The sequence below is a fragment of the Leucopleurus acutus genome, assembly GCF_964270905.1.
Source record: "Leucopleurus acutus genome assembly, chromosome: 16".
NCBI lineage: Eukaryota > Metazoa > Chordata > Mammalia > Artiodactyla > Delphinidae > Leucopleurus > Leucopleurus acutus.
In genome coordinates, this window is record NC_139158.1 from 59,340,435 (window position 1) to 59,411,282 (window position 70,848).

A 70,848-nucleotide genomic window follows, 5' to 3' on the forward strand; every position below is an offset into this window, starting at 1 on the left:
AAATTGGAAAAGAAGTAAAACTGTCACTGTTTGCAGATGACATGATACTATACATAGAGAATTCTAAAGATGCCACCAGAAAACTACTAGAGCTAATCAATGAATTTGGTAAAGTTGCAGGATACAAAATTAATGCACAGAAATCTCTGGCATTCCTATACACTAACAATGAAAGGGCAGAAAGAGAAATTAAGGAAACAATCCCATTCTCCATTACAAGAAACAGAATAAAAAACCTAGGAATAAACCTACCTAAGGAGGTAAAAGCCCTGTATGCAGAAAACTATAAGACACTGATGAAAGAAATCAGAGATGACACAAACAGTTGGAGAGATATACCATGTTTTTGGACTGAAAGAATCAATATTGTGAAAATGACTATACTACCCAAAGCAATCTACAGGTTCAATGCAATCCCTTACAAATTACCAATGGCAATTTTCACAGAACTAGAACAAAAAATCTTAAAATTTGTATGGAGACACAAAAGACCCTGAATAGCCAAAGCAATCCTGAGGGAAAAAAATGGAGCAGGAGGAATCAGACTCCTTAAATTCAGAGTATACAATAAAGCTACAGTAATTAAGACAGTATGATATTTCCAGAAAAACAGAAATATAGATCAATGGAACAGGATAGGAAGCCCAGAGATAAACCCACGCACCTATGCTCAGCTATCCAACTATAATTAGTTGTATATTCTTGCCAAAGAGGGCAAAGATATGCAATGGAGAAAAGACAGCCCCTTCAGTAAGTGGTGCTGGGAAAACTGGACAGCTACATGTAAAAGAATGAAATTAGAACACTCCCTAACAGCATAAACAAAAATAAACTCAAAATGGATTAGAGACCTAAATGTAAGACCAGACACTATAAAACTCTTAGAGGAAAATATAGGAGGAACACTCTTTGACATAAATCACAGCAAGATCTATTTTGACCCACCTCCTAGAGTAATGGAAATATAAACAAATGGAACCTAATGAAACTTAAAAGCTTTTGCACAGCAAAGGAAACTATAAACAAGATGAAAAGGCAACCCTCAGAATGGGAGAAAATATTTGCAAACGAATCAGTGGACAAAGGATTAACCACCAAGATATATAAACAGCTCATGCAGCTCAATATTAAAGAAAAAAAAAATCCAAAAATGGGCAGAAGACCTAAATAGACATTTCTCCAAAGAAGACATACAGATGGCCAAGAGGCACATGAAAAGATGCTCAACATCACTAATTATTAAAGAAATGCAAATCAAAGCTACAATGAGGTATCACCTCACATCCGTCAGAATGGTCATCATCAAAAAATCTACAAACAATAAATACTGGAGAGGGTGTGGAGGAAACAGAACCGTCTTGCCCTGTTGGTGGGAATGTAAATTGATACAGCCACTATGGAGAACAGTATGGAGGTTCCTTAAAAAAAACTAAAAATAGAACTACCATATGACCCAGCAATCCCACTACTGGGCATATACCCTGAGAAAACCATAATTCAAGAAGGGACATGTACCACAATGTTCACTGCAGCACTATTTACAATAGCCAGGACATGGAAGCAGCCTAAGTGTCCGTTGACAGATGAATGTATAAAGAAGATGTGGTACATATATACAATGGAATATTAGCCATAAAAAGAAATGAAATTTAGTCATTTGTAGTGAGGTGGATGGACCTAGAGTCTGCCATACAGAGTGAAGTAAGTCAGAAAGAGAAAAACATTGATTCCTTAAAAAAGAAAGAGAGAGAGAAACAAATACCGTATGGTAACACATATATATGGAATCTAAAAAAGAAAACAAGAAAATGGTTCTGATGAACCTAGTTGCAGGACAGGAATAAAGACACAGACCTAGAGAATGGACTTGAGGTTATGGGGAGGGGGTAGGGTAAGCTGGGAAGAAGTGAGAGAGTGAGGGCTTCCCTGGTGGTTCAGTGGTTAAGAATCCATCTGCCAGTGTAGGGGATATGGGTTCGAGCCCTGGTCCAGGAAGATCCCACATGCCACAGAGCAACTAAGCCCATGCACCACAACTACTGAGCCTGCACTCTAGAGCCTGCAAGCCACAACTACTGAGTCTGTGTGCCACAACTACTGAAGCCTGTGCGCCTAGAGCCCGTGCTCTGCAAAAAGAGAAGCCACCACAATGAGAAGCCTGCACACCACAATGAAGAGTAGCACCCGCTCGCTGCAACTAAGGAAAGCCTGCATGCAGCAACGAAGACCCAACGCAGCCAAAAATGAATAAATAAGTAAAATAATTAAAAAAAAAAAAAAAGAAGTGAGAGAGTGGCATGGACATATATACACTACCAAATGTAAAATAGTTAAGTAGTGGGAAGGAGCTGCATAGCACAGGGAGATCAGCTCGGTGCTTTGTGACCACCTAGAGGGGTGTGATAAGGGAGGGTGGGAGGGAGATGCAAGAGGGAGGGGTTATGGAGATATATGTATATATATAGCTGATTCACTTTGTTATGCAGCAGAAGCTAACACAACATTGTAAAGCAATTACACTCCAATAAAGATGTTAAAAAAAATAGACACATGCACCCCAATGTTCATTGCAGCACTATTTACAATAGCCAGGTCATGGAAGCAACCTAAATGCCCATCGACAGATGAATGGGTAAAGAAAATGTGGTACGTATATTCAATGGAATATTACTCAGCCATAAAAAGGAATGAAATTGGGTCATTTATAGAGACATGGATGGACCTAGAGATTTTCATACAGAGTGAAGTAAGTCAGAAAGAGAAAAACAAATATCGTACATTAACGCATATACGTGGAATCTAGAAAAATGATACAGATGAACCAGTTTGCAGGGCAGAAATAGAGACACAGATGTAGAGAACAAACATATGGGCACCAAGGGGGAAAAGTGGGGTGGGGGTTTGGTGGTGGTGGTATGAATTAGGAGATTGGGATTGACATGTATTCACTAATATGTATAAAATAGATAAGTAATAAGAACCTGCTGTATAAAAAATAAATAAAATTCAAAAAAAAATAAAAAGAACACTATGAAGTTTTACAATAAGGAAGTATATCTCTATGTGTTACCTGGAAAGGTGCCTGCCCCAAGTGTATAAAGTAGCTGGATATGAACCCATTTATGTAAAAAAAAAAAAAAAATAGCCTATACAATAAGAATAGCTCCCAGTTTTTGAGGGCTAATGATCATCTGGGCCCATTATAACCACTTTATTTTTTTTTTGCAATACACGGGCCTCTCACTGCTGTGGCCTCTCCCACTGCGGAGCACAGGCCCTGGACGCGCAGGCTCAGCGGCCACGGCTCACGGGCCCAGCCGCTCAGCAGCATGTGGGATCTTCTCGGACCGGGGCACGAACCCACGTCCCCTTCATCGGCAGGTGGACTCTCAACCACCACGCAACCAGGGAAGCCCTGTCATAACCACTTTTACATTGTCTTGTCTCATTTGATCATCACAGCAACCCTTTGGGGTAGGCACAGTTTTAGGCGCCTTTCTATAGAGGAGGAAACTTTCACAGAGAGGTTAGGAAACTTGCCTAAAATCACACAGCTGGAAAGTCGAGAGCCAGAAAATGAATCCAGAGTCTGACTTCCAAAAATATATTCACTAAATGGGTGTAGAGTGATTATTTCAGGGGGCGGAGAGGGGTGAGTTGAGGTTCAGGAGACCCTGGGATGTCAGGCAAAGGGCTCAGATGCCAATGCTTTTCTTAGGGCACTGTGTGATCTCAGGCAAGTCAGCTCCCTTCTCGGTGCTCACCTGGGAACCCAGGGTGGTGGGCCAGAGCTACTGAGAAGAATCAATTGGATAATGTCGCCAGAGTGCCCAGTTCGGGGCCTCAAGACACGGTAGCTCACAGCAAATGTTATGAATGTTTGGGGAAGCAGACCTGACCTTGGCTGCCTGAAAGCCTTGTTCCGTTTCCTGCATCCAAGGCCACACAGGGTCTCCCCAGGGCCTGGGTACTTGGTTCAAGGCCACTGTCCACATGGGGCTCCAGGGCTCCCAGCTGTCGCCCATCGAGCTGCTCCCGCTGTGCTGGAATGTGACTCCCTGGGTGGCCCAGCCAGGGGAATGCGCAGGGGTCATTCTTGAAATAGCTGAGCTCTGGGCACAAGGTGCTAAGAGTGGGGCAGTCAATTTCAAAGGGCCTTTGCTGCATCTCTTGAAAGATGTGACTCTAAAACTTGTCTTGCCTCAGCGGAATACACAGCTTGAAAGGGAAGTCGAGTTAGGAGCAGGTGGCTCAGGCCTTTGGTGCCTGCCGGGCAGAGCTGCTTCTGCACAAACGGGTGAGGGAGTGCTCGTGGGCAGCTCCCAGTCTGGACTGTGCATCTGGTTTCCTGCACCTTCCCTCTGAGCGGCAAATTCACGTCTATTTTTGTAATTATTTGGTGATTCCCTCATGCCTCCCCCCACCCCCCGCCATTTCCCGCAAAGGCCTGGGACCTTGTCAGCTGCTCTCTCTGTGTACACAGTATGACTTGCAGTAGGTGCTGAGTAAATATTTCTCAAATAAATGGATTGCCCCCTTCCGCCAGTTTTGTCATGTTGGAAAGGCCCTGGGATTTATTTATTTATTTATTTTTAACAGATTTATTGAAGTCTAATTGATATACAAAGAAATGCACATATTTAATGTGGGCAATTTGATGAATTTGGACATGTGCAAACACCCATGATACCATCACCACAATCAACATAACAGACATATGCAACACCTTCCAAAGTTCCCTTGTGTCCTCTTGTTTTCGTTTTTTGGAGTGCACAATACCATACAGTTAACAATTGGCACTACGTTGTACAGCACATCTTTAAAACTGATTCACCTAGCATAACTGAACTTTATAAAAGATAGTTATTTTTAATGGCTTAAATTACAATACAGAGTTTAATTTTTCCTTTCACTTTCCAAAAATGCATATACAACATAATACCTAAAAAAATGTTGTCATCAATAGATAAATTTTCGGGAGGTCTTTACATGTTTTGGCATCTGTCAAGAATAAAGAAAGGTCTTTCTGATATAGTGACATTTGGACACAGACTGGGAGGAAATAATGAACGTTCCAGACAGAAGGAACACTAAGGGCAACGACCCTGAGGTAGAAGCACGTGTGGCAAATTCAGGGAAGACCAAGGACACCAGTATGGTTGGTGCAAGTGCTCAAGCTGAAGGCCCTGGGATTTAATCCTGCTTCTAGGACTAGTTGGGTAACTTTGAACTTCGCTTTCAAGGCGATAAGGCTCCGGAGATGGCCTGTCTGGGTTTGAACCCAGGCTCTGCCTCTTCTTACTAGTCACATCAACTGAGGAAAGTTTCTGAACGTCTCTGCCTCGGTTTCCTCATCTGGGAAATGGGGCCCTCGCTGTGCCTACATCACGGATCAGCGTGAAGGATAAATGGCTCAGCACGTGGCAAGCACTTACAATAAGGCAAGGCACAGAGTAAGGTCTAGATAAATATTAACTCGTATTATTTTATTATTAAATCAACTTTATTAAGGTGTAACTTACAAACAATAACAGGCATTCATCTTAAGAATACAATTTGATGAGTTTTGATGGATATATATACACCTATGTAAGCACAATCTCAATCAGAGGACAATCTCACCTCCGCAAGTGTTCCCTCTGCCCATTCGGTCAACCCCCTCTCCCCTGGCCCCCACTTGTCTGCTCTCTGTCTCCATAGCTCAGTTTTGATGGTTCTGGAACTTTATATAAACGGAGTCTTACAGTGTGTGCTCCAGCCTCTGGCTCCTTTTTCTCAATGTGTTTTCATCCATGCTGTTGTGTATATCGGTAGTTTTTTCCTTTTTATTGCTGTAACTCATGTTATTACCAGTGATATTCTCAGTCTCAGTTTCCTCTTCTGTGAAATGAGGTTAATAATTTCCACCTCATAGAATGCGGTGAAGGAGAAACAGGACCCTGAGTAGTGTGGCCGCATCACCGATCCCCGCACAGAGGACCCTGCATGCTGCACTCAAGCCATGCTCTCCCACCACCTCCCCTTGGTCCCCAGAGAGGGGCCCTTCCAACGTCACCAGGAGCCTGGAGCCCAGAGGGTCAAGGGCTTTGCAGGGTCGACTGGGGAGGGCCCTCTGAATAGATGCACAGCCGTGAGATGATGGCTGTGTTTATAAAGCAGACTGTTATTTTTTAATTCTTCTCCTTGTGTCCTTTCCCCTACTTCTCTCTTTCAAGGATAATTAAAATGCAAGCTGGCACTCCCTGCAAGGAGACAGCTGAAGATTTAATTGCCCCAAGAAAAATTTTCCAGTGAAAGGTCTTGCAGTAATGGCAGCTCCCGGCCTGGCTGCCCAAGAGGCTTTGCATCTCGCACATAATATTAGCTGTAATGCCTTCATCTGCATGTGCATGGGTTCCATTTACTGGCACGGAAGGAGTCAGGGCAGAACGGAGCCGACAGCCTCAGTCGGGCCATCGCCTTTTCACCATTAAACTCTCACCCGGCCTCACTCTGGAGACAGGTCTGTGGCCCAGATCCATGCGGCCGGCTGCCACACCAGCTGACCCTGCCCCGAGCGGGCCTGCGGGGGTAGGAGGCCCAGGCGCCTGGGAACAGCCCCTTCCACCACGAAGGTTTGGCCTGTCGTCCTTGAAGTGGGGCCAGGAGGACACGTCTGCTGAGCGGCCAAGCCCCACCAGCTCTCCACGTCGGGCCAGTTGCCAGCTGTGCTTGGGTTGCCCAATTTCAGGGCAGAGAAAGATCCTGCAATCTCTCATTCTGTTTTCCAAGTGTGGTACCAGTTTCCCCAGATGAGGCATCAAAGGCTCAGACAAGGGTCCCTAGCTCCTTGCCTGTTGGGGAGCGTGCATCAATTTTTTAAAAAGTGATCGCTCTGAACCCTGGATCATGATGAGAGGCAGAGTGACTCATTGGGAAAGTCAGACGGACTGGGGTTTGAGTCCTAGTTCCAAACCTGCCAGCTGGGGCACTTTTATTTCTCCTAAGGTGCCGTGCAGTCTCCAATTTCGGGACCTTTGTGCATGTTCTTCTTTCCCCACCTTTCTTCCTTCCCTCCATCCCTTCCTTCCATCCTTCTTTCCTTCCTATCCAGACATCCATCCTCCCATGCATCTATCCATCTATCCATTCATCTTCCCTCCATCCTCCCATCCTTCCATCCCTCCTCCCATCCATCCAACAAATACTTATTGGACACAGCCTGTGAGCTGAGCACAGGAGTTACATTAGTAAGCAAAGCTGGCACCCCCTTGCCCTGAGGCAGCTCCCAGGGCAGTGGAGGAGAGGGGTGTTAAGTCACCACAAGGTCAATGTATACTTACAAATTGTGACCAGGGCTGCAACGGAGAAGTTCTGGACAGGTTGTTACCGCGGTGTTCAACAAAGGAACTCAGCCCATCTTTGATTTGGAAGACAAGCCAGAAAGACGTAGCAAGTGTTCCAGGCAGGGGGAACAGCATGTGCAAAGGCCCTGTGGTTCCTGTCAGGAAGTGTCGGGAGGCTGGAGTTGCCAGTGGAGGGAGTGATGGGGAGAGTAACACAGGGCCATCCCCCACGGGGAAGGCAGAGCCTGCACCGGTGCCTCCACACCCTCTTTCTCTGGCTCATTCTTACTCATCCTTTAGGGCTCAGCTCAGGAATTAACTCTCCAGGAAGCCTCTCTGCCCTATGCAGGTTGAGTGAGGCCTGTGTACTTTCTCCTAATAGGAAAAAGTGTCCAAAACTCAGAAATAAGGCAAAGAAGGTGGCACTTCCTTTCGTTGCCATACTGGGGCATTGTTTAAAAGGCCCACTAAAGGATCAGTTAGTTTTCTGGGATATATACCCGAGTTTGACTTTGCTATTCTGTACTTGTCATGTTTTATCATTTCCTGAAATGTCAAGTTGACACCCCCTTGTTCTAGTGGTGCTCATGCAGTGTTAGGATTATTACTAGGAGCTCTGGCTCCCTCACCCTTCGTGGGCTCACAAGGGTATGGTCATCTTTTGTCAACATTGTATCCTCAGAATTTTGCACAGGGCCAGGTTCACAGCCTGAGAAATAATTATTGGCTGAATGAGTGATCTTGACCTTATCTCTTCACTTCTCTGAGCCTCAATTTTCTTATCTGTGAGATGGACATCATAGCACCCATCTGCAAAGGAAGTAAAGTTTCAGTGAAATACAGAATTCAGTTCCCTGTAATCCTGTGGGCTTCAGTCCCCCTTCTCCCAGGGGCTGGATCCCAAAGGTAGGAAATGAAGATCTGGTGTGGGGAGCTCATGGTCTGGTTGGGGGTGGTACTTAGTCACTGGAGGAAGGGAAGGTGACTCTCTGTGGGGCCAGGGCAGCCAGAGGCAGATCCATGTGGTATTTGTTGGGACAGGGAGACCAGCCTGGCTGGGGAAGAGCAGGAAGTAGCCTTAAATAGACCAGGTAGGGTGTAAGGAAGAGACCCTGGAAACCAGGCTGGGGTGTTGGATTCCCCAAAGTTGGTAAGAGGGAGCCATCCTAGGCTAATGAGGGAGGGAGGGACTCGATGAAATCATTTCAGCCAGGAGAGGAGAGCCACCATTGCTGAGCTCCTCTGAGAACCCGGCCTTGGGGTGTGTGTGTGTGTGTGTGTGTGTGTGTGTGTGTGTGAGAGAGAGAGATTGTGTGTATAAATGTGTGTGAATCTGTGTGGGGGGCATGTGAGAGTGGGGGTGTGAATGTGGGTGTGGGTGTGTGTGAAGGTATATGTGTGTGAGTGGGCGTGTGTGAATATGCGTGCGTGTTGACTGCCATCTGCACCACACTGTTGCAAAGGGCTGATCTATTCTCTATCTAACCTTCACTGGAGCCCCTGAGCTGAAGACTACTACTCCCCCATCTCACAGGGGACCAAATGGAGGCTCAGAGGCGAAGCCATTTGCCCAAGGTCACAGGGTGAGGACTGCGCAGCTGTCTTGACACCCCTGGGTGGAGAGAGGAGGGGTTTGGGCGCAGGGTGAGGAGGGGTGTAATTAATGGAGCCTCAGTAGACAAGTGATGACAGATAAATGGTTCCTCACTGTTTCTCGTGCTGTTGAGGTCACCTGGATGTTATCTTTCAAAGGAATTCAGCAATGCTCCCTAATATCTCACCTGGGCCAGGCCCTGGGCTGAGCTCCTGGACAAAAGATAAGGCGTGGGCTCCATCTTAAGAAAGTGTCAGGTTGGGGCAGGCATCAAAGTTGGGGGTGGGGTTGAATCCCCAGGGAACCAGGGCACCAGTCTTCTTAAAACGCTGAGGTATATCTTGTATGCAGAGAAATGCAGATATTGAGTATGTACTTGATGGATTTTTATATCTGCAAGTCCCCCCATAACCACCACTCGGGTGGGGAAACAGCATCCCATCACCCCTAGAGGGCCCCCAGAGGGCCCCTAGGCCTTCTCCCCTTCACTACGTCCTCCAAGGATAGCCCCCCCTCTGACCTTTGTCACCAAGCTGTTGCCTGGTTTTGAACATCTGGGGCCCATGTCTCTTTGGAAAGCATTTTAAATTTCATAATCCTGTATTCAGAAAACAGACCCAGATTCCAGTCAAACACAGTGCCATGGTTAAGGGGGGGACAGAGGGGACCACAGTGGTGGCAGGCTGAACCCCGGGGAGGCCCAAGGGTACATTGGCTGGCTGGTGACCGGATAAGGGAGCGAGACCACCCTGAGACCGCATGATGTTTCCTGGCTCCCAATAGAGTCCAGTGCACCCCAACCCTGTATGTGGCCACTGCTGTCTCTCCAGCAACCCCCTGTCCCCATCATGCCCGTCCAGTGCCCACCCATACCCACAGTGGCACCACTGTCCAGAGGGACAGTGGCTCTTGAACAAAATTCATAACCTCTCTGCGCTTCAGTTTCTCTGTTAAACCGGGGATAATCTTAGGACCTACCTTACAGGTGTGTTAAGAGGCTGGAGTGAACTGATATTAAATAAGTTAATATTTGTACAGAGTTTAGGAGACTTTCTGATACGTGTAAGGGCTTATGTTAAAACTAAATAAAATAAACTAACGTGGATCCAATCTTGGCTGGTATGAATATGCTAGAAGACGCAGTCGCTTTTACAGCTGGGCATTGAAACTTGAGAAGGGGCAGAGATTTTCGTGATTATAATGTAAAGTGGGCAGGGGCTGCAGAAGGGAGAGCACGGGTCCTCAGGGATGGGGGCAGGTTGCGGGGGTCCTATCGCTCTCCTTTGCACAAGGAACACTCAGGAAGTGCCTGATAAATGCCGAATGCTTAACTTATTTCCCGGCAGGAGGGAGAGGGTCACTTGGGTCCCATGAACTTAGATTTCGCCTGCCAACCTCAGCCCTAGAGATACAGGCTGTGGAGAAGTGAGGCCCAGGTGCTGTGTGAATTACATCCCGCGGTCTCCTCGCCTGGATGTGCAGTTGGCACCCCCGCTCTCGCCTTCCCAGAGCACGAAGGCATTTCCCCACCTGCTCAGCCTGTATTCATGCCTGGAACACCTCATCCTGCAAGCAGCACATGTATTTCACAAGCTGGGGCCAAGGGAGGAGAGCTGAGCTCTCTGTCACAGCCAAGGTCCTGGAGGGTGAGGCAGGTGACCTCTCTGAGCCCAGCAGGAAGCTCCTTGCCTCCTGTGTGGTCACATGGACCAGGCCAAGGGCTCAGGGCTGATCCCGGGTGGGCTTGTGGATCCAAGTGCAAGTCTCAGCTTGACTAAAGATTCATTGTGTGAGATTGGCCAGGTCATGTGCACTTCTGAGCCTCAAATTTCTGTCTCTCTCTGCAAATTGGGCACAGCCACCACCACTACTGGACAGTTAGGAGAATTAAACATGATGGAGAGACTTCCCTGGTGGTCCAGTGGTAAAGAATCTGCTTTACAATGCAGGGGATGTGAGTTCGATCCCTGGTCAGGGAGCTAGGATCCCACATGCCGCGGGGCAACTAAGCCCGCGAGCCACAACTCTTGAGTTCGCGCACCTCAACAAGAGAGCCCATGTACCACAAACTGCAGAGCCCATGCGCCCTGGAGCCTGTGCGCCACAACTAGAGAGAAGCCTGTACGCCACAACGAAAGATCCTGCATGCCTCAACGAAGATCCCGTGTGCCACAACTAAAGACCTGATGCAGCCAAAGAAAAAAGAGAAAGAAAGAAGAGGCAGACTACTTGGGCTCTGCCATGGGGCATTAGGGAAATGACTTAGCTTCTCTGTGCCTTGGTTTACTCATCTGTAAAACAGGGATAATAGGAGTTCCTACCTCACATAGTGGTTGGGGGATTAAATGAGTTAATAACTGTAAAGCATTTGGCATATTACTCACCACAGCAGGCATTAGCTATTATTACTGCTAGTAATTTTGCAGAGTCAGTGCCCATATGTAATGTGTTGATATTAACTCAGTGGCTAGAAGCTGGGCTCTGAAGCTGGCAGCTAGAGTTTGAGTCTCAGCAACATCACTCATTAGTTGTGTGACCCCATAAAAGTTACACCACCTCTCTGTGCCTTGTCTATAAACAAGGTCAGTACTATTATTTACCTGGCGTTGTGAGGTATAAAGGGGTTAATCAGTGCAAAGCGCCGACACACAGTATGCACTAACTATGAATGTCATGTTGCCATCATTATATAACTGTCATTAATATCATTAATATTCTTATGGAGGGGACATAAAGAAACTAACATTTATTGAGCACCTACCATATACTAGCACGAGACATGAATCATCTGGCAGTGTTATTCTAGGACAAGCATTAGCTTCCACATTTGGTAGAGGAGGAAAGTGGGGCCCCGAGAGGGTGACCTGCTTGTCCAAGATCCCACAGGTGGTGAGGGGTGACCAGACCCAACTGTGCAATGTTTAGGGCAGGAAGACCCAATGCTTAGTGAAGGCCTGCCATGTGCCGAGCACCCTAGCCCCTTTAATCCCCACACTAAACCTAGAGGGGGTATTATTGTCCCCATTGTGCCAATGACCAGCCTGAGTCTCAGAGAGGTGAGTGGTTTGTTCCCGCAGCTACAAAGTGGCAGAGCCGGGATTCAAACTTGGTTTTCTGTTGGAATTCTGCTCAAGCAGGTGTTTGGGTGGCCTTACCCTGACTCCCTCTGAGCCAGGGGAAACAAAGTCTTTGTGTCTATAAAACACAAGAGAGGATCAAACGATGAAGTCACTTCCAAGCCCTGGGGCCCACATGATCTTCTCCCAGGCTCGTGGGCGCAGGGACAAACTCACAGAGACAAGGACACTCAACACCCAGAGGGGCCGTTGTTACCCAGAAATCTTTATTACAAAAATATTTTGCAAGCCAAAAAGTTTAAGTTGCAACTATATACAAAATAGGGCCTGTTTCCTTCCCCGCAGTTTGAAAATAAACTCCAGAAACCATGCTCCTTCCATACTGTTGTTTCGACTGCTTCCTTTTCCTGGGGTTCGGTTCACAAGGTATGGGAATCTCCAGGCTGCCGGGCTGAAGCTAAACTACGTGACTTTCTTGGCCTCCTTCCTTACTCCCCTTCCAAAATTCAAAATAAAATAAAATGAAAATGGCACCAAGAAAACATTTTTTTAAAATCCCGTGTGTGTGTGTGTGTGTGTGCTCACATGCGTGTGCTGTCTCTGGGCAGAAGAGAGGGAGATCAAGGTTTACAAGCCAAGCTTTTGGAATCTGGAAATAGCTCGAGCCAGGTGGCTGGGCCACTGTGCTCCTAGATGCCACAGAGAAACTCTGGCTTGTGGGGCCAGAGCTGCCCACATGGCCTGTTGGCTCAGCCAGTTCCTGCATGCCATCATGTAAAACAGATCACTGTCCCCCAGAGAGCTGGGTCTGCACTCGGCTCCCCGTGTTCCACCTGGAGGACCTGCTGATGGGCAGGATGGCTTAGCTTCTGCCTCTGACAGCCTGAGCCAGGAATCCCTCAGGCATCAAATGGCTGGACCCAGGGGGCAGTGAAGATTCGCATCTCAGCTCTGAGAGCTGATCAGTTACACGTGAAGACCGAATAAACAGGGCTTGCAATATCTTCTTGCCCTGGGCCCAGCCAGGCCCCCACACTGAAATGGAGGGGTGCGGGGTCCGAGGATAACAGGGGCACGGCCTCTGCCCAACCTCTTGACAGAGGGACAGAAGGTGGGTCATTCCTGGCGTCACAGCTACCCAGTCCTCCTGGCTGTCTTTGATTTATTCCAGTTTGATTTCGACAGGGTTTGGGAGCAGAAATGGAAGATTCCACCTTCAGAGATGAGCTCAGAGAGCTGGAATGGGGAAAACATCCAGGCACAGCTTCCTACCCTGCATGGCCCTAAAGTGCTTGTGAGCGATGGAGGGGAGGGATGGCATCTTTCCTCTCCCCTCTTTACAGGTGAGCAGACTGAGGCATTGGGTCTTGGCCAGACGGAGAAGGAGGCAGCCTGGAGAAGCATGGGCAGGTTCAGACTTAGCACACTGGGGGCTCGGAAGGCAGAAGTACCAGCCTCGTGGAGAGAGGGCTAAGTGTCTCCATGAAGCAGCCAACCTGGAACCTTCTTCCCCACCCTCAAGCCTCTGGGACTGGGAGGAACTCAGTTTCCACTGTAAGAGAATCCCTCCAGGACAACCGACCGTTCAACCTTAGACTGCACAAGACCCAACCACACACTTCAACACATGACAAAGAGCCAGGATAACACTGCTGTTGTTTTAAGAAAAATACAGAACAAAACACCACAGATCAAATTTTCTAACACCTCGGTTTCAAGATTGCACATTTCACATTTCTCAATAATTTACAGGCGTCCACAGCGAGAGGTTGTCAGTTAGTGCTTGCTGAAGGAAGCGAGCTCAGGTATGGAAGGGAGAGGTGGGGCCACGTGGAGTATCACCGTCGGAGGTCCTCCAGGTCTCGAGGGCCGTGAGGAGGAGGGGCGTTTTGTCTCAGTCCTTGGTGGCGGAGGAGTTCCTCAGATGGTCCTCTCCTCCCCGGGGCTTGTGGCTGGTCAGTGCAGGGAGGGGAGACCGGGACTGCTGGCAGCCACGGCACCAAGTCTCGGGATGCGCGTCCAGCTTCTTCGCCATGGATGGGCAGTTCGATCTAAAGGGAAAACTTTCCCCAAAGCCCCAGGTGGGTGGTGCTGGGAGGAGGAGGTGGGTTTTCTCCCTCCTCACTCTGGAAGATCGGGCTGCAGAGTGTCAAGGAGGCAGTCAGTGGTCTCCAAGACCATGACAAAGACCCACAGTTGATGGACAGAGGCGTGAGAGTTCTTGCACCCCTGATGGCTCTGGCCAGCTCCCAGGTCGGTTCCCTGCCTAGTCTGGCAACACTAGCCTCCATGTGTGGCCACATAGAGGGGCCATGGCTCCCGTGGAAATGCTGGAGAGCCAGCTGGGCTGGGGAGACAAGAGCTACCCTCACTGTTGGGTCCTGTCCCACCCTGGCCCTCCAGGAACTGGGCTGGCTGTCCTCATCAAGGTTGCCCGCAACGGGACAGGAAGGCTCATGGGGACAGACCCTAGAGATGACCACGGCCCTGCTCACTTCCTCTGGACCTGGACACTGGCATACTCTGAGTAGGATGGCTCAGGCTTGGGGGCTGGCTGCTTAGGGTTCCGGTTGAGGTGGACCATGTCCAGGTCGGCGTAGGTGAGGGTGTCCTCGGACACAGGTGGTGGGCAGGCCTGAATGCTGGCATACTCCGTGTGGTTGTTGGGTTCGTCGGCCTTGGGGGTGGACTTCTTCCCCTTGGGCAGGTTCAGGTCTGCATATGTGATGTCATTGTTGTCCTGGATCTAAGTGAGATGGAGAGAAGGTCATTCTGGAGCCCCCAGCCACTCACTCACCCTCAGTACCAAGTCTGGTTGCTTCTGTCTCTTCTTGGCCTCCACTGGCTCAGCCCTAGTTCATGCCCCCTCTTCTCCGGCCAAGGTCACCTGTCTCCAGTCTTGCCCTTCCAATCAGCCTCTTCCTCACACGGCCTGAAGGGTCTTCCTAACCGTCAGTGTAGTGGCCTCACGTCCCTGCTTCAACGTCACCCCCTCCTGCAGTTCTCGCCTGCCTTTCCTGATGCTCTTTCCTCTGCCTACAGTGTCCAGCCCTCCTTCTTGTAATGAAACCCAATCCACCCTGTCAATTTCATCCTAAGACCCTCCTCTCAGCTGGGTCCAGAGCTCTGTCTCTGTGCTTCCTCAGTCTGTGCTTCTGCATCACAGCACCCGCCACCTAGGGCTGTCTGTGCCTGTTTGGAGGTCTGAGAAGATGCTGACTCCCCAGTGGAAGCAGACATTCACTTATTTACTCATTTATTCAACAAAAATTCACTAGGCATCTGTTATGATGCAGAAACCAAGGCTGGCACAGAAGCAGCCCCATGGATGTTAAATGAACGAATGAACGAGTGGTGGATGGATAAATGGATGGCAACAGTTTCAGCCCCGCTTCTGGTGAAGCTGGGGACTGGGGGACAGAAGACAGGGGTGTGTGAGAATGAGGCCAGCAGTGAACAGGAGGTAAATGTTCTGTAGGCAGAAGTCGGAGTATGAATCCTGGTTCTGCTCTCTCTGGCTGAGGGACTGGGCAGTTCACTTAGCTTCTCTGGGCCTTGGTTTCCCTATCTGTAAAGTGGGTCTAATAATAGTATCTATTGCCAGGGTCACTGGGAGGATCCGATGAGATGGTCCAGGTAAAGCTCTTAGGACGGAGCCTGGCTCATGCCAAGTGCACATATGTTCAGCACGTGTCAGCTGTCATCTGCCACCTGGCAAACCTGAACCTCTCCCACATGCTCATCTTATTACCCACAACTGCCGCCTTGAAATTACCCATCATGAATGACATACTTTGCTCCTTCTGTGCCTGGCACCTGCGCTGTAGACGTGGAGGGGAGCTACCAGCGCCCATGATCCTACCTGATGCACAAAAATAACCTCAGTCCCCAACAGCTGACAGGCGCCCTGCTCACACGTGGATCACCCGATTTAGGCCCTAACACAACTCTGCTTGGTAGGAATTATTTACTCTATTTTACGGTGAAGCATCTGAGAGCCAGAGAAGTTAAATTCGGTCAAAGTCACACAGCTAGAAAAGAGCCAAGCTCTGCTGGCCTCTGAAGCTGTGGTCCGACGGCCCACGGCACTGGGAGTCCTAGTCACGGGGCTGCAAGCTCCACAAGAGCCTTGCTCACTGCCCAGGGCCTGGCACATAGTAGGTGCTCAGGAAGTCCCAACTGACTGAATTCTGTATAGGTTTCAGTGCTCTTTTCACCATCATTCTTTCCCTGCAAAGTTCCAGAAAGAACTTTGACTTTGAAAGGCCCAGAAAGTAAAATGACGGGGGAGAAGGCCTTCCTGTCCCATGACTGGAAATGGTCTTGGATTTCTAATCACCACCTGCGCTCATGCCCAGGACCCGCTGGAGGCAGGAAGGGTGGGGTGGGGCTGTGCTGGGTCAGGAGAGTTTTGGCCTAGAAGCACCGTGCCTCTCACCAGCCCTGACTCTCTTCAACAGACTACAGATACGACGATGACAACTGCCAGGAAAATGTCAAGGACAGCTGCCATGTTCTCATTCCAGGTTCAGGGTAGGGCCTGTCTCCTTACAAGGCTCAGAGGAGCCCTCTGCCTCCAAGGTCTGACAGCGTCAGCTGGTGCAGACAGGGCCAGAGTTCTTGGAGACAGGCCAGCCATGGTGCCTTGAAATCCCCTCAGTGATGCTGGGGCGAAGGTGCCAGCTCAAGGGAGTGTGCTCTTGCATGAGGTCATTAACGGCATGGGGTCTTCCCACCAGCACAGGCAGCGCAGTGCTGTGCGTTACCCCGTGTGAGCGGCACAGGGCTGCAAGGGTGCTCCTGGTGGAAGGACTGGCTGGGCACGTGCACGGAGGCTGGATGGCGTGATGAACACTAAGCCCGACTCCAGGGCACCGTTTAGACAGAACACATGGTGGACGGTGCCCTTCCAAGCTGTGCAGTGTTTGGCACTGAGTCAGACAGGCAGGGACAGACTCTCGGTGGTATGATTTCCTTGCATCAACAGGAGTTGCAGATCCTGTTCTAAATTAAGACTCCTTCGCCAGGGTGGGCGGGTGCCAGGGGTGGAGGATCCTTGCTTTCCTGAGTCCCCCCCTCCCTCTGCTCCAGCTGGGAGAGTCTGTCCCAGCCTGTTCCTGTTTCCCAGGAAGGGCATCTCACCAAGCACCGTACCTGGGTTGTTTCTCTAGTGTTCTTCTCGGGCTCATGCAACCTAAAAAGGAAAGAGACGCACAGATAAAAATACCCTCACTATCTCCAGTGCTCATGCAAATGGGTAAGAATAACATTTAGGTTCCACTTCCTATATGGGTGGGGGACGTGGATGAGCGATTCCCAACAGAAACACAACTGCTTATCACATGTTTGGACCAAAGGGCTTTTCAGCATGTACTACCTTTTTTTTGTTTAACCTACTTTATCATCAAGGATCTTTAAAAATTATAATACTCGGTGCTGGGGAAGGTGCAGTGAAACTGGCAGGTTCACACACTGCTGGTGGGAGGGGCCGACCGACACAACGTTTTCTGGAAGCCGCTTGGCAAAGTCAAGAGCTTGGAAGTTGTCCTCATCTTTTGACTCATAATCGCACACTTGGCCGGGTGAGGGGGGGGATTCAAAATATAGAAAAAACTTTATGCACAGAGGCATTTACCACAGAACGAGATGGGGGAGGAAGGTTTACACCTCACAGCTCCACCAACTGGGACTGGTTAAGGAAATTAGGATAGATTTGTAGATAAAGACTTAAAAGGTTTATGAGGAAGTTTTTTTTTTAATTACAAATCACATTAAAATGATAAGTATAAAAGCAAAATTCTCTGTGGAATGATTTCAATTATGAAAAATGTGTGGATAACACTGGAAGGAAACATAGTAAAATGTTAACAGCAGGGGTCCTTGGGTGGTATTTTTTCTTCTTTTTAGTTTCCCATGTTTTCCCAATGTTCTATATTATACACATCTAAGTCACCATTAAGAAAGGAAAAGAGAAGGACCAAGTGTTCTGGTTAATCAAAGAAGCTCTTCAAGCACTTGATTCTGTAATTGGAGGCCGTGGCTTGGCTCACTGCAGGGTCACAGTCAAGGTGGTGAGCAAACCAGAGCCACTGGCTCTGCAGGAGTTGTGTAAATTCTCAAGCTGGCCACTCTGGGGATGTTAGCCTGGATCATGTCAGAAGTGAGCAATGGGGCTTGGCAGTGGGGTTATTAATGGAGTTGGCATGAGCACTTGGCTCAGAAAGCAGTTCTGGGGCAGGACGGGCCCCACGTGGCCAAGCAACGGCCCTCCAGGAGCAGGGACACCGTCTGGAGGGGACCATCACTCACTCAGTCTCCATCCATACCCCTCCTGCTTCCGACGGGTCTGGCTTCCCACTGCCTTTGGTTCAAGTCCAATGCCTCGCCCTGCTCGTAAGCCCTGTGCAGTCTGTCCCTGGCTGACCTCCCTAGGGGTCATTCACTCCCTCGGCCTCATTCACCCACTTATTCACTCACCCAATATTTCTCAAGGGCTACTTGATGTGGCCCACTTTACATGTCAACAACAGCCTTGAAGAACCCCCTCAACCACTTTTCCTCTTGGTTAACCTTTGCTCATCCTTCAAGACTCAACTATGTTGTCACTTCCTTGGGAAGGCTCTGACAGTGCTGGGCTGGCTGGGCTGCCCCTCCATGACAATTTCAAACTTCTTGCATATTTTCCCATCTGGTTTGTGTGTCTGGCTGTCTGCCATGCTTCCTCACCACATAGGTATGGGTGCTCAAAACTGACTTGGAATGAATGACAATCAGGCTGCCCCAGGGCCTTTGCACACTCATTCCTCCTTGCCTCTTCATCTGATTCACTCCTCCTCTTCCCTCAGAGCTGTTTCAAATAGTTCTTTCTCAGGGAAACCTTCACTGAATCCCAAACTCCATTCTCAGAACACTGGGCTCCTCTCTCAGAGCAATTATTACAGAACAGAAGAAGTTTTCCATTTTTCATGTCTGTCTCTCCTCCGGTCCCTCCTGTCTCAGTGAACGGCATTGCTGTTACTCATCCCTGTGCTCGGCTAAGGAAGTGGGAATCACCCCTGATTCTCCTCCCTCCTCCTTTAAAACCTGTGTCTAATCCACTGCAAGGTTTGTCGACTCTGCCTCCAAAGTACATATCGAACCCCTCCAGTCCGTCATCACCACCATCCAGGTTTTAAGTTTCTGAGGAGCCTCTGGCGTCTCTGCTCTATTCCTGCCCTGCCTGCACTCCACTCCCCACATGTAAAATGCATCTGCGATGTCATATCATCTTTCTGCTTAAAACCCTCAACTCCTTCCCACCACGCAGTGAAATCCATCTCCGAGTCCTGACTGCCTGGCCTGCGTGACGTGCCCTCACCCAATGCTCTAGTCCTCTGTCTCCGCCCTCGATCACTCAGCTCTGGCCCCCTTGCCTCCTCCATGGTCTGTGAACACGTCCAACTGCTCCTGCCTCGGGGTCTTGGCACTGGCCATTCCCTCTGCCTGGTCCACTCTTGTCCCCCAATATTCCCATGGCTAGAGCCTTCTCGCCCCTCAGCTGTCTCCTAAATGTCCCCTCCTTAGATGGTCTTCCCTGACCGCCCACCGCACACCCACCCCCTGCCCCCCCAACCTCTGCTCTGAGCCTGACTTTGTGTTATTTAGTCAGTGCCTGCAGCACATCGTGTATTAACCTCCTAGCTTGTTTGGTAACTTGCCTCCCTGTGGACCACTAGCTCCATGTGGGCAGGGACTAGGCCCGTGTCATTCACCACCAGAGCCCTGACACCTAGTAATGGGCCAGTGCGCCATTAGCATGCCATAGATGTTTGCTGAATGAATGAACATCTCTCCCATGGGATCAAAAGTGCCACGAGACCAGGGCTAGTGTCCTTTTTGCTACTCTTTGCAATCCCCCGGCTTAAGGCCTGGCGCTCAATCCAGATGAATAAATGAAAAGAGTCAGGGAAGCCTTAAATATTCCAAGAATAAATTCAGTGAATGTCTGACAAGTGAACAAATGGCCGACCGAATGAACCCCAGTGCCCAATTAAGGGAGCAGAGCCACATTTTTCTCTCATCTGAGCTGAGGAAGATTACAACGTTCTCTTGTACGGTCCTAACCTAGGGAGTTAGAAATAGCCAGTCCCCCCACTGGCCCTGCAATCTGATGGGCCCTTTGAGCTCAAAGTGGTGGCATTGCCCCCTCCCCTGCTCCGCCTCCTCCCGGGGTGCTGGGTTGTTACCCATGCCAATGTCCTCTGGAAAGCGTCTGATCCCAGTCAGCCTAGCTGAAGCTGGCGGCTGCACGGGAAAGCACCATTACCGCTCACTAGCTAACGCTTTGGCTTAGAGAGATGAAAGGGAGCAAGTGATCTCACGGCTCCCTCGGTAGGCTCATGCTGGAAAAATAAAAAACAGGCAGAAAACGGTTGGCTTCTCTGGGGAAGAAGAAACAGGCAGCAAGAGGCACTGGATCAGTGATGAACAGCCTCAGCTTCAGCGTCAGAGAAATCTGGGTTGACTCGTGGTTCAGCACTTACTAACTGGGACCTTGGGAAGGTCTCACGACTTCTCTGAGCCTCAGTTTCCTCAACCACAACATGGGGACAATAATAAGCTTCTAGAGCAGGGGTTCGCAAAGTCCAGCTCGGAAGCAGCAGCATCAGTGCCACCTGAGAACTTGTTAGGAATACAAACTCCGCATCAGAAACTCAGGGGGTGGCGCCAGTAATCTGCATTTTAATAAGCCCTCCAGGGAATTCTGCTACACACTCAAGTTCCAGAACCTCTGCTCAATTAAACTGGGACAAGAGTAAATCATAGGATTTTTGCAATAATTAAATCACCAATGGGCTAATATAGGTACAATCATAGATCTGTGCCTGGAACACAGTGAATGACCGATAAATGTTAGCCGCTGATGCTGTTGTCATTATTATTATCGACACACCCCTTTTCTTCCAGAAATGTACTGTCTAATTGAGGAGATGACATGTAAAAAAATAGTGACAACAATAAAAACAAAACAAAAAAGAGAGATCCTTCCACATTTGGGGCTGTGAAGCCACTGACAGGGAGAGTTTTAGGGATTCAGGAAGTTAGAGGTCGGGGATTGCTGTGGTAGTTTGGGACGTCATTTGTTCATTCATTTATTCAACAAACCTTTACTGAGCACCCATTCCATTCCGGGCATGGTGCCAAGTTCAGCAGCAATTAGCGGTGAACGTGAGGGAAGTAACCCCTGCCTTTGAGAGGGGTGGGTTATACTATGGGGACAAGTGCAGAGACAACTTGGACACACAGGAGAGCTCCCAGGAGGGGCCTCTGTCCCTGGAGGAGGTAACACCCTTGCTGAGCCCAGAAGGAAGAGCAAGAGGTAACCAGGTAAAAGGAGGGGCGGCTACACTAGCTTCCATGTGGCACAACTCCAGGGGGCGCTGTTCAGAGCCGGCCGTGACTGCCGCCCCCTGGAGCTGTGCAGACCCTGGGTGGCTCAGGAGCAGGGGTGGGGAGCACATCTCAGGGAGAGGCCCAGCACACAGGGCGAGGAGAGCGAGGATGCAGCGTGAGGGAGGAGGTGAAGGGGGGCAGTGTTGGCTGAGACACGGAATGTGAGCTCCAGGAGTGGCTGGGAGTAGAACTGTCCAGCGCAGCAGGGCTGGACCACGAGGTGCTTGAGGGCCTCAGGAGGGCATCTGGACTACCTCGAGGGCCACAGGGAGCCCCTGAGGGGTTTTAGGCAAAGGACGGAAGCTGAGCCTTGCCCTTGAGAAAGAGTGTACTTCAGTGGGAAGTGTGACAGTTGAAGGCCCAGCAACAGGAAGCACGTTTCCCTGGGGTCAGTGAGGAGCCTGGTTTTGCTGGAGTGGTGGCTCTGCTTGTTCAGGGATGGGGAAGCTGGGAGGCTGGCCAGGGCTCAGAGCAGGAAGCCACCTGTGGAGGTCAGAGCAGAAAGCAAGGCACTCTCCCAAGGGCACCACAGACTCCCGCTGTGGGGCAGGAGGGACACATAGTGCTTCCTAGGGCCCTTCAGACAGGTCAGATGCTCTTGCTGTGTGCAACCGCAGTGCCTAGTATTTCCCCACTGCATCTGTGGTCCCCAACACAGGACACAGCACCCCTATGCCCCCAACCTTGGTATTGTCCTTGACCCTACAATCCATCGGCAAGTTCTCTTGGCTACCTGTGAAATATATCCAGAATCTGACCATTTCTAAGCCCATCCCATCACCCTGGTCTAGGCCACCACCATCTGCTTGGACAACTGCAGCAGCCTCTCCTCTGGCCTCTCTGCCTCCACCCTCACCTCCTTTACCTTGGTCCACACACAGTGGTCAGGGTGATGGCTTTTAAAACAAAGTCAGATCATCTCCCTCCTAAGCCTCCTCATCCAACCGGGAGTAAAACCCTGAGTCCTAACAGCTACAGGCCCTAGACCCCTGGCTTCCCCTCCAGATCCTCAGTTCTGCTTTGCAATTCTGAAATCCACAAAGCTCTAAAAATATCAAAAGATTTTCAAAACCCATTTGCTGGCAAAACCTGTCCCGAACCAACATGAAGCTATTTATAGTTTGTATTTATCGTCCTTGGTGTGGACATTCATGTTTCCATGCAGGTACATTCACGTGGTAGATGATGGGGCGCTGCCTCTACTCTGCTGGGGTGAATGTCGGGGGCCTTCCCTAAAGGTGCAAAGTCTGGATTAGTCACCCATCTGCTGCATGGGCCACAGCTAAGGTACGTGGGCCTGCACCTCCTGATCTCATCCCTTCCTGTCCCTTCACTCCTTCTGCTCCAACGGCTGGCCTCCCGTATCCTCCCGGTATCCTGCCCACCTTGGGCCTTTGCCTCGCCTGCTCTCTCGCCCAGCAGGTGTCCCCTCACAGGTCCCCAGCTCCAGGTCCCTGCTCATATGTCCTCTTCAGAGGAGGCCCTGCCCCTGCCCTCCCTGCCCCGCAGTCTCCATCCCCTTGCTGTGTTTGATTCGTCACCACCTGACGGGGCATTATACTGTTTTGCCTCCAGGCTTACTGCCTGCTTCTCTCACTGGCATCTGAGCCTCATGAAGGCCCAGACTGACTCTTGTTCACTGCTGTATCCTGAGTGCTCAGAACAGAGCTGGTGCACAGTAGAGACTCAGCAAAAATCACCGATAATGTGAACCAACAAACTAATGCACCATCTGTGATGTCATGTCATCGGCTTAGCTTCTGACCAGGTCACGGGCTTCAGGAGGGCACAGATGCTTCTATCCCACTCATGCCAGCATTGCCAGGGCCGTCTGTGCCAAAGCACTCAATGAATATTTAGTGAACGAAGGAAAGAGCAAAGTATACAATTTGGATTCGGGGGCAGAATGTGCAGGCGTTTTCTGCCACAGTCCAGATGGGATTTGATCAGGGTCTCACTGTCTGTGGACAGCAAGCAAGAAATCAGTGCCTCTGTGTGCAGAAATCCCCTCAAATCCCCTCATTTGAGATGGTAATTACAGATGGACCTGGTGAGAAGAGCTTATAAAGGAAAGAAATAGTTGACTGGCGCAGTGGGTGTGCAGTATGCTTTGCAGTTTGGGAGGCAAACAACAAAATAACTACAAAAGCACCCGAGCCCAGTGATGCACTTACCTTGTAGAGGAAGTGGAGCCCTTGGCTGAAAGAGAGAAGAAACAAAAGCCAGTTATTTCACCTAGAAACACACTTTGCTCACGTAACTTTGTGTGTGTGTGTGTGTGTGTGTGTGTGTGTGTGTGTGTGTGTGTGTGTGTGTGTGTAGGGGCGGAGGCAGAGGTTTACCTCCAAGGATGTTGGGAGGAATTATTGAAATCACCTCTAAACCACAGGAAACCCCGTGTCCACCCCACTGGGGTGGGCGGCCCATTATCTTCCATGGAGGAAGACCAGTGAGCTGGGCCTTCCTGCTTTCCCATCTCTGGGAATTGCCAAAGGTCAGATCCCAGAGCAGCCTTCAGCCTGGGAGGGGGCAACTGCCCTACCTCTGTCTGAGCCTCACTTCCATCCATCACACACCTTACCAGAGACCCTACAGCAAGCCTGGGTCCCCATCAGGGCCCTTCACTGCTGGAGAACAGGTTTTAGCAGGTCTGCTAGGTAGGGGAGTAAATGGGAATCCCACTTCTGCCACCGACTCGCTTGCTGTGTGACCCTCTGTGGGTCATTTTCCCTCTCTGAGCTTGGATTTCAGTGCTTTAACTCACAGGGTTGGGCTGGACATCCATTTTCATCTCACCACTTTCCAAAAAAGGATCTTGGGAGGAAAGAAAGGGTCCATCTGGCTCAGAGATTTTAAGCCTGTGATATGGGGCATCCCACAGAGAAGCCACTGGGGATCAGCCACCAGTTGACTCTCATTTTGCTGTAAAACTGTAATTAAAAAGCAACATGCACAGGCAAATGTGCTCTGCACCACATTGTAACAGGCTGGGGGCTGCCACAATGCAAGAATTCTCACTGCCACATTAACGCTTGGTGTCTGGGCAGGTACTGGATTTTTAGGTGAGTGACACCAGTTAGATGCTGCAGCTCAGCATCTAACATTTGAATGGAAGATGATGGGTTGCCAAGTGCTGGGTCATGAGTCATCTCAGGGAGTCCAGTGATGGGACCAATCATCTCCATTTTATACCAAGGACACTGGATGACTCCCTAAGGTCACACAACTGGTAAGTGATAGAGTTGAAATTAGGATATTTCACTGTGAGTATGAGGTAGAGGATGGCAGATACCTCCAGGGACCAATGAGGGAGAAGGGGTGTCTCATTAGGATGGAGGTGAAGTGCAGAGTGGTCTCAAACAAAGTCCCTGGAGACCCACTGTCCAGGTGTGAATCCTGGTCTTAGCACTCACCAGTTGCGAGACCCTGAGCAAGTTTTATAACTTTCCCATGCCTCAGTTTCCTCATCTGTAAAGTGGGGTTAGGTCTGTGAACAGTGCCTGGCACATCAGAAGGTCTGACTGAGGGCCAGTTGTCACTGTCTCTAGAGCCTATGTGTGAGAGCTGGGCTCTGCACACAAGCAGACGCACCACTCAGGGCTGGGTGGCCTTCACCAGCATCTGCAGTTCTCCAACCCCCCTCCCCCTCCAGAACACTGGGTCACTGATGCCCAGGCCCATGGTAATGAGCTCACATGTGCCGGAGCCTGACGTGGTGGCCAGGGATGAGGCTCCAAAGGGGACTGGGACACTAGTGGACACCGTGAACGCTCCATCCAAGGGCTGGCTTGTCACTCTTGGTGGGCAACGGACCCTGCTTCCCCACCTGAGGAGGAGTCCTTCCTGTGCGGGGGCGCCAGGAATGTTAGGGAAACCACCCTGTAGATCAACTGGCATCATTCTGGATTCCAGAGATGCGGGCCCTGACGCCAGCCCTCCTGGACGGGAGCTGGAGGCTCAGGCAGTGTCTCAGAGCTGAGTCCCTCCAGCCAGCCCAGCGGGGAGGGAAACTTGGGGACCAGAGGAAAGGGGGTGCAGGAGGGGTGCGTGGCTGATGCACAACACACCCGTTGAGCTCTGCCTGGAGGTCTGGGTGCAGAAGCACAGCTCGGGACCACACTTTGCACCTTATAAGCTGCAGCACGTGGTGGGTCAAAACCAGCATTTTTAAAAGAATATAGTATAAAATATGACAAAAAGGAAAATATCAGAGTTCCAATTTTATAGATGGGGTGTGTGTGCATTGGGTTGAGACATGAAATGTATTTCTATCACTTGTAACCAAAAAAGTTTCAGAAACACTGGCTTAAAATAGTCTCCTTCAAGAGTGGGAAAGAGAACATGTATCCTTTTAGGTCTGAGAATGTGTCAGAGCTGCTGTTTCACACGAGCTTATTTGTTTCATAACTAGCCTCCAAGGCAGGCACTGCCACACCCATTCTACAGGTGAGGAAATGGAGGCCAAATTGTTCAGAGCATAAAACAAGGGTCTGGAACCCTAGTTTGTCTGACTGTAGAGTCAGAGGTCTGGCTACAGCAACAACTACACACACACACACACACACACACACACACACACACACACACACACGTGCTTGCCCACGCACATGCATGAGCATGCAAACAAGGGGACGATGTCCTGGATTTGAACTTATACCCTCCTGCTGCAGTCCAAGGCCACACACCTTGCCACAGTGAAGGGAGCTTTCCAGGGAGGTGGCTCGTGTTTCCAGCTCATGTACAATACTGACGACAGGAGTTAACATTTATTGAGCACTTGCTGTGTGCTGGGCATCTTACTAACATTGTACCCACAGTCAGCCATTTAATCCTCCCAACGGGCTCAGAAGTAAGTTGTGGTATTATCCCCACTCCCTTCTAGCCTCCTGCCAGGGTGCCGGGCATGTAACCTGGACAGGTAAGGGGAAAGCAGAAGTCTGCCCGGGGCTCCTGGGAAACACTGTTTCCTCCCTGAGGTCCTCTTGACACCCTCGCATCTCCCTGCTTGCCACCTTGGTAGTGGTCCCATGAGGATGTGAGGCCTGGAGCAGTGATGGCTGCGGGGGTGCTGACCCACCCAGATTCCAGCCTGGTGAAGGGCCCACACAGCCATGGCACTGTTACCTTTGGACTTCTTGTTACCGGGAGTAACTGGACATCTTTGTGGCTTAAACTGCATGAGGTCTCCCCCTCTGGGAAGGACAGTCCAGGGGCAAACTCATGAGGAGGAACTAAGAGATGCACCCACCTTTCTTCTGTCTGATTCGTAGGAGGTAGAGGGCGGCGATCATCAGGGCCACCAGCAGGGCACACACTACGCCCACCACGATGAAGATACTGTTCCAGTTGTCAGCCTTGTCTAGGACCACACAAAATAGAGGCTTCTTGTAGGAAAATTTAAAACAAAAAAAAAGGAAAACCCACTGCCCCTATTCACCATGAGGCAGGCTTCATTAATGGAAAACATCTGGCTCAGACATTTCAGGCCACATGGGCACGTCCATGGGTCTGCACACACCTCTCCTCATGGATTACCCACCGGCAGTGCAAAAACCGTGCTGAGGTAACAGGGGGGAAACGCTGTCGTCAGCCTCGGACAGGCCCAGCTGCAGGGCATGGGCGGGAATCTCCCTCCCGAGGAACAGACATATGTTCCTCCTCATCTAAGTGAGCCGTGGGGCGGCCACACAGGGAGCTCCTAATCATAGCTGGGGCATCACACAGCGCAGGGGGCAGGGGTGGCGAGGAGTGCTGGACGTGCGTCTGGACATGCAGAGCCCCGAGACTGTGCCCTGGTCCGTGCCCAGGGCCTGGGCCTAGGAGTGCTGAGCCCAGGACATGGGACACGGAGACAGGGCAGGGGTGGCACCGGGCACAGGCAGGGGACCCCACATGAGGGCACAGTGGGAGGCCAGGAGCAGGTCTCAGACACGTGCGTTCAAATCATTGCCCTCTGTGGTGTGACCTTGAGCAGGTCATTTAAGCCCCCCTCACACACTGGCTTATGTTACTGAGGCCAATAGTAATCTCTACCTCATTGGATAGCTCTGAGGATTACCTCACTAACTAAACCAGCTCGCACATCAACCAGCTAATTCACTCTTTCGTCATTTCTAAAAGTATTTCTTGAGTGTCTACTGCATACCCAGCACTGAAGCTATAATGCTGCGACAGTTATGGTCCTAGCAGCTGAGACTCAAAGCTGGGGGATCACCAGGGTCACCTCCCTCAACATTGCCAGAAGCAGGCAGAGCAGCCCAGAGACGGGCACTGACTTGTCCAAGCTCCCCAGCAAGACTGTGACAGGCGGAGTGGATCCACACAACCTGTCTCCAGGGGCAGGGCTCATCCTGTGAAAACCAGCCACTGGTGGCACCAAAGGGCACCGTGACAGGCCCAAGGCTTCTTTAGAGCTGTTTCCTTCAAGGATGCACGAAGGAAGGAAATGGACTCTATTCTAATCCATTCAAAGGGTCGCTACATACAAGTGTACAGGTGATGGAACATTCCACAGTGGTACCAAAACGCCAACTAGGTGCTGCCGTTTTGAAGAAAGAAGGGAGACACATCGACAACAGGTTGGATGGGGGCTGACACCTTTCACTCTCCCAGAAGGGTGGCAGCATCACCATCACCTTAAATGGGCCTAGAAATGTTCCCTGGGAATCGTCCCACAGAAATAGCTGTGCATGTAACAGAATGTGTACAAGGACATTTAGTGCAGCACTGATTTTACTTGAGATAAGCCACAGACACCCTGAAGCCCCCAATCCTACTCCCAGTGGGGCACCCTTGCAATGGCAGCCAGGGAGACAAGGCCCAGGTAAGAAAGAGCAAGCCGGAGGGAGGAGGGCGGACATGGAATGGTGAAAACAATTACTGTTAGTGAAAGAAAGCAAGAGGTAGGACGCTATGGACTGGACGATCTCTCTCCTTCCCTACTTTCTTTCTTTCATGGATATTTATGTCAAAAGATCTGTAAAGAATATACCAAACTCTAACAAGTGGTCACTCTTGGGGGTGTGGGGTTTGGGGGCGGGAACTCACTCTAAAGTTCTACTTTACATCTATTCATTTCTAGATTGTTCTATAAAAAGCATGAATTACTACCTTTAATATTAAATAAAAAAGGTAAAGAACTGGGTCAGTTGGATTGGAGGCCTCACCAATACGTTCATCTGCATCCTGGTTCTTCTGGGGAGCAGAGGCCTCCAGGGTGTGGTTTTTGGTGACCGCCGGCTGTCCGTCATGCTCCACCTGGCAGGTGAGCAGCACAGCCTCCCTGTGGGCAGATGAGTTCACCAGGAGCGAGCTCGTCCGGTTAAAGGTCCCGTCCTTGTTCTCTATGAGGGTCGAGGCCATGTCCATTCGGGACACATTTCCGTTCTCCAACCAGGTCAGCTGTAGGCGCTGGGGGTAGAACTTGTTCACCTGGCAGGTGACATTCACCTGGTTCCCCACCCTGGGGTGTTGGGTAATCGTCAAGGTAGGCGGAACTGAAACAGCACAGGCAGAAGCTCTGACCTTATGGAACCAACAGGTCACAGGAGAGGGGCTGGATAACAGCTTCCAGCACAGCAAGGGAGTCACCAGAGGACAGAGCCAGGCATGCAGCAGGCGCTCAAACACCGGGGGTGTCTTTGCATAGAAATGAAATCATAAGCACACTGCAGGGCACACAGTAGGTGCTCGAGAACTGGGCTCCTAGTAGGTTAATGATGTGTGTCATCTACAAGCACAGCCCCTGGCATGCAGTTGGAATATAATAACTGCAGCAAAATATACGAGATCGCCAAGCACATAGGGGCCTGGCTTATAGTAGGTGCTCAGTAGTTGGAGAAACTATCGATAAAGTAAAGGAAACTACTCAGCACAGTGCTTGGCACACGATGGGTGTCCACCTGGCAGCTGCCGTTAAAACGGTAGTTAGTGACCAGCTCATCTAGGAGCCTGGTGATGGGGCAGGACTGTCAGGAAGTAGAATCCAGGCAATTTGAGGCCTGGAGCAAAAAGCAGGGAGGAGGAAGGGGCTGGGGCCTTGAGGGCAGGTGCGGGCTTAGGCTGGCGTGAGGGGCTTCTACCTCGGATGGTCTCAGACAAGTTGGCTGTCCCACGAAGAGGAGGGTCTCCCTGCAGGGTGATGTGGGTCACCTCGCAGATGACCTGGGAGCGAACATCCCCCGGGGCCAGCACCACCTTGGTTGTGCTGGAGATGCTGTAGGAAACGTTGTTTCCCTCTGGTTCCACGTCGGTCTGGGAGGCTGAGAGCTCATTGCCATTTTTGAACCATTTCAGGGAGATGTTTCTGGGGGAGAACCCGTGGGATTTGCAGGTGAAGCTCACTGTCTGCTCAGGTGTGACCCTCACTGTGGGGCCTGATACCACAGGAGGAGAGGGTTTGGCTACAAAAGGAACATTTATAAATGATGAACATGATTGTAATTATCATCACTAATGATAAAAATGTGACGCAGTTAAGAACCACCACACATATTATGTTTTAAATTCTTCAAATAGTTCTGGGAGGGCAGTGTCATCATCCTTATCTGACAGAGGAGACACACAGGTTCCCAGAGGTGACTCTGAGTCAGGGGCAGGGCTGACATCGAATTCCAGGCCTGAGTTCAAAGTCCACCTTCTTACATCTGCCAGGTGATTTCCCACCAGTTTGGGCAAAGGAACAAAAGTACTGATTGGTCTCACTCTCCTATTAACTGTTCCTAGCTGGGCTCCCCCTGGAAAACTTAGGTAAGTTCGGAGAAGTGTTCACAGAAGTAAATGCAGGGGAAGCGGGGTCATAGCGGGACCACATGGAAGCTGAGCCAGGCTGACCGTCCAACGAGAGCTGTGGCCATGGCACCTCCCAGCTCCTCGTCTGTGAAAGGGGACAGCAGGCATTACCCTTCCCGGGCTGCAGTGAGGGTTAAATCAGGCAGTGGGAGCATTTTTGCTATGAGTAAAACACAAGATGATTCTCAAAATTAAACAAACACAGATCCCTCTTTAACCCAGACTGTATTTATATCCCTTCAGGTATCTATGAATTTACTGCATAGTTTTCATTCTTTCCATAAATATTCCAGTAGGACTAATGTGCCAATCCTTGAATTTGAAAGGAAAGGAGCAAAGGGATGTTTTTCGAATCTGGGTTCCTCTCCTGGTCAGTTTTAGGTTGAAACAAAGATCATTGAGTGCTAAGAAACCAAAGGCGGTTAATTTCTTAATTGTTATTAAATCAGGAGAGACATAGACACAGGCCTATGAAGCAGCAGAAGCACCTCTTGTGTCCTGAAAATGTACACAAATCAGCAAATCAAAAGTGAGGGCAGGTGCTTCCCTAGTGGCGCAGTGGTTAAGAATCCGCCTGCCAATGCAGGGGACACGGGTTCGAGCCCTGGGCCGGGAAGATACCACATGCTGCGGAGCAACTAGGCCCATGAGCCACAACTACTGAGCTTGCACGTCTGGAGCCTGTGCTCCGCAACAAGAGAGGCCGCGATAGTGAGAGGCCTGCACACTGCGATGAAGAGTGGCCCCCGCTCGCCTCAACTAGAGAAAGCCCTCGCACAGAAACGAAGACCCGGCACAGCCATAAATAAATTTATATATATAAAAAAAAGTGAGGGCAGTTTCTCCCTGTAGAAGGGTCCTCTAGGGTGTCTCCAAATTGTTCGTTATTACGTAACACCTCCTGTAAAAGTTGGCAGACAGCAACTATTATAAATATTTGCATTTGTAAATATTTAACCTGCTTCCTAAAACTCATCAGACATTTTGAGGACATAGCAAGGAGGTGTTACTTGAATAAATCAAGTCATAGAAACACCAGCATCCTGGACGTAAGTAAAGGGAGCAGACACTGTGATCAGTTAGCACTTATAGAGAGTTTTGGGGAGCCTGGTGCTCGGCTGATTCCTCCAGGAACCTCAGCTCTCTCATTCCCCACATCAGTCCTGAGAGGGAAGCTTGAGAGTGGCCCCATTTATGGGATGAGGCTCAGGGAGGATGCAGCTGGCCAAGGACACCCAGCGAGGAAAGGTCAGAGCTCATCTCACTGCCCACAGGACTGACTGATTTTAGGGTCTCTGATCTTTACTTAAGCCTCAGTGTCTGATTCTAGACAAAGTGGATAAAGCACCACTTGGTAAGATGAGTGAGGATGTATGTAAAACACAGAGCCTGGCATATAGTTGCTTAATCAATAATACAATAACATCTTAATCATAAGATCTGGTCATTCCTAGGTCTGAAACTATGTATTTATTCTCTAAGTAAGAAGGCAAAACAAAAGTATTATGGAAAAAACAAGAAAAGTCTCAAATCTTGTTCCCTGCAGCTGCCATGAAAAATCCACATGAATAAAGGAGCAGGAAACCACCAAATTATGATTCTCTCCCCCTTTTTAAAAATAATCCCCTCAGGGAAAAATTTGGGGAAACCGGCTTTCAAAACACACAAGGGATCATAGGCATTTTCCTGCAGGTCAGCCCTTTACAGAAGCTGGAAGCATTCTGAAAGGAGGGAACACGTTAGACTTGGTCAGTGTCACTGTGGTGTACTGGCAGGAGGGCTCTGGGCTGAGCAGAGAGGGTCTACAGGGATTCTAGCACCTGTTTACACACACACACACACACACGTGTTTAAAATATGGGAAAGTTTCCCCAGAGATGAAGCTCGGGTCTGAACAGGGTGGTCTGAGTGCACAGGAAGCCCCTCTCAGCCCAGATGAGCTCACCGGGGAGGTGTCTCTGCTTCTCCACTCAGGCTGACTTCTTTGGGCCTCCTAAAAGCTGTCCCTGTCCTGGACTATTCTGAAGCACCCACACCCGGAAGAAGTGTTCTTACAACTCAGGCACCACGGGGGACCCACCTTTGTCAGGGAAAAACCACAGCCTTCCCTCTGTGACCTCAGAGAACATGTAGATCAGGGCTCCTCTGTCCTGGCTGGGCACCAGTATCCTCTGCAGGAGTTAAAACACTCACCTGCCCAGGCCCACATCTGGCCAATTAAATCAGAATTTCTAGGGTGGGGATAGGGTCACGGGAGCTCTTCCCTGTCTCCCAGGTGATTCAAATGAGCAGCTGAGGTTGAAAGGCACCCAGCCCCACCCCAACTCCAGTTGTACTTAGTCCTGGAGGGAAAGTGACCCATCCGAGGTCCTCTGGCTCCAGCACATCAGAGCTCTCGTTGGTGGAACACGTTCCGGGTGCCAGGCTCTGCTCTAAGCTCTTGACATGTATCCTTCATTCAGTCCCTGCAGCAGCTCTGTAAGGGCGGTGCTGTCACTGATGGACGAGGACACTGAGCCCCAGTGTGGGGAGGGACTTGTCAGAGGTCCCAGAGCCGGGACGGGGCAGAGCTGGGATGGAGGCCCAGGCAGGGGGGGCTCGGCCCAGGCTCTCAACTGCTGTGCACTGAGCTCAGTGACACCCAGTCCACCCCATCCAGGGCTTCCTAGATCCTCTTCAGTCATCACAGACCCCTGAAAGGCAGCGTGATTACCACCATTGCACAGATGGGGAAACTGAGGACTAGAGGGAACTGAGATATGCCCAAGATCACACAGCCTGGGAGGCCAGCACCATCGCTCCCTGAGGGGCTGTCCTGTCACCAGGTCGTTGTACCCTCAGGACATAATGCAAAGGCTGTGTGATTATCCTCTTTCTACACGTGAGGAAATGGGGCCCAGTACAGGGAACTGGGTCACAGCCTTGAAAAAACACCTCGACTGGGGGGCCCCTACTCTGTGCTGGTGATTTAGACAGAGCACCTCAAATCCTTCCAACTCTCCTGAAAGGAGACCATGATGATCACCATTTTACAGATGAGAAAACTGAGGCTGAGAGAAATGAAGGGACTGTCTCCTCACCTGCCCACTGTGCCCCAGAAGTGTTTCCTGTCACCTCCAAGCTTTCATGGCCATCAGCAGAGCAAGCGCCCCACCTTCACAAGCCCCACGCTGACCACCACCCTCCCCTTTTCCCTCTGAGATTCTTGACTTCAAGCAACTACAGGGAGGAGTGGCCTCTGAGTGCCCAGGCCTGGGGACCCTGTAGCAACAAGGGAAGACATGGGCCCCTGACACCTGAGTCTAGAATACGAACCCTTGCTCACACGGGGCCCCCAGCGCCCTCTAGGGAGCACCTCCCCCTCCTCATCCTCGGCCTGCAGAGCCAGGAATGGGCGTGCATGGTGCTGCTGGGACTGCACTGGCCCCTCTCTGTGCTGTCCACGCTACCCTTCCCGGAGCTGCTCCCCCATGAGGCCTAGTGAAGAAGCAAGATCGCAACAACGGAGAGAAAAACTCCTGGTGCTTTTAAGTGTGCTGAGCCCTGCATTTTAGGAACATTCAGCACATCATGAGACACTGTAGTATCTGTCTGATCTGGTTGTAAAGGTAGTCCTGCCTCTCACACGGGACTTCTTCTCATAGTTATTACTGAAGAACAGAACAATACAGGATTTTATAGGAGAGGGTTGAAGCTGTCTCTAAACTTTGACAAGCACAGTGAGGGTGCAGAGAGCAGGGTGTGAGTCAGGACGCTGGGGGTTCAGTCTTGGCTCCCCTACCTGCTCACCAGCCACATCCCTTTCTGAGCCTCAGTGTCCTTATCTGTAGAAGGGAAAACAGACAGCCCTTCCTTCTGAGCACTGGTTATAGGGAGAAAAGGCCATGTGGAAGAGTCAGCGTCTGTCAGGCTGCTGTTCCCTGGTCCCCTCCCCTCGCTCCCTTCTCATCCAGGGAATCCTCTGGGCAGGCGGCCTGGGGACGAGGACGAGCAGCCTCCTGGGAGGCAGCAGATCTGAGTGGCGGTGGAGCCACTTACTAGCTGTGATTGGCTGAGCAAGGAACCACCAGCTGGGAAGTTTAGTAATAGCTGCAAAGTCAGGATAAAGGCACCTTCCCTACGTCCAGGGGTAATGGGGAGATTCGATTGCTACCACATCTAGGAGGGAAATTTGGCAATATCCACACGAATTAAAATACACATAGTCCATGATCTAGCAAGGCCACTTCCAGCGGGCATCTCCCACTTGAGTACAGTGATGCAGGACAAGATTATCCACTGCAGTGCTGTTCTGATATCCGAAGTTTGGGAACAATTTGATATTTGTCAACAAAAGACTGACAGACGCTGTCTCCATATGCTGAGTGCTTTGCAGCTGTTGAAACACTGGGCAGCTCCAGGTGCTGATATGGGATGAGGGATTTGTGGCTAAAAATAGGGAGAGGTTCCCAGTCACCTTGGGCCTCAGGGCCTGAATGTGAGGGGCATTCTGAACCTTGGGGAAACCTATGTAAAGGCTCCCTGTTCAATGGTTAATTCAAGGACCTTCAACCTTGTCCCCTCTATGTGCCAGGCTCTTCCATGAAACCAGTTCCAATGGTGGTGCAGGAAGGAGTCTGGCCTGGAAACAGATTGGGTTCTGGAAGGATTCCCTCACTGACCATGTGACTGTGGTCTAGGTCCCTGTCACGTCTTGGCCTCAGGCTCCCCATGTGTACGTTGTGGGTTGCACTGGATGGTGTATAAGGTCCTCCCTGTGTCACAGTCCAGGATTCAGGAGTTAGGAAGAGGATCCAGGGTTCTTGAGAGAAAACTCTAAATGAGCGCCTTTGCTACCTCAATGGGGCAGCCCCTAAGTCACCCACATGGGGAACCTCTTCCCTGGGGAGGGACATTCTGAGATGACCCAGCTCTGCTGGGAGCCTTCAGTGACTATGTGAGTCGGTCCCTGAATCACAGGAGGGTTTTCCCAACAGACCCCCAGGAAACACTCAACCTCTGGGCATCTCCTCTAGCCCGGGCCGTCAGAGTAAACACAGAACCTATGCCTCTAGGAATTTCTTCTCAGTGTGATGTTTCTGAAGAGGAAATAAAGAAACCCTGCCCTGGATAGACTTCTCTTTGGAAGGGGAGAGAACATAAGTTCCACGGGAGAAGAGCCTTGTCTGCTTTGTTCACTGCTGCTTCCACAACATCTGGAGCAGGGCCTGGCACACAGTAGGTGCTCGATAGGTGCTGAATAAAGACAAGACTCAGCCACATTGAGGGGAGCACTCTCTGGAGGCAGGAGGTGATACCTGGGCTGTGACGGGGCAAGTCGCTCAGACCTTCAGTTCCCTCAGCCCTGGAACCAAAGGGCTAGACGGGATGGAAAAGGCAAGGGCTGTGGAGCCAGGCAGACTGGGGTTCCAGACTTTTCCCAGCTTTCCCAGTTGTGGGGCCTTTAGCAAGTAGCATGACCTCTGCAGGCCTCAGTCTCCCTGATCTGTAGAAGGGAGTGAAATCAGATCATGATATAAACACCCACTGCTGCACTTGATCCTTTTTTTTTTTCTTTTTTCTCAAAGGGTGGAGGGCATTCTTGTTGACTTGTTGTCACAGACCAGGGGGACAAAAGAGACCCAGGCCATACTCACCACTCACAGTGAGATGAGTGCCTGGTCCAGACTTAAACTCCACGTCAGGGCTTCCTCTCTTGACCTTCACACAGTAGTACATACCGGTGTCTGCTGGCGTGATGTTACTGATGCGGATGGAAAAGTCCATGTTGTTTCTCCTTGTAGTATCTGCAACAGTTGTTACTCGAGGGAAGGGGACTCCGCTGACACTGTAGATTAACTCCCGGCCTGGCCCTGTGCCCCTGAACCAATTGACGGGCCCCACGGGGAGCAGGGAGGTCACGTCGCAGCGCAGAGTGGCCGTCTCTCCTGCTGCAACTGAAACTGACCCGTCAGGCTGAATCACCTGCAGCTCGTCCTCACCTGCCACTCCTGGAGGGAAACACAATCCAGTTACTTATTCATCCTTAGGTGATCCTGTAGGTTTTCTCAAGTGTTTATCAACAACAGTTTTCATTGACTTAGTGCACCATGAGCCACACCTGAACTCAGCACCTTGCACGTGTATCACATGTAACCTGCACAATGAGCCTGTAACGTGAGACCCTAATACAAGAGAGGAAAGGGAGGCACGGAGAGCTTAAATGATGTGGCAGAGAGTAGGTTTGAGTACTTGAGCCTGCTCTGCAAGTCAGAACTGGGCTCTCAATTCAAATCTTAATTTATCAGGAATAAAGAAAGGGGCACAGTGTTCCTGAGAGGGGGAGCAGCCTGGGCAAAGGCTCAGAGGTAGGTGGCAGCATGGTGTGCGGGGGGGCTCCATAAGGAGTTTAGATTCTGTTTTGGGTCTGGCTCAGGAAGCAGGCCCTGGAAAAGTACTCAGCAGTTGGGGCTTGTCCGGGCCGTGGACTTGTGAAGTACAAGGACTTGGGTGTGAGTCCCAGCTCAAGGCTTATTGCTGTGTGACCTTGGCTATCACTCAGGCAACTGTGAAGATCCCATAGGGAGGCCTGTGAGTACGCTCGATAACTGCACACTTGATATTGCTTGATACCTTTAGTTTGGGCGGGTCCCTTTACTGCCCTCTGAGCCTCAGTCTCCTGATCTGTCAGTTACTATGGGCCCGTCTCCATGGATCTCTGGTAGGAACAAACAACATGCCTAGGCCAGGACAGTGTCAAAAAGAAGGGTCTGGTCTTTGGAGCCATCTGAACTGGTTTGAGACCTGGCTCACTTTTTATTCACCCATGACCTGATTATGCATTGCTTTAGTATCAGTTTCCTCATCTACAAGATGGGTAGACCACCCCCAGGCCTCTGCGTGTTCTGAAAAGAAAATGAGATCACACGCAGAAGTCACTTAGCACCAAGCTGGGCACAGGGGAAGCTACTGTCATCACACAATGAATAAATGAGGAGGGTCAGCTGCTCAAACTTCACTCCCACCAGATCTCGCTGATGCTCCTTCAGGCCAGGCCCAGGCTGGGTGCTGGGACACACAGGGGCTGGACCCAGGTCGGGCCTCCAGGGCTCCCAGGCTGGACAGCTGGAAGGGGTCCTAGAGGCTGGCGGTGGGGAGGGACCCGAGCCCCAAATTGGAGAGGACTGGGGCACATGAACAGGGACTCCCAGTAGAGGAGGTTGGGAGGGAGGGCGACACAGGAGGAAGATGGACAGGCCTCGTGAAGATGCTGTGAGAGGTGCTGTAGATGCTTGGAGTGAGGTGCAGCCAGGGCCTTGATTCTGAACAAGGTGTGGGGTGGGCAGAAAGGACAGATCATGAAGACCTTGGAGAAACACACACATACACACACACACAGAGACAGAGAGAGAACCACAGAGACGGGCAGAGGGAGGGGCAGACAGACAGAGATGGAGTGAGAGACTGAGAAGGAGGCGGGGGGAAAGAGAGAATAAGACAGAGACACGGAGTGGCAGCAGCCTGGCAGAGGTGCAGATGGGCCAACTGGTCTCTGCCTGGTTGCTCCACTGACCCTTGATGTGACCCTGTCCCGTCCTGACCGAGGCCACCTTGCCTTGTACATTGGACAGGGTTGCAGTTGCTGCCCCGAGCAGCCCCTCACCTCCGGCTGAGCTGGAGAGAGACCTTGTGAATTTACCCAGCCACAGACTCCTTCACTGCAGGTAAGCCCAGGGCCTCGGGACAGGCCTCTCATCCCCTTCCTGTGGTCCCAGCCCTGACTCCCATGCCAGGGATCGCCCGTTTCTCATGGTCAGTGAGTGAAAATGCAGAGTGGCAGCCTGAGGACAGCCTGACCCTCATGGTGCAGGGAAGAAACCGCTGTCTGCAGAGGACAGGGGCTTGGGGTAGAACTGTTGACCAGGTGTGTGAGAGGCACACGGAGGAGGCCCACAGGGGCAGGAAGGGACCTTGAGAGACCCCGGGCAGCATCAAGAGCTGCCATGAGCACCCAGCAGGACCATCCCCGAAGGGCTGCGTCTACAGTGGAGACTGGACTAGAAACGCCACTGGCAGGAAGCACGGGCGCTGGGGCCAGCAGGCTTGCGTGAGAGCACGGTCCACCCTCAGCCAGTTCAGCACCCGCCCTCCCTGGGCCTCCACTCCGTCACCCACGAAGTGGGGTACTGGCACCCACACCCCCGAGACAGTCATGAGGACACAGCTGGACATAAGTGCCTGCAGCACAGGTGCTGGTTAAACTTTAGTTTCTGTTCCCATTATTACCACAGATACATTATTATATACTTGATTTACTCTGGACTGTCATGTTCCCCCCAAGCAGGACGAAGGATCCACAAGGAAGTGTTTCCAGCCCCCCACCTAGAACACTGCCTGGCACACACCGGGCCCTTGATAAATACACGTTGAATGAACGCATTAATGAAGGAAGGAGGGATTTCACTTGCTCCTGGGCAAATCCTCTCCCTGAGGCTCTTTCTTCATCTGTTAAAGGGGCTGTCACAGGCAGGTCTGGGAGATGGCGAGCCTGGAGCCCGGGACTGTGCCTGGCCCATAGACACGCAGTCAATGGTGGTTATTATTATCCTTATCAATACCACCGCACAGGGCAGTGAGTCAGCAGCTGGCGAGGGAGGCGGGAGCAGAAGAGGAGGTGCGGAGCCAGGCCTGCGGCTGGGGCAGGGCTATTCTTGTGCAGCCGGAGGCCTGCAGTCACAGCCAGGAGGCCACAATAAAATCTGGAGTTGTGTGGGGCCGCCCCCCCCGCCCCGCCTTTTTTAGCTCCTCTCAAGCTCTCTCTACCAACTGCAGCCAGATTTAGGAGGCTTAATTAATTAGCTAGTGTTTATAAAGCGTTTGAAGAATTTTAAAAGTGCGACAGAAGTGCCAAATATTATTTTAATCTGCTTGTGTGTGTGTGTTTCCAGCAGAGTCGTTCCCTCGCTTGCTTGCTTTTCTTTTTCTCGGCAGGTTCTGTTCTGGGAATCGGCCTTGTTAAAAATCACTCCCGCGGTTCTGGGCCTGGGGTCATCGCGCTGGCATCACTGACAAACCCATTTCCCGCTCTCTCCTGCCCTCCTGGCAGAGAAAGCGATGGTTTAGCAGCCTCAACTGTCTCTGGGAGAGGAGGGCAGCTGGGCATCGTCACATGATGCTGGTGGGAGTGGAGAGTGGCGCATCCTTTTGGGAAAGCAGTGTGGCAGGAGGTACCACAGGTGTGAGACCTGTTCTCCAGCCCTTGCTGGGCTGTTCCATGAGGACATGACCCCGGATATGGAGTGGGGTTCCCATGTAATGATCTTGAAAAAGTTGGGAAAAAACCCAAGTGGCCAATGACAGGGGAAGGTTAAGTGAACAGTAGCCTGTCCACTAGATGGAATTACAGGCAGCCATAAAAAACCATCACTGTGAAACTGTTAGCAGTCTGGAAATTTTTGCATGGCATAATTTTAAATGATACTGTGGTTAGCAAATAAAATCTGTTTATTGCAAAGCATTTAGAGAAAACAAAAAAGTATAAAAGGAAAATAATAATCTCATAGAATACCATCAAAGATAACTGTGATCAACGTTTTGATGTTGTTAAAATATGAGTGAATAAATATGTAGAATCATACTCAGGTTACTAAGGATATGTGCAAACATTTTGCTTCATTCATTCAGGTGTTGTTATAAAAATAAAAAATTGGAAATATTCTAATTTCCAAGAAAAGGAGGCTGCTGATCCCCTGATGATGAACTCACATGATGACCAAGCCTACATGTAAGGATTATAATTATGGACACAGAAATAGACTACAAGATCAGAGTCAGTTCCTGAGTGATGTTTTCAGTGTGATCCTAAACTTCTAGTTTTGAAAAAAATGTATATCTGATATTAAAGATTAGTAGTAATTAACTGTGAGTAGTAGACTTCCAAGGGACTTTGCTTTTACGTCTTCTGTTTGTGTTACTTGTGCAATAAAAAAGCAGGAAAACTGCTTTCAGTATGATCATGACATTGTAAACTAAAACTACGTATAAATAAACAACTGCAAGGTACTATACAAAGCTATAAAACACAACCCTCTTTGGATCATGAATCTCTTTGGATCATGAATCTAATGGGTTTTTCCTTTTTTTCCTTCTATTTTGGGTATTTTCAGATTTTCTAAACTGGATGCCTATTAAAGAATATTTACAGTATCCCATTCGGTAATAAGAAAATAACAGCGCTTGGCGCAGAACAGGTGCTCAATAAACGTCTGCAGACTGACTGATCTAATCGTCTAGAGAAAAGGCCTAGAATGATTAACATCACGATGTTGAGGTAAGTTACGACTGGGAAATGGGACCAGCGTGGACCAGGGTGGACACGGGGATAGGCATATTTTCTATTTTATAGCAAATAATATATTGAAGTCTCTCTCTCTTTTTTGTAGTGAACATTTGTTGCTTTTGGAAGAATATTAAGCCATGAAATAAAACACGTAAGTTATCTAATGGAAGAAGTCAGCACAGTGGGTGGAACTGCCCCGTGTACTTGTTGTACGAGGAACTCTGTCCACAGGATGCAGGGAGCTCACAGCATGGCTGGACAGTGATGAATTACCAGGATCTGCTGTGAGCCAGGCCCTCAGCTCAGGGCTGCAGAACGGCTGTGTCCTGGCCTCATGGGGCTTGCACACGAGCAGACAAGATAGACTTTAAAGAAACAACTCCAATGCTACATTTGGACTGAGCCTCAACCCTTTAGACAGGGACTCCTGCTGGCACCTCTGACCCCATCTCCTGCCCCCTCCCCATGACCTGCTTCCCCCCACCGCACCCACTTTGTCCTCCACGAATAGGCCAAGGAGGGTGCGAGAGATGAAATAAGATGGGGACTGAAACCTGACCATTGGACTTGGAAAAATATTTGATTTTTTTTTTTTGTACAACAATCATGTGTAGTTTTTGAGATTAAGAAAAGATGAAAAAAAAAAAAAAGAAAAGATGAAAACAATTTCATCAGAAGTGAAAAAATAAGCATGGGTGCTTTTCTAATGGAACAAACAAATCAACTTAGCACTGAAACTTGCCGGGAGGGAAACAGGGCCACTGTGATCTCTGGGTGTGATTCCTCCTGCTTCATAAAGATGCAGAGGCAAAGCTGAAATGCACATTTCCCAAGAGCCAGCCTTTCCCTGATGGGTGCTCACTGCCACTTGCATGGGAGCCTGCCTGCTCCTGGAAGCAGTGGGTCACCAGGGCAGGGGTCTTGGGGACAGGCTGGAGGTTACCCCTCAGATTTCCACAAACTCAAGGAGGCCGGAGGTCTGGCAGTGCCCAGGGCTCAGCATCCCAAGATGGCATCCACCGCGGCCCCCACAGCTGGGACAGCTCAGCATCCCCCTTTCCTGACCTCGATCGTTTTCGGCCATCCTCAGGGGGCTGCTGGTTTATCCCCCCAACACAGCAGCACCTCATCAGGTGCTGCCTTTGGTATCTTTGATGTCTCTGTACGAGAGTGTGTAGTGCAGGAGTGTGGATGGGAGTATGCACACAGGAGTGAAAGAGGGCAGATGCAGGAGTGGGTACACGAGTGCACAAGTGCGCCAAGAACAAGTGTTCACACACATGTGCATGGGTGGGCATGTGCACAAGATGCTCGTATGTGCAGGAACGTGCTCTGGTGCAGCTCAGAAGTGTGTCAGAAGAGGACCAGGGACCAGGGGCAGGAGGAGGGCATGAACTGTGCCCAGGAGAGTATCTGAATGTGGGTGTGAACCTGTTGGTGGCATGAGAGGGTCTGTCTGCACCTAAGGTGTGAACAGACAGATATCGGGGAGGGGTGTGAGCATGTGGGTGCATAGAATATGTGTGTGGGTAGGGGAGGATAGGAGCGGGATGTGCGCACAAGTGTGTGTGTGTGTGTGTGTGTGCGCGCGCGCGCAGGGAGGGCACGTGTGCGATGGAAATGGTGTATACATGAGTGTGAATGTGAGGGTGTGTGTGCTTTAAGTGCTGGGGAGCAGGGGCCCAGCGTGTGTGAGACCACTGTCTGTGTACACCGTGTGTCCATGCATCCAAGTGTGTGAGTGTACCCAGTGGTGAACATGCCTGGCACACACAGGGCGGTGAGAGAGGAAGGAGGGCAGCGGAGATGCTTCCCTCAAATCTGGCTCCTGGTGGGAAAGTGCTGCATGGCCCCTGGCACAGGGTCCTGCCCTTGACCAGAGACTCAAACCTTTACTGAGCACCTACTGACTGGATGCTAACCGTAGGGCACAGTGGTAAAGAAGCCAGCCTGGAATGCCCTGCTGAAGCTCATGACCCTGGGTGGGGCAGACGGTCCCCAGGATGCATTCAGGAGGGGGCTGCATGGGTGACGGCTGTGTAGACTCTGCAGTTCCCATTTGGGGAGCTTGGGGCACTGGTTTTCCTCTGGAGCCAGAATGATTCATTCACGCCCTTTCAAACCTCACTCTATTGCTAGGCCCTGTCCTAGATGCCACAGGACACAGAGCCAAGTAAGACGGATCCCCACCACTGCGGGGCAGAGTCCCGGATACAGGCAATGATCATGTGCCGGGTGATCAGTGAGCAAGAAGAGGCTTGGGGATAGGGTATTGGAAGAGGGGTGAGACCTGAGAAGACATCCTGGAGGTGGTGGTCCCTGAGCTGCATCTTGAAAGCTGACAGAGGCTGGGGAGAAGGGAAGGCATTCAGGAAGGTGGAACTTTTCTTCCTCTGCACAAAGGTGAGGAGGAGAGAAAAGGGCTTGGCACAATTCAGGGACCAGGGCACAGTCTTTGGGACATGCTCAATGGCTGTGAGTAAGCTGGGGAAGGGCTAGGGACTGGGCTAACCTAGCACCTGAAAGGATGGCTTCAGTTACCATCTGAACAGCAGGTCATCACTGGGAGCAGTCTACTGGTACCCATTGGGCGGAGATGCCCCAGGTTCTGCGGTGGAAACTAGCACCTGCCTTGGAACCAGCACAAAAGAGGATACACATGGCCTTGTGAATAAAGTGGGGGAGGGCCCAGCGGGCCCAGGGTACTTTCTCCTTCACCCCCACTCCAGGCAACTCAGAGAACTGGGTACTGTCCATACCCCTGCAGGGAAAGGGCAGACCCTGGTAGCCCCTTCCATGCAGCAGGTAAACTCCTAAGGTGCCAGGACAGTCCATAGCTTGGGCTCTGGGGCCAGAAGACCTTTATATGTCAGCCCTAGTGGAGCGACTTGGTAGAGTCACTTTTCTTTAAGCCTCCACTTTCTCACCTGTAAACAAGGGGGTACCATCGTCTCTCTCCCCAAGGCCAAATGTTCAGTGGTTGGAAGAGCTGGCCTGAGATCTATACATTTCCTCGACTCCCATCTTTCTCCTGACCCACAGCCAGCTATTAGCAGAGCTTGCTGCCTCACCTTCCAAGATCTGGCCAGACTCTGACCTCTCCCGACCACCTCTACTGCACCACCGTCCCTCACCTAGATCCTCATCTCAGCTTCCAAACCGGCTTCCCTGCTCCACCTCACCTCTGTGTAACATGTATCCTCCCTGTAGCCAGAGGAGCCTCTAAAACCTAAGGTAACATCATTCCTTTGTGCAAAACCCTCCTGCACCCTTCACTGTACTCAGAGTGAGGCCCAGGATCCTTGCGGTGGCCCCCAGGGCCCTGCAGTCTTGCTCTCAACCATGCCAGATTCTCTACGCACCTCAGGGCCTTTGCACTTGCCATTCTCTCTGCCTGGCACTCTCATTGAATAGATATCTGCATGTTGGGTGCCTCACCTCCTTCTGGCCTAAGAGGCCTTCCTTGGCGTGGTATATAAAACACTACCCCCCTCGATGTCCCTTGCTCTGCTTTGTTTTTCTACAACACATATCACCCTGTATCTACAATACATATCACCTGACATATGACAAGCATTTGTCAATTTCATCAGCATCTATCTCCCTACCCTAGATTTACTTATAAGCCCTCTGAGAGGGATTTAGTTTTGTTCCCTGCAGTTTCCTTCAGGTTTATACCAGTGCCTGGCATTTGTTGAATGCATGTTCTGGTTTGGATTCTAACTCTGCCACTCATGAGACCGCAGGAAGTGTCTTAACCCCTTTGGACTTCTGGTTTCTCATCTGTAGAATGAGAATGATGATGATGATGATAATAATAATAACACTAGGGCTCTTCTAGGATGAAACAGGCTAATGTGTGTAAAGAGCTCAGTGCTGCTCCTGGCACAGAGGAAGCGCTCGTGCAGGGCAGTGTCACCATGCAGTGGATATTTAAGGATGAAGAGGATGACAGAGGATCCCAGCCTTAAGCCTGAGAAGCTAAGGATTCTCTCTGAGGCAGAACTAGCTCTGCCCCAATGTCTGCACAGGACCACTTGGAGCTGGACCTGTGGGCAGGCTATATGCGCTGCTGGTGGGAGGCCGGGGGGGCAGGGAGGGTCAGAGCCCTGGTGAGCATTTGCTAGGTTTAGACGGGATCTGGAGGCAATGAAGAAATGCTCGCTGCGCAGCCCTCTTTGCAAAGCAGCAGGGAAAGAACTATGGATACGTGTGTGCTGTAAGCACCCTTCATATTCGCCAGGCCTGGTGGGGGCCAGGTGAGGCTGGGAGAGCATGCAGGGGCACTAACACCCACCATCCACTTCCTTGACAACCTAAGGACCTCCTTCCCACCTCCCCATTTTGCAGAGGGAGAAGCTGAGGACCGGAAGTGAGGCTTGGAGAGGCTGAGAACCCAGGCGGTGTCCTTCCAACCTCCAGGCCCAGCTGTTACTCTAGGACAGGCCCTGGTGCTGCCCGGCCACGGTCTCATGGGTACAACGTGTGGATGAGGTCACATAACAGGGAGCCCTCATTTATTTAACTGTCATGACGGCCTAGTGAAGCAAGTGCTGTTGTCACCAGCCCCTTCCTACAGGTAAGGACGCTGAGACCCTGAGAGGCAGGGAAGGGGCAGAGGCAGGACTCAAAACACTGAGGTCAGTCACGTGCGATCTCTTCCCCCTGTGACTGGGTCCCCTCTGGCTCAGGATTCTGGATTCTCAGGCTATCAAGGACGTACACACATTTTCCCAGCTGAGATAAAGGCCCCCTTAAAAGGAATGCACATTTATTAAATGACATTTGCCAAGGTTTCAGCACACTCTGCTGCCCACAGCAGACCGTCTCTGGACAAGATTTTTCCCCAAGCTGACACTATCCGCTGATGCCTTTTATAGTGCTTTTTGCAGTTCACAAAAGCACTTTCCACAGCTCTTAATTCCCTTAGCCCTCAACAGTCCCTGTGCAGGAGGAAAGAGTGGTAGCATTTCCGTTTTACAGATGAGGAAACTGAGGCTCAGAGCAGGGCAAGACACCTGCTCCAGAGCACACAGCCAAGAAGTAGCACATGCTGGATTCACTCAGGAATGTGCCCCAAAGTGGGCACCTCTCCACTGCCTCCCCTGCTAGAGAGGGAGTCTGGGGTACCATCAAGATGAAGGGTGAGAGAGGCATCCTGGCTGGAGCATCTGAGCTGGAAGGGACCAGCAGGAGAGCAGCCAAGCTGAGCCTCCACTTCACAGAAGGGGAAACTGAGGCCCAGAGGGGCAGTGTAGTGAGTTCCAAGTCCTGGCTGGTAAGTGATGGAGCAGGACCTCCACCTGCTCTGTAGAGCTCCAACCATAAAATGGTGACCACACAGAGATAACAGTAACAGTAATGACGGTTAATGAGCATTGAGCACGGGTGTCATCAGGAGCACGACAGGCTTCACCAGCCTCCGCAGGGACCCGGCAACACAGGCTGTCATCACCCCCACTTCACAGAGGGCAAGACTGAGGCTCAGAGAGGTACAGCCACCTGGCCAAGGTCACAGGGCTACGGAGCAGTCCGACTCCACCCACAACTTCACCCACTGCACCACACAGCCTTGTGCAATGAAGGACCCACTGGGGGAGGCTGGCACCGAGTCAGGCCCTCCAAACCAAATCAAGGCCAAAAGGGCGTAGCACGAACTGTGTCATGTTTCATGGTTTGCCTGCTCGTTCACCAGGGTGTCTACACTGGGGCAAGCTGTTCTATATAGCCAGGGTTTAAGTACCAATCCCAGGGTTTCTGGGCCCCGACCTCCATCCCAGCTGGCACTGATATTTTGTGCTTCCTGATATTTTAGGGATCCCTATTTCAGCACGATAGGCAGGGATTTGCAGTGTGGTCATGGCCCCCGTTACAGAGGTAGGACTGTGTAGTGGTTAGAGCACAGGTTTGCTTTCCAACCAGGGTTACTGCCTGTGTGACCTCATGGCTCTGAGCTCCCTTTTTAAAATGAGTGTCTTTCTTCATTCAACCAATATGTATTAATCTGCCTACTGTTACCAGGCCCTGTGTAAGGTCCCAGGAGGCCCAGCAGTGAATAAGACATAGTTCCTACTCTCATGTAGCTTATATTCTAGTGGGAGAGACAGGGCTGAAATAATTAAACAAATATAGAAATGGTTAGGAGTGCAAACGAATTTGGTGCCACGATAGAGAATAACAAGCAGAACCACTTTTAGAATGGGGCAGTTGTAAAAGGCATCTCCGAGGAGGTGAGATTGCAACTGAAACCTGAAGAATGCAAAGACCAAGGAAGGTGTTCCAATAGGCGAGAACAGCAAGTGCAAAAGCCCTGGGGTAGGAAAGCAGCTGGTGCATATGAAGGCCAGAAAGAAGACTGCTGTGGCTGAAGCCCATGGAGGAAGGCAAGTGTGGTACTGGTTGGGGCTGAAGAGATGGATGTGGTCCAGAAAATGCCATGTCTCATGGATCATTGTAAGGAGTTTGATTTTATTCTAAGGGCAGAGTGGGAACCACTGAAAAGTTTGGAGAAGGACAAAGAGGATTTGATTCACTCCAGCTGCTATGGGTAAAGAAACTGGAGGGGGTAAGAGTGAAAACAGGAAAGCAGTGATGAGGATGCTACAGTGTTTAGTGGTCTGAGCACAAATCCTACCTCTGCACTTATAAGCTGTGTGACCTTAGGCAAGTCACTTCACCTCTCTGAATCTCTCTTTCTTCATATGTCCAATGGTATAATAACAGTTCCCATCTTACAGAACTGTGTGGTGAGAATTAAATGAGATGATGTACAGAGTAGTGATCATACCACATGACCTCACATGTTCAATGTCAAGTGCTCAGTGAACCAGATCCTACTTGGTCTGGCCCTGACCTCTCCTAACTCCCCTACTGCCTATCTCCCTTAAGTCCAGACTCACTGGCTATTCCTGGAACACAGTTAACCCATCCCAGCCTCAGGGCCTTTGCACTTGCTTCTCCTTCTGTGTGGCCTGCTCCTCCCCTGATATTCTCATGGTTGCTCCCTCAGTTTTATGCAGGCCTCTGCTCCTCAGAGAGGCCCTCCCTCTCTCCCCACTCAACCTTCTATTCCCTCGACCTGCTTTAGTTCTCTTCACGGCACTTGTCTCCACCTGACATAATGTTTACTTGGGTCTGTTTTTCCTTCCTCACTAGTGTCAGTGCCATGAGAGCAGGTATTTTTGTTTGTTTGCAGTTGTATCCCTAGCACCTAGAGCCACCTCTGGCACATAGATGCTCAAAAATATTTGTTGAATGAATATTTGTAATTAAAATGACCATAATAAGGACAGAAAAATGGTTGAGTAAACCAAGCCTTGGATCCAGCTTTATTTAACTCTCACTGGTTATGTGGCCTTGGGAGGAGTCCAACTCAGCTTTGGGGAATCTCAGTTTCCTTATCCATAAAATGGGGATGAAGGATTCTATGCTTTTTGGCTCAGTGTAAGGATTAGACAATGGCACACATCCAAGCATTGATGGATGAAATGATGCCTGATGTCTACCATTTGCTTTACAATCCTCCCTCCTCCCCCCATCCCCAGAAAAATGAGGGGCAGGTGAAACATGAATGGCCGATGACTGTTGAAGCTGGGGTTCCTCACACCATTCCTCATCTCGCAAATGTTTGAAATTTTCCAAAATAAAAAGATAAGGAAGAGGCAGCACAGATTCACAGCTCAGCTAGTCCCTAGCACACCATGCACTACTTTTTTCCAGCATGGGCCGCCACTTCTGGAGGACAATGTGGGCTCTGAAGAATGAGGGCACTAGAACCCACCGTGGCATCGTCACCCACACGCTCCGGCTCCGGGCCCCTAGCCTAGAGGCTCATCTCTCACTCCTGGCTTCCAATCTCCCCCTGATCTGGGCACCTGATCTCCCTCAGCTCCTGGCTTACTCTGCAGCCATCTCACACTCTGCGCCCCCAGTCGGACGTGCCAGGAAATCTCACAGACACAAAGAACCAATTCTGTAGAATGGCCAGCTTCCACCTCAGCTGTTCTGCATCTCTCTGGACCGAGGGCCTGGCAGGACACCTGGCAGGGAAAATCCACCTTGCGGAGGGCTCCATCAAAAGACCTGTCCCAGGAACGCCCAAGTTAACAGAAAAGCAGTTTCAGTTGTGAAAACAGATGATTCCTTCTTCAGTATGGGACAGAAACACATCTTGGGGACACCCGCCGCCTCTGCCTCCCAGAAGGATACACTGATTGACAGAAATATGCGAGGAGTGCCAAGAGGGCAGGACGCCAGTACCCCAGGGCCTCAGTGTTTCTACCTGTCAGGGCGAGGTGACGCCTAGTGAGTGTACATCATGGGTGCTATGGTCATCCTGACTCTGCCACTTACTGTGTGGCCTTGAGCAAGTTGCTCTGTTTCTCTGAGCCTAGTTTCCTCACTGGTCAGATGGATTTGATTACAACCATGCACATCACCCAGGGTAACTGTGAGTCCCACTGGGATCATACATGCCCAGTGCTGAGCCCAGTAAGTGGCCAGAAACAATGTTTCCCATTATTATTACTTTGATATTTTCCAGGGAATTTGGGATCCTGTCAGATTTCTAGCTTTAACGATGGAAACTTCCAGCACAGCTCAGTTTTAAAGAGCCTTGGCCTGGATGACAGGGGGCTTGGCATGCCACCCAGGTCTTGCCAGGGACCTGCTGTGTGAGCCTGGCCGGTCCCTTCCTCCCTCAGGGCTGCAGTTTTCTCAGCTGCACAAACAGGTGCTGACTGATGGCTCTCTCAGGCCCCCTCCTGCTTTCCTGGTCTAGGAATCGGCAATTCCAGTCCTGTGGATCCGGACAGAGACACCTAGAGGCAGGCTGTGCCCACGGTGGCCGCTCAGTCCCAGTAACTATTCCATCACACCAGCTGGTCGGTCTCTGCGCAACTTGTCCTCCCCAACCGCACAAAAGCCACAGGGAAAAGTGCCAATCTCGTGTTCACTCTCAACAGCTTTTGTTGTTCTGTGAGCACCTACTGTGTGCAAGGAGCTGTGCTGGGTGCTTTCCAACATCAGTCCCACTCCCATAGATGAGAATACCCAGAGAACGAAACAATGACGATTACAACACTGGTTGAACGTAACGTGCAGTAAACTGGTACTGAGCGCTTACTACCTGCCAGGCATGGCTTCAAGTGTTATACATGGGTTGGCTGACTTAGTGTCTGAAATACAGTTGTTGATGTCAACTCCATTTTACAGGTGAGGAAACCGAAACACAGAGCTCAACAAATTGTCCAGGTAGGGTATGCTGTGTCTGTATGTGGAGAGGCTACAATGCAGAACCACTATGTGAACCAGAGTTAAACATGCACTCATATGTGATAAAGCAAGGGGAAAGTGATAAGTAGCTTTAGATAAATCCTGGGGTGAACGTTCAGAGGAGGAAGAGATCCCACGGAACATGAGGCAGCACAAATGGAAGGCTGAGTAGGATTCCGACATATGAAGATAGGGACGTACAGGGAAGGGCATCTCTGGTGGCAGGAACAGCATAAGTGAAAGCACAGAGATGAGAAAGTTCAGCTGAGGGTGTGGATTTGTACGAAGGCATTTACCAAACTGGGTTAGGCCGCGTGTTAATGGGCATTAAACAAACCCAATGCTTCTTGTTCATATGTCTAGGGAACCCTGGAGCAAACAAGGCCTGGCTGGGGCTTCTACAACTGCAGGCCTTCTCAGGGTCTCTTAGATGCCAATGCACTTGAGCTGCCAGGAAAGCTTTGGCTGCAGGGAGGAAGCCTGGTCGTTTAGAAGCATCTCAACAGGTCAGCTCTTTGGAAAACATGTAGCTGAGGAATAGGGCCTGTCAGGGAGGGAGCCCAGGCCTTGTTGTAGGTTTTTTTTTTTAAAAAAAGAAAACTTGGACCCACTCAACAGTTTTGAGCAGGGGAGTGACATGATTAGAATTGTGTTGACAGACCAGAAATCTGAGCACATTAAAAAGAGGCGGAGCGGGGGGCACCTTCCATCAGTCCAGGACTACAAATAAGAAAATAATCTGTCGCACGGAGCCATTGGAAGCAGCAAGCGAGCGTGTGTGGGATCTGTACAACAGTTTTAGACTGCCTTCCTCTCACACACCCCCTCTCCATCTGTCGCAAAGGGCACCAGGAAGATGCAGGGAGGAAGATTCCAGCTCTGGGGCCTCCAGAGCTCGGCTGTCCAGATCGGGGGCTCTGATGGGAGCCACACTGCTCCCAGAGCTGTCGTTTATGAGGACCAAGGGGCTGCCAGTGCTTGCATTCTCTGGGCGCTTTCAGAGAAATGACCATGGCTCAGTTAACAACTTCTGCCCCAGAAGGAACCCTTCCACAAACCTCTGTCTGAGCTGGGTGGGGGCCCCTCTGGTTCTCTTCAGCTTGGACTAAGTAACCCTGATTAAGTCATTGAATTTCTTCCCTCAAAGGCTGCCTAGCCATGAGGCCAGGATTCAAAATCCAGGCTCCCTACCACTTACTGCTTGGACAAGTTACTTCCCCAGTTCTGGACTTTATTTTCCTCATCTGCAAAATGGGGATAACAGCCAACTCATGCTTTGCTTCGCTGATTGATGGGATTACGCAGATGAGGCGCTCAGCACACAGCCTGGAATACAGGTAACATTCAAGGAACATTGGTTCTCCTCCCTTCTCTCAACACACGGTTCCCATCAGGACTTCATACATGCTGGATGAATCACACCACGAGTCTCCACGGGGTTGGTAAAGGAATAATTAATGGCAAGAAAGTACCCAGAGAACACCAAGGCCTTAAAGGACCTTCCACAGACTGAGTTCTTTGGGGCCAAGCACTCCGCCCCCCTTTCTCTTCTTGTGAAACAGGAAGTGAGATGAACTTCACCACTTAGGGAAGTACAGAGGAGTCACCAGCATGCTACCCTCTTCCGACAGGTGAGAGGTTCAGCAGAGGGCCAGCTGTCCCCCAAAGCCTGACCCCCATTTTGGCCTGGCCTTCTCCAAGTCAGAGCGAGGAGTGAATGGGGGTTTATCTGAAGTCTGTTCAGCAGGGGTCCCAGAGGTCGCCAGACCTAGGTGGGGCCAAAGTGAGGAGCCTGCAGGCTCAGTGTCAGGCACCGCTGCTGTGCTGCAGAATCCGGCTGCCCAGCTGTCCCCACCCCGGCCCCTTGCCCTTCTGCCAGCCTCACGATCTCCCTCGGTGAAGCTGTTTGAGGAAACAGGCCTCACGTTGGCTCCAAGAACACAGGTTGGTGACTTCGCCGCCTCTTTTCAGAATTTCCCTTTGGCAGCATCTGTGCTGAGAGCAATCTTTAGAAACTTCTTTCCCTGTCTCCCCCAACCAAGATAATTCCCATGACCAGCCCCCTCCAAACAGTGATCATGTGAAGCCACAGCAGTCATGTGACACTGCCCAGGCTGACAGTTCTGCCAGAGACACTAGTAGTCATTCAATCCAAAGCTGTCTTCCTAAGCCTGACATTTGAGTTTCGCAAACAAATCCATTTTCTTAGAAGATTGGACAACTGCCTCCTTCTACCTTCCTGCCCTTCTGTCCTGCCTCTCTTGTGCTTTGTCATAAAGCCCATGCCTGGAGCCCTGGGAGAAGGGTCTGAAGGCCCATCCTTCAGCCAGACCAGGTGAATTCCATGCCACGGGCGAGGGTGACCAGGACCCCGTAGAACCGAGTGAAGGATGCTGGGATGCTTGAGCTCTGGCGGTGACACCCCCTCCCCACCACCCTCAACCAAGAAGTTTATTCTTACCTCCTAAGATTTATTTATTTCAAAGTTAATCTTTGCCCGTCTGCTGCTCCCACTTTTTCAGGCTATTGATACTGAATGGATTGGAACAGAAGTTTTATGGCCTAAACTTTACCATTTTATAGATTGTTTTTATAGGCAAAACGGGGAGAATTTCCTCCCGAGAAGGGTGTTGGTGTTCCCAGGTAGCCCTGGGAAAGGCAGCTGCCCACTCATTAATCAGCATCACCCCTCATTTGCCAGGGATGGAACCACGGGGTCCTGGTTAGAGAAGGGTCTGGAATAGACATTTAGAAATTAACTTGGACCCAGTTCCCTGCTTCAGGAAAATTAAGCACTTGAGAGAGACCCTCGTGCACTTCCAGGCCAGGAAGGACGGCAGGGCAGGGCCTCGGACTTTTGCTGGGTGTAAATGGCCGGCTCAGGCAGGAAGGAGTAGATCGGAGATGCCACCGGCTCACCAGAGAGCCATGAAATCTATCAGGACCTCCTCTTGTCCAGCGAGGACCCAACTGTAATTGAAAGACTGGGAGAGGGGAGGTGGCGGGATGGCTGCGTGGGTTCCGGGGATCAGGGGAAACTGTGGGGCAGAGAGAAGCTGCTGTCCACCCCCACTACTCCCTCCACCCACTGTTTGCTAGTTCTCCGTTTCTCACAGCTATCAGATGGTTACCAGTCTCTAGGCAAATGCAGGAGGGGGGAGGTGCATACTGAGCTCATCTTTACCTCCTTCCTCAGGGGAGGGGAGGTGCAGAGACCCCTCTGCTGACAACACGGCTTCAAGGAGCCAAAAAAACAAGATCCCCATTCTCCCTCCAACAACTCCTTTAACGCAGTTTCTCCACCCCCCACCCCCTCCCAGGATACTCAGGGTGCTGCAAAACCCCTTTAAGAAGCAGGCTCCTGAATGGTGACCTCACCCCTTGGCGAACACACGGTAGACTTCTGAGCCCGCCTGCTGGATACAGCCAGGTGTTTGATGTAGGCCAACAAAAAGACACGCTCAGAGCCACAGGTAACAGCCCCACAGAGCACCTGAGCTGCAGGGAGTTGCCTGGAAGCCTGGGGAAGGGAGGAGGAAGGAGGAGGGGCCGGAGAGCAGCAGGGAGCACGACCATCCAGCAAGAGGCTTTGGCAACCACGGGGACAATCCGCCGTGTTTCCACATCAGGATCTGTGGATTGCAGCAGCTCACCCCAGGGTTACCCTGGCCTCCCTTCCTCTCTCTCCCCCATACTAACACTGTTTTACTCTGCGCACAAGAGGGATAGCTCACTCTTCCCTAATTGCAACAGCCTGCTTCTGTTCCATCCCGTCAGTACTGGAAGGACCTCTGCCCCTTCTCTTAGACCCTGAAGTCAAACATGTGGAAAACATAAGAGCTTCTAGAGAAGCCAGGGGCGCCTTGCTCTGAAAGCTTCTGACAGCCTGCCTCCGCCAACAGATTGGGCAGGGGCTGGTGAACCAACTCATCTGGGTCTGTCCTGGTGCCCAGCATAGTGTCGCACAGTCAGGGTCGAGAGAGACTGTGTTCCATCCTTGGCTGTGTGACCTTGGGCAAGTCGTTGTCCCTCTCTGGGCCTCAGTTTCCGCATCTGTAACCCTGGTTACGGGCACCTCTCCCCCATACTGCTCGACATTAGCCGAGTGGCGGTCTGAGAGGCCTGAACCCGCAATCTGGGGACGGCAGCGGTGGGGGGTGGGGGTGCTTACCTGACCAGGCGCTGGACGCAGCGAGCAGCAGGCAGAGCAGCGGCCTGAGGCGGCCGGGGGCCGGGCGGGCGGGCTCCATGGGCCGCGGCTGCGGAGCGAGGAGGGAGAGCGGCCGTGAGTGCGCGCTCGGGCGGGCGCGGACTGGAGCGGGGAAATGACTAAGGCTCCCCCCTCTCCTCTCCTCGCGGCCGGGTCCCCCCCCCTCCCCGGTACGGGCGCCTGGAGCGGCTTAGGAGCCGCCGTTAGCGCCGCGATTTTCGGAGAACCCCCCGCCCCCCGGAGAGATCGAGAGGCGGAGAGGGGGAGAGACCCCAAGCACGCGAGAAACGAAGCCAGGGACGGCCCGAAAGAAGCGGCAGGAGAGGGAAACAGACCCAAGGGAGCCAGGCAGAGAGCCAGAGACACAGAGAGGCGAGAGAGGGGGAGAGAGCGAGCGAGCGAGCGAGCTCGGAGTGAGCAAGGCGGCGCGCAGATCGAGACAGCGCGGGAGAGGGAGGACCGACGCGAGGGCAGGGCGAGGGGCAGCGGGCCCGGCCGCCCCCGCCGCTGCCCACCTGCCCCGCCCGGGCTCCTTGCGGCGCCGTGGCTCGCCTCCTCTGGCCCACAGTCCCGGCCACGGCCCCCGCCCTCCTTCCCCTCCCCCTCCTCCCGCCGGCCGCGCGGGAAGCTGCGGGGCTCCAGCCCGGCCGGCACCTCAGCCGAACGCCCGCCGGCTGCGCGCCCCGGGAGGGAGGGCGGCGCGCGCGGCCCCGGCACCCCCGCACACCGGCCCGGGCCCAGGCTGCGGCCCCCGCCGGGGGCGCCCCTCTCGGCTCAGGACTGGACGAGCCCGGGCTCCGACAATATGCCAGTTCAGAAGCCCGCGCGGCAGCCCCGGGCCCCGAACCGCCTCCCCCTCACCGCCTCCCCCTCGCCCCCTCCCTCGGCCAGCCGGGCTCGGACCTGCGCCGCCGGGCCGGCGAGGGCTGCGAGACGGTGGAAGAGCCGCCGGAGCTGCCCAGAGCCCGGGCCCCTCGCTCCACTTTGCGCAAACTTGTTTTTCTAAGGTCAGCGCCGCGAGCCGGTTACATCGTCCTCTTAAGGTGGACTGGGGAAGTTGCGGCCGGCCTCCCCTCGCCTCCGGACTCCGGCCGCGGGAGGCTGGAGGCGGCGAAGGAGCGGGGGAGTGAATGAAGGGGGAGCCTGCCTTTCGCCCCTCCCCAGTGGCCCTGCTCCTGTGCCCCAAAGCCGAAGGCCCCTCTCGGGGTGGGTGAGGGCCAGAGGGGCCCCGATTCTTTCAGAGCTGGGCCGAGGTGAAGGAAAAGCAGGAAGTAAGTGAAGGTAGGGGGAAGGGGGGAGGAAGGAGAGAGTGATGGTACAAAAATAGCGTGTGTGTAGGAAGGACTTCAGTACCGCCTGGAAAAGCTCGCGGGGAGGAGAGGGAGTAGAAGAGGGGCTGTGGCCAGGAAACCCGAAGGGAAGGGTCCGGGCCTCCCTGGGCAAGTGGGCTCTTTTAGCGAGGTTCCTCTCTGTCAAGGATGGCTGATTCAGGGGTGCGGAAGGCCCAGGCAGGGGTGCGGGGCCAGGGGGAACTTGAAGGCCTGGGCTTCAGGAAGATGGCCGGTGGTGAGGAAGATGAGGGGATGGGAGGAGAGCAGGGGCCAGAGGTCTGGAGACAGGACAGAGCCTGCTGGTGAGAAAAAAGCAACCATTCTCCCTTTCTCAATCTCTCTCTCTGTTTCTCCCCTTCTTTGAGGGAAAGCTGTGTACCCAATAGCAGCCAGGCCAGAGATAGCAGGTGGGAATCCTCTGGTCACCTGGCCAAAGAAGGCTCCAGACTGTGGAAGGGAAGGGAGACCAAGACCCTCTGCTAATTGTAAATAACAGTAGCCGTTTGGCTTCAAAAAGCCATTAGGAAGATATGAAGCAAGGTGGGAGAAAGGCCAGTTCTATAAACTGTGTGGGGATTGAGGCTCAGAGAGGGAGGGGACTTGCCCAAGGCCACACAGCAAGGCCTGGGTAGAAACCAGATTTGAATTTCTGATTCCCAGGCTAAAGATCTTTGTACAGTGACAGCCCCCACTTCTCCCTCGCCTCCCCGGACCCTACCCCAGCCTCCCTGTCGAGTGCCTGGTCCTGGTATGATGCTAAGACAAGGAGGCAGGCAGGGTGCTGCCTAGGTTCAAATCCTGCCAGCCACCTCTTGTGAGCTGTGTAGACTTGAGAAAATACCTTGTCATTTTTGTGGCTCAGTTTCCTCATCTGAAATGAGGCCAACAGGAGTATCAACCTAAAAAGACTGGTGTGAGGTTTAGATAAATTAATATTTATACAACACTTTAAAAAGTGCCTGGCATGTACCAAGTGCCACATAGCATTTGATAAATAAGTCAAGCATTTGACAGCAGTCCTTGGGAACCCACAGGGACCTGGGCAGTATTTGAAGTGCCAGGGGATTTTCTTTTCTTTGGGTGGGGGGAGTACAGCAGTGACCCACGGCCATGTCCCTGTCTACAAGGAATTTACATTCTAGTGGGGAGACAGATAGGTAGACAAGCAGAAATAATTAATGAACAACAGAAGGTCGAGCTTACACAGTGAGAAGGGTGCACTCGTTTAGATAAGGGTAAGGCCTCCGGAGAAGCTGGGAGCTGAATCACAAAGAGGGGCAGCAGGGTGAGGATTTGGGGATTTGTTCCAGGAAGAGGAACCAGCACATGTAAAGGCCCAGGGGCCAGCTTGGCTGGAGGGGAACGAGTGAAGGATGGGGGAGAGTGGTCCAGCTGGGTGGCCTTGCAGGCCTTGGTAAAGCGCCTGCATTTATTCTGCAGGAAAGAAATCGCTGGCGGGTGTTAAGCATGGTCTGACTTATGTGTTTAAAAGGCCACTCTGGCTATAAGTGGAGAGTGGGCTAGAGGGCAGGGAGTGTGGAATCAGGACACCAGTGAGGAGTTTTTCTGGGATCCTCCTAGTATCTGAGGTGAGGGTAGGGAGTCTCTAGCTGTTCAAGGCCACATGTGACTGAGACCACGAAGGTGACCAGTGGGGCTTCTGGGAAAATCCATCCCCCAAATCCATGTGGGTGGAAGTGGGGGCCGGGGCCGCTACTGAAGGTCAGAGATGAGGCAGCCTCTGGCCTGGGCTTCCAGAAGGCTCTGCTGTTCACTGTACACACACACACACACACAAACCTGCCCGGGATTAGGAAACTGCGGATTAGGGAAGGATAATAGTGGAACCAGCTGCTATTTATATGTAGCACCTTAGGCCAGGGCGCCCAGCAGGACTTCCCAACACCCTCACCTCCGCCCCAGGTGGGGGCCCTGGCCTTGTTCTCCTGACCCAGCATCCACATAAAAGTCACCCGTGGCTGACTGTCAGGGCTGGGAGGTCATTGAGACCAATGGGCAGCTGGATATACTGAGGTGGGGGGACAATTTGCCTGAGGTCACACAGGTTATGGCTGATAATTGAGGTGAATCAGCCCCCTTCATAGCAGGCATCTTGGGCTGCCCCAGATTAAAATAAAACTGCCTTCGCACCTATCTCATTCATTCACACGCTTATCCATGTTTATTGAGCGTCTGCTGTGTGCCAGGCACTGGGCTGGGCACTGGGGATGAAGCAGTTAGGAAAAACAGACAAAAACCCCACCCCAAGGAACTGACGTCCTGGTGGGGCAAGCAAGTCAGTCTCTAAAATAGCTGGTCTGTGGGATGGGGGTAGGCTGCAGGGTAAATAAAGCAGGGAATGGGCCCAGGGCTAATGAGAGAGGAGGGCGTCAGGGGAGGCCTCAGAAGAAGTGATATTTGGGCAGAGACCTGGAAAATGTGAGCTGGAACCAGAGGTGACTCCATCCAGGCATCGGTCCTCAACTCTCTCACTCCCTGGAGCAATGTGTCAGCACATCCCCGGGCTGGACCTTCCCTCCACATCCAGAACCAAAGCACCCCTCACCCCTCCCTGCTACCACCTGGGTCTGAGCCTCCATCATCTCCCACCTGGGCTCCTTCTTCCCACCCTTGTCTGTTCTCCACTCAGCAGCCAGAGGTCAGCCCACATCCCTCCCCTGTTGTCCAGCATCAGCAGAAAGATTTGAATGAGTGTGTGGAGGGGAGGGTCAGGGCCTTGAAGTCAAGACTGCCTATTCGACTCATTGGACTTGGGGAAAAATTTTTTATGACCCTCAGTCTTTTCGTCTGTGAAATAGGAATAACAAGGTCTACCCCTCCTCGAGGGGTCAGTGGTGGCACAAATCTGAAAGCAACTGTGGTGGGAGCGTATCTGGAGTTTGCCTCCGCAGGTGGGGTGATGGTGCCCCGTGTGTACCAGGCCCTTTGATGTCTTTGAAGCCTTAGCAACCCCACTGTGTCTCCAGAGGTGAGGAAACAAGCCCAGGGACAGAAAGCAACTGGACCAGGGTCACTGCCAGGGCACGCAGGAACCTGCAGGAACCCAGTGCTGCCGGGCACCAGCCCTGTGGGCTCTGCTCCTCGCTTCCCGTCACCCTGGGCTTGGCGTCAGCACACAGGCCCGCCAGCCACCTTTGTGTGGAGCCTGTCATGAGGCTGGAGCTGCCAACGACCTATTTTTCTGGGCAAGAGGAGCCATTTGGAGTTAGAGGCCTCAGCTGTGGAGCCAGAGCAATAAAAATAAAACCAGCAAGGACTCCTGGGCAGCCTGGATGGGGAACCAACCGCCCCGGAGAGGAGCTGCTGAGGGGCCGGAGAGAAGCTGGTGGGGGTCGGAGGAGGGACTGTCCTCACTGTACCTGGCTCTGTTCTCTGACCTCTAGGTGGGTCATCTCCAGAGGTCACAGAAACTGCAGTTCAGAGGGATGGAGCGACTTGCTCGGGACCTGGGACACACAGCTAGTGAGTGACCAAGCCGGTTAGGATTCGAGCTCAGTTCTCCAAATAGTACCGACAGTTCCCATTTCTTCAGCATCTACTATGCTTTCCAGGCATATTTTTGCGACATTTTCAAACCACACCTGGGTACTCATAATTCCTCTAAGCTGCCTTAGAGGGGTCTCTGCTCACATGTCACCTTGCCAGACCACCCTATTAAAAGTCATCTCCCTTGTGACCGCCTGGAGGGGTGGGATAGGGAGGGTGGGAGGGAGGGAGATGCAAGAGGGAAGAGATATGGGAACATATGTATAACTGATTCACTTTCTTATAAAGCAGAAACTAACACACCATTGTAAAGCAATTATACCCCAATAAAGATGTTAAAAAAAATAAATAAAAATAAATAAATAAAAGTCATCTCCCCCACCCCAATGTGCTCTACCTCCTTCCCTTCTTTCTTTTGTCTTCATTGCATGCATCACAGCTTGCCAGCGTTGTGCATCTGCATTGCATGTTGTCCATCTCCTTAACTAGCTGCGGGTCAGCCTAGCCCTGGGGCCCAGTGCCCGGCCGTGGGAAAACATCCTATGGCTCAAACCCCAGCACTGCCTCAGACCAGCTGTGGGGCAAGTTACTGTGCCCATCTGTGCCTCACTTACCCAGATTCAGGGATTGATGGAACCAGACCTGAAAGGTCTCTTGTAAGGGAAATGAGTTAATCTGGGAAAAGATGTTGGCTGTTGTCATTGTTTTCTCCCAGCACTGTGGCCCCAGGGCCTTAATAGTGAACAGTAGGTTATCAGTAAATATCTATTCAATTACAAAAGTGACCTGCCCAAGATCACATGGTAAGACATCTAAGACGTGGCAGAGTCTGGATTTGAAGGAGTTTCTCTGAGCCTGTGCTTCAATGCACCCTACTTTGTAATCACCTTTCCACAGCCCCCACCTTCCGGCCAGAGCTGAACAGGAATCAGAGCTGAGCAGGTATCATCCTCACCAGGAAGGACTGTTAAACCATAGATCCCAGGGCCCCACCCCCAGAGTTTCTGATTCAGTAGGTCTCAGGTAAGATCTGAGAATCTGCATTTCTAACAAGGTCCCAGGTGATGCTGCTGCTGCTGGTCCAGTGGTTCTCAAAGAACCACTGAATGGACGGGTGGGACTGTTTCGTGAGCCCAGTTTCAGCTTTCCTGTTGTCTATCCCTCTGTTTTCTGTCCTCCCAGCCCAGGGGAAAGCAGAGGGGGCAACAGTACTGGTTCAGAGACTGCAGCTATTGCCCCAAAGCTGCGGGGCTCTGACAGATCACAGAGCCAGGGCCTGGGGGAGCCGTGCTGTAATTAGTGCTTTCCAGGGGAAGTCAGCGACTAAGCGACTTGGCAGGCAGGCAGGCAGGAAGCTCGCCTGAGCTCGTCAGGGGTGGGACTGCACTGCCAGGCCCTAAACACTGTTCTCAAGCTCTGGGGATCTGGCTCTGCCTGAAGCTGAGCCCAGCTGTGCAGAGCCTAGCCTCCCCCTACACCTCTGGGTGGGGGTCCCCTGCAGGGTGGAGATGCAAGGGTGGCATCAGGACAGAGTTGATTGGCTCAGCATGTACTGGGGGACCTGTGTTCAAGTGCTGACTCTGCCCGATGATAATACTAATCACAGCTAAAATGTAGGACTGTTAACTAAGCCCCAGGCTGGAAGGATTTCAGTGGATTCTCTCACACTCCTCTCACTCCAACTTTCTTACGTGGACACGGTTCTTATCCCCATTTCACAGATGAGAATACCGAGGCGCAGAGAGGTTAAGGGACTTGTGCAAGAGCACACAGCTTGTGGGTTGCAGAGTTGGACTTTGAATCCAGGAGTTCTCATTCCCCAGCCCCTGCTCCAAACCTCTGCACCTTCTGAGTTCTGTAGTACTTTGCTATGAGCCTGGAAGCCCCACAGCACACTCCCTGGGTCTCCATCACCATGGAAGGGCTTGCTGATTTCCAGGCCTCTCTGTGGTGCCTGGGCACCAGGCCTGCTGACGTGTTGCAGGCATGAAAGTATCTGGTGAATGAAATAATGAATCAGCACATGAGTCTCTTTCCAGTTGTGATGGGACAATACAGTTCGGTGGCTGGGAGGCGTGCTTTCAACTCCAGGTTCTGTCCCTCACTAGCTGTGTGGTCTTGGGTGGATCTCAGCCTCCATTTCCTCGTCTGGAAACAGGTTGAGGGCAGGATTAATGGATATAAAGGGAGTGAGGGAGGGAGAGAGAGAAAGAGAGAGAGAGAGAAAGAGGGAGAGTGCAAATGGCAGTGAGAAGCCGGTTTGGCACGTGCCTCTGTCCCATCTTCTTCCATTCCTGCAGTTGCTCGGGCGAAATACCTTCGTGTCTTCCTTGAACCCTCTGTTCCTCGCCCCCGCCCCACTCACGGTCCTGCCTGCCAATCCTCTTGGCTCAACCATCAAAAGAGAGCCAGAATCTGATCACTTCTTACCACCCGTATTATCTTCTGTTCCCACCTGCTTCCTTCCATCTCCTCACTGGTTTCCTGTCTCTCACTGGACTCCTCATCTTGTCCTTCCTTCAGTCAAAACCTCCAAAAGCCTTGCCTCTCATCTCTTGGAATAAACCCCAAAGTTCTCCGTGTGACCTACAAGGCCCCTTGTGATCTCACCCACTCCTCCGTCTCCGAACTCGCCTACGCCCTCTCCCCCAGCTCGCTCCACTCCAGCCATACTCATCTTCTCCGTATTCTAGAAATACACCCAGCAGGTGCCCGCCTTAGGGCCTTTGCACTTGCTGCTCCCTGTGCCTAGAACCCACTCTCCCCAGCTAACCACCCGGCTTGCCCCGTCTCTTTCATTGTTTCTCTGCTCAGATGTCCCCTCCTGGGAGAAGCCTGTCCTGACCACTCTTTCTGAAAGTGTCCTATCATTTCTTACCCCACAGCCCACTTTATTTTCCTTGGTGCTATGTAACTACGACATACTCTGGTCGCTGGAGTTTTCCCCCACCCCATTCGAGCTCCATGCGGGTCTCTGTGTTTGCTGTCCGGCACCTGGAGACTTGCCTGTGCAGAGCGGGGCCTCCGCACCAGCACCAGCTGCTGACAGAGTGAAAGGAGCCCGGCAGGGAGCAGCTCTGTCCACAGGCTCTGGCGGCTCCCCTGAGGGGTGCAGGTTCCTCTGCCCCCTGCCCCCGCTTGGCCTGAGTTTCCTCAAGAAACAGATGTCCTCCTTGAACTTGGGTTTCCTTCCTAGGCGGGGAGGCCAGGACTCCAGTTGGCCTCATTCCTATTCCCAAGAGGAAATATCTGTCCCTGGGCAGGAAATGGCCTGGCTCTCAGGGGAAGGTGAAGCAACACACACCACACTCCCTGCTCCCAGCTTCTGATGAGTTGGCACTGTGGCCTCAGGGCAGCGGGTGTCCATGCGGGTACCACGCTGCCACTGCCCCTGGAGGGAGGAGGGCGGTGGGATGGAGGTCCGCCCAGAACTCATTTCCAGAGCTCCTTGGCCTCTTACCCCATGGGAGCCTCACAGCCATGCTCTGCAAAGACTGGGCTTGCATGTCAGCCTTGCCCAGCTGGAGTTCGTTCCACTTACGTCTACCCAGTTGCACAGATGAGCAAAGAGAGGTTCCAGGAGAGGCAGAAACTGCTGGGTGACATATCAGGCCAGTGGAAGCAAGGTGATGAACCCAGATCTTCTGATACCAAATCCTTTACTCCTCATCTTTGTCCACAATCCACCCTCTTCCCTGACCAGAAAGAAAGTAATAATGGTCCCCATGGAATGGATAAGAAGACTGAGGGGAAGAGAGGGAAACAGGGTGACCCAAAGTCTCCCCACCTAGATGCTAACAGGCCAAATTGGAAGGTATTGGTCTGTGTTTGTCCTCCTAGTGTTTCTTCTCCCCAGTTTCAAGCAAATACTGGGACTTAGTAAACAGCTATCGTAGGGATTTGGCAGAAGGGTACCGAGAGTAAGAGCTTCTTGGTTTTTGTAAAGTCTGAAACTTGAAGAAGTTGCCAGAGAGAAGTGGGAGAGGCTGGAGGGAGGCAGATGTATTGCATGTGGCTGCTGGTGGGTCCCAGACGGAAGAGGGTGCTGCCCTTCCCCCGACGGGATGGGGCGTGGGACAAGGCCTCAGGGCAGGCCTCCTGGTGGCCCTGGGAGGCCAGACCTGGGTTCCAAGGCCTCTGGCCTCGCCACACAGGCTCTGTAGTCCCACAGCGCTGCTGAGCTAGCGGACCCCTGGAGTGGGACAACTCTCATGGCCTGCATTCAGTCAACAGATATTTGTTGAGCAGCTACCTTGGTCCAGGGGCTGTGCTGGGTGCTGGAGGCATTTACATTCTAGTGGGAGAGATGGGAAAATGAACGCATGAGTCATGAAATACCCTGCATGCCATGTGGGCAGCGGTAGCTGCTGAGAAAAAGGAAGCAGGGTGAGGGACACAGACTGATGGTGGTGAGGGGTGCTGCTATCCTGTGCAGGGTGGCAGTGAAGGTCTTGCTCAGGGAATGGAGTTTCCTGAAGGATGTGAGAGGGAGAGCGACAAAATGAAAGGAACAGCCAGTGCAAAGACCCTGGGGTGGCACGGTCAAGGACATGGGCAGCTGTGTGGGCTGGGGTGGGGAGGTGAGCTTGGAGAGGAAGCAGGGCTCACAGCCTCACAGGCAAGGCAAGGTCCGCAGCTTTCACTTGGAGTTACAGGAAAAGCAGTGTGGACAGATTCCTGGAAACCACCTCAGATTTCCTGGGACTCACTAAGACTCTGGAACTGAGCAAACTCTGGAGAGGAGGGAGTCCCCAGAATGACCAAGGGTGAACTTGCTTCCCCTCATCCCAATGGATAGGATCACAGACCAGAGGAGGTTACCGTCAACCAGGGCTTCCCAGACTTTAACCCAGTTAAATGTAGATTCTGACTCAGTAGGTCCGGGTGGAGCCTGAGACTCTGCATTTCTAACAAGCTCCCATGTGAAGCTGTAGTTGCTCGTCCACAGACCACACTTTGAGTAGCAGGTGCCCAACTGTGCCCGTGGCCTGAGAATCCTACCTGCTGTTCAGTTTCAAGCCTAAATCCTTGGGGTGTCCTTTGAGCCTGAGGGCCTGACACTTGTAACTGTTGGTCACAAGAACCAATGGCTCTTTCCCGCCCCAGGCAAGCCCCACCCCTTCCCTGGGAGCTTGGGGGGAGCAACGGACTCCAGAGCCAGCCTGCTGGGGTCCACACTCCAGCCTGCTGTACTCAATAAATGTTAAACAGCACTCCCTCTAATTCTGCCTGTTCTTTAAGGTGTGTAAAAAGATGTATTTTGATCTTATTAGTTCAAGTTTTTCTATTTTCGTGTCTGTCTATGAAGTATACATTTGTCTAAAAGTATATAGTACATTTATAAAATACACAAATACATGTACATTGGGGTGCATTTTTAAAACGTTTTTACTGATAGGGAATATGATTAAAACATTTTTGAAGATGACAGATTTAAAGTCCGGTGGAACTGATAGAAATAGAGATTATTAGAGCTGGAAGGAATTTCAAAGTCCTCAGTTCCCCCATCACTCCCTCTCTCATCTGACATGCAAACCTCTCTGTTACACTAGATTGCCACTAGCAGTGGGGAGCTCACTACCTTTATGGGCAATCCAGTTTGTACAGCTCTGGGAACAGTTTCCTGAACTCGGTGCCTACCTGTGTTTCAGCTCCTCTGAGCTCCTACAACCTAACTGAACTGCTCCCTCCCACTTCATGCGTCTTAGCTCTGCAGTCTCCCAAGGGCCCAAAGCTAGGCTGTGTGCAGAGTAGGCCTTCAATAATGTCCCATGTATGGGTGGGAGTGGCAGAGAGATGAGAGGGGGATGGGAAGGGTGACATTCCTGTCATTCCTCATTTGGAGGATATACTAACATCTCAGTGCTGTGTCCTCCTGGGAGTGTGTCCATCTATATATTGTACATCTATTTGTTTGCGTTTGTTTGCATGTGTTTGTCTGTACATATGTGTATGTGTGAGTTGCCACTGTGTGTTTTACTGTTGTGGCGCGTCTCTATGGATGTGTGTGTGTGTGTGTGTGTTGCACTACAAATATCCATGTGTGCTGTACATGTCTTTCTCTGAGTCTTTGCATGTCTGTGTGTTCGGGGGGGTGTCACTGTAGGGTTGTGTGTCTGCCTCTGGTTTGTTCGCATTGTGTGTATTACACATGTGTGAGTGTGTGCTGTCTGTAGATGTCCACGTGTGGTGTGCATGTCTCTCTCTGTGTCTCTGTGTGCCTGTGTGCCTGGGGCCTGTCTTTGTGTGTTTCGCTCTGTGTGTGTGTGTGTCTGCATGAGTGTGTCTCCCCTCCCCTGCTCAGGCATTTCAGGGAGCGTGGTAACTCCCTGAAGCCTGGTCGACTTAAGGCCGTCTGACTGGCAGGCAGCAAGGGTTCCACACCCCTCCTGCCCTGCTCGGCTGGGCTGCGCTAATCACTGGGTTACATGCAGATGGCAAATGTGTGGCTGCCAGGCTTGGAGGAGGGACTGTGTGTGGGGGGGGTATGCAGATGAGCAGCACCGAGGAGGAGTGAGAAGGCAATTTAAAGGCAGAAAGGGGAAAACAAGCCTCCTTGGCTTTGGAGTTAGGGTTGGGGTTCTCTCCAGATGCATGGTTTTCATTAAGAGGACACGATGGCTGACATTTTCCTTCCCCTAATCAAACTAGCGTCTTAGAATCACAGGATCCTAGAATCCTAGAATTTTCCATCTATAGGATTCTAGCATCTCAGCCTCATGCAACTCTAGACTCTTAGAAGCATATTCAAGAACTCTAATCCTCTTGGGATCTTAGCATCTTCAAATGTTGTTCTCCTCTCCCTCCCCCTTCTCTTGCTTTTCTTTGTATAGAATCATGGCCAGGGAATGACTTTGAAGGTTCATCCAGTCCACCCTGACACCGCCCCCCACCGCACCCCCCCAACATCAGGCAGAGCAGTGGAGAGAGAGGCCCAGTCAGCTGGGACGTTTTTGGGGATGTTGAACTGGAATCTTCCCTCGGCAAGGACTTGTCTCCTGAATGGTCTGGGCTCATATTACCCCTCCACCTTCTGCAGGATCTGAGACAAACGCGCCTTTGTTCCCAGGAAATGTTTTCAGCCTTTCAGGAACTTGTGTAACAGGCTGCAGGTGTGAGGAAAGCCTAGGGGCGGGGCTCCTCTGATGGCCTCAGCGGTGGAGGCTCAGTAACCCAGTCTGGGGTGCAGTGGGCACCAACCAGGAAGCCACCCTCCCCAGGATGTCCACTGAGGTGTCTCCTTCCTCTCATCGCTTCTCAAGATGACAGCTTAAAGGGTCAGATTATGTCCCATCCCAGGGATCCTGGGAGCCATGGATGGTCCCTGAGGGAGCTCACTCCACTCACTTTGAACTCCAGGACTCAGTCGAACTCTTTGGCGTGGCAGCTTTTCAGGCCCCAACTACTAGCCATCCCATCTCTCCCTCCCACGTGTGACCAGCCACACTGAACTCCCTACTCACCTTGAATCTATTTTACATCTTCATGCCTCCAAATCTTGGCATGGGCTTGTTCCCCTCTGCCTCTTCTTCAGGGTGCAAACTCATTCATCCATGGGGCGCAAGCTCCCACTCAATTGTAAGTGCCATGAAGGAAAAAGTTTGACTTATGTAATACTTTATTTCCCAGAATCTACAACAATGTTTGGCACACAGGTTTTCAACAAATGTTTGTTGAATGACTAACTGATTGAAAGTATCCTTCACAATTTCTCCTCTGAAGCCTCTATTCTCCAACCCCATACAGGTATTTCCCTGGGACCCAGAACTTACCACCTTAGGCTATGGGTCTTTGCTTACATTGTCTGTCTTCTTTACTAGACGAGGAACCCCTTGAAGCTGAGGTCATGTCTGGTCAATGTTTACCTGCAGCATCCAATTCAGAGCCTGGCACCCAGCAGGTGCCCAGTAAACACAGGGTAGTTGCCAGCAGCCCGGCTTGGTGATGTGCAATCCCCTTTTGGTCCCAACTACAAGTGCTGGTCCAAGCTGTTGGGAACATCTGCTTCAAAGTCTCATTTGCAATTATACCTTCCTAGGCTCTCGCCACTTAACATTTAATAACTAGACAGCTAGCCTTCTCTGGCAGCCACTTAAGCCCCTGATTGCCTCTTGTCTGAACTTGGCCCTGAGTGAGGCCAGGACCGCTCTGGGGTTAAGTGTAAAGCCCATATCCTGAGTCTGGGGCCAGCATAAGGTGGTAGCCTCAGAGGTAGGAGGAAGGAATGCCCACTGGCTTGGAGCTCCTGGATGACCTTACCAGGCAAGGCAGGTTGGGCATTGGCTCCAGCTGGCTCCACCTCTCTTCCCTGCCATATAGGGCTGTGCCTGCTCATGCCCTCGTGGGCTGGGGAGGAGGAGAGAGGAAAAATGTCAGTGGGACCTTTCCTGACTCACATCCGAGCTGGGCAAGAAGGAAGAAAGGGGGATTCCGCCTGGGCTGTGAGCCAGCAGGAAAGGTGGGTCTAGCCTGTGTGGCTCCGCCCCCAGAGGCCAGGGCCAGCCCACACGAGGGCTGGTGGTACCACAGAGTGGGTGCTGGCAGCTGTGCCAGCCTCTCTTGGCATAGGGCTGGGGAGTCCTTCCAAGTGGGCTGTGGAAGGGGATGAGGCAATGGTAATGACCTGACCCTTGGGTTTGCTCAAGCACCTGCCCAGCACTGGGAAATCCTGTAGACTGTGAAGCCGGCCTGCTCTGCAGCAGACCTCTGCGGGGTTGCTGGGGCGAGAGAGTGAGGAACAGTCATGGGAAGGCTGGGGAAGAGGGTACAGCAAACACAAAGGCTCTGAGGCTGGGCTGCTGGTACCGCTGAAGCCTTGGGGTCCAGAGAAGGGTCAGGAAATGAACTTCAGAGCCAGTTTCTCAGCAGATGCTGGGGGAAGGTGCTGCTGGAATTCATACCTGGGAATCGTTGACTTTTCAGATCCCAGAGGGGAGTTTCAGAGTCAGGAGACTTGGTTTCCAGGTCTTTCTCTTCCTCTAGCAAGCCCAATGACCCTGGGCAAGTCCAGGCAAGTCCTTGCCCGGTGTTCACGCTGCCACTACACTTACTGCACAGCATGACTGCCCGACCCCTGCCAGGGTGGAGAATCCTCCTTCTCCCCTTAGAGGTCATCTGACCAACCCAGGAAACTGAGACCAGAAACTCCACCAGCAGAGTCGGCAGGGTGGGTCTGGGTGGCAGGTTGGGCTTGGTGCAGAACATTCTGCTCTTACAATGGGCAATATTTATCAAGCACTTACTATATGCAAGGTGCCATGTTAAATAAACCCTTTACCCACATCCATAATCTAATTTCATCCTTGTCCCCTCCTTCCCTCACCCCCTTATCCATTTACGACAATTGTTGACCTTTAGAACCCAATTCTGGTCCATTTGTCTCTTTCCACCTCAGTGCTACCCTCACTGCCCACCATCTGCTCACGCCGGGATGCTGTATCAGCCTCCTCTCAGCTCTTCTGCAATCCATCCCCAACCAGCCTCCAGGAGGTCTTTCAATAATTTAAATTGGATCACGTCCCTTCCCTGCTTTTGAACCTCCAGGGCCTGCCATAGTGCTTAAAATCAAACCCAAGTCCTACGACTGGCGTCGCTCAATACACCCTGTCCCTCAGTCCTCTCCATCCTGAGGTGGTACCATCCCCACTGCCCACTCTGCTTCAGCCACACAGGACTCCTTCCTGTGCTCAAACATGCTGGTCAAGTCCAACCCAGGGCTCTGCGCTTGCTCTTCCCTCTTCCTGTGACCTGCCGCCGACTGCTGGCGAGGTGGTGCCAGGGATGTGCTTTTTGATTTTGCCGCCGGCTGGGTCTCCTGCCTTGAAGCTGGGGCTGAGGGTCTAGGATTGAAGCCCAGCCTCACCCACACCCCTCTGCCCAAAGGCCACCTGCTGCAGCTCCTGTCGAGGCTTCTCAGGCCCCTGGAAGCCCCCCGTCTGATTGCTGATCAGCGATCCTATTTCCTGCCCACCCTGTGGGTTTCCAGCACTCCCTTCTCTCTGCTGCAGTCATTGTTACACAAGTTAATGGAATAACAAGACACATTACCCATTATCTGGTGCAAATACCTTTTGTTGCCAGAGCCAGCTCCACAACTCAGCTCCCCCTGCGACCGAGCCCATGGGCCTCCTGCTCCAGCCTCCAGCTGAGACCAGGTCGGGGCGACACCCCAGAAGTCCGGCCAGTGCTCGGGTCCAGGAAGGAGGGTCAGGAGGCACCAACCCTTCTTCTAGCTACCATATAGGAAGCCCACTGTGTGCTGGCCTTTTGCATATTCAATCTTCACATGACTGCGTGCAGTTCCGACCCCCACTGTACAGACTTGGAGATGGAAGTCTGTGTCACCCTCAAACGGTGTCCAGTTAGGGTCTGTCTGGACATGCGCTCCACAGCTTGACCCCATCTCCCGTTCATTCCTTAGGGCTTTATCTGTGTGATTCCTTTAGAGCCTGTTTCTCTATTAGGTACTATTGGCACCTCTATGTATAGATGAAGGTGAGGCAACTTGCTAACTGTCAGTAGGTGGGACTCTGTGCCCTCGCTCGGGAGCACAGGAAGGTGAATGTGTGAGTGTGGGGTGTGGTGGGGGTAGGAGAGCCCCCAAACCTCACTCCCTTGGACGCTTCCATCCCGTGACCCCACACTACCAGAATCACCTGGCCTAGTTCACGTTTAGTGCCTCAAGCATGTACAAGACACCTGGAAGTTCACCAGAGACAAGACGGACAGATCTCCTCCAGATGACTGTGTGACTCTCAGAGGACAGACAGCAGGACAAGTGATGATTTCCCCTCCCATCCATCTCCTCCCGCCCCAACCCGTCCCCAGTCAAGGATGTGGGGAGGAGAGAAAGTGTGTGACGGTATGCAGGGGAGAGGTCTGGTCTGGGTGGGACACCCAGTGTGAGTGAAGGCTCTCCCCCCTCACTTCACCTCTAGTGGGTGACCTCACCCATCATCAGCTTTGAAGCTGCGTTCACCCTGATGACTCCCACCCAAGTAACCCCACCTTCTTCCTGGACGCTCCTCCTGGCTGCCCCACGGGGCCTCAGACTCAAAGTGCCTGTAAAGGACCTCACTGTCTCCCCCACCTGCTCTTCTCCTGGGTGTCTTTGTCCTCCCAGTTTCCAGAATGTTCCCACACCCTTTGTTTGCCTCCCTCCTCCTCCATAGCCACCCAGCCCCAGTCCCGCCTGGTCTGTCTCAGAAGTGTTCCTCCGAGCAGCCCATCTGCCCCATTCTCGCTGTTGCTGCCCCAGCTCAGCCCCACCCGCCCCCTGAGCCGTGGGTCTTCCTGCCTCCAGTGTCTCTGACTTCAATCCGGCCTCTCCAGGCCATAGGCCAGGCTTTCCAAATGCGAGAGTGTGTCCTCCACACTTCAGGGGCACTCTGGCTGTCCTTGGGATGCAGTCCAACTCCTTAACCGGACTTGAAGTCCTTTCTAAGTCATCAAGTACTCCCCCAGGACCCTGTGGCTGTCACATGGCATTTCTCCGAATATGCCTCCTGGTCTTTGTGTAAGAGCATCATTCTCGCCACATCTGCCTGGCAAACTCCTGCTCATCTGTCAGAGCCCAACTCTCAAGGGCCTCCTCTAAGGAGGCTTTTCCAACAAACTCCCCGTTCTGAGTTGGGGTCCCTTTCCCGTGCTTTCCCAGCCCATGCATGCTCCTCTCCTAGTGAACATCCTCACGAAGTGGCAACTTGTGCCTGCTTCTTCCTTTCTCACCAGACCTGAGCTCCAGGACAAGGCTGGGGTCGGGGCTGTGTGTGGGGGGGGGGGTGGGGGGGGGTGGGGGGGTCGGCAGTTGGAGATGGGACTCTGACTTTAGCTTAGCAGTAAGAGGGCAGGCTCTGGAGCCTCCACCTGGGTAGATCTGGGTTCAGATCCTGGCTCTGCCACTTTCTAGCTGTGTAACCTTGTATAATGGAACTTAAGCTCTCTGTGCCTCAGCCTTTTCATCTGTAAAATGGGCAAAATAATAATATTACC

General features: G+C 51.7%; 1 protein-coding gene across 1 annotated transcript; it reads right to left on the reverse strand.

Moving 5' to 3' along the window:
* Window positions 1–12,268: 12,268 nt before the first annotated feature.
* On the reverse strand, window positions 12,269–54,997 carry LOC309973307 (tyrosine-protein phosphatase non-receptor type substrate 1-like). Its single transcript, XM_082857481.1, has 9 exons — window positions 54,923–54,997; window positions 53,981–54,068; window positions 35,855–36,208; window positions 29,510–29,830; window positions 28,595–28,924; window positions 26,677–26,787; window positions 23,603–23,627; window positions 17,151–17,190; window positions 12,269–14,742 (listed from the first exon to the last, which is right to left on the reverse strand). Exons 2-9 carry the CDS (start codon window positions 54,057–54,059, stop codon window positions 14,488–14,490), a joined length of 1,515 nt encoding a protein of 504 aa, XP_082713607.1. The 5' UTR covers window positions 54,060–54,068; window positions 54,923–54,997; the 3' UTR covers window positions 12,269–14,487.
* Window positions 54,998–70,848: the final 15,851 nt, after the last annotated feature.

What these genes read in the sequence shown, in the direction of transcription:
- LOC309973307 (XM_082857481.1), bottom strand. Translation starts at nt 54,059, where the DNA reads ATGGAGCCCGCCCGCCCGGCCCCCGGCCGCCTCAGGCCGCTGCTCTGC. An exon ending in CTTGTCTGAGACCATCCGAG is followed by an intron (nt 28,925 to 29,509) that starts GTAGAAGCCCCT and finishes GTGCTGTTTCAG; the next exon opens with TTCCGCCTACCTTGACGATT. An exon ending in GGCTCCACTTCCTCTACAAG is followed by an intron (nt 17,191 to 23,602) that starts GTAAGTGCATCA and finishes TTTCCTTTTTAG; the next exon opens with GTTGCATGAGCCCGAGAAGA.